At 48.7% G+C, this 71,687-nt stretch overlaps 2 protein-coding genes and 1 non-coding gene across 3 annotated transcripts; 1 reads left to right on the forward strand and 2 right to left on the reverse strand.

Moving 5' to 3' along the window:
- Positions 1–12,753: 12,753 nt before the first annotated feature.
- Positions 12,754–14,669, reverse strand: LOC144100339 (uncharacterized). Its single transcript, XM_077633312.1, has 2 exons — positions 14,487–14,669; positions 12,754–13,221 (listed from the first exon to the last, which is right to left on the reverse strand). The coding sequence occupies exons 1-2, from the start codon at positions 14,589–14,591 to the stop codon at positions 12,967–12,969; spliced, it is 360 nt and encodes a 119-aa protein (XP_077489438.1). The 5' UTR covers positions 14,592–14,669; the 3' UTR covers positions 12,754–12,966.
- Positions 14,670–26,853: 12,184 nt separating this feature from the next.
- Positions 26,854–28,764, reverse strand: LOC144100340 (uncharacterized). The gene is made up of 2 exons (XM_077633313.1): positions 28,587–28,764; positions 26,854–27,323 (listed from the first exon to the last, which is right to left on the reverse strand). The coding sequence occupies exons 1-2, from the start codon at positions 28,704–28,706 to the stop codon at positions 27,078–27,080; spliced, it is 366 nt and encodes a 121-aa protein (XP_077489439.1). The 5' UTR covers positions 28,707–28,764; the 3' UTR covers positions 26,854–27,077.
- Positions 28,765–31,786: 3,022 nt separating this feature from the next.
- TRNAS-ACU (transfer RNA serine (anticodon ACU)) lies at positions 31,787–31,859 on the forward strand. The gene has a single exon. It is a non-coding gene; the product is annotated as a tRNA-Ser (tRNA).
- Positions 31,860–71,687: the final 39,828 nt, after the last annotated feature.

A 71,687-nucleotide genomic window follows, 5' to 3' on the forward strand; every position in this document is an offset into this window, starting at 1 on the left:
TAATCAATGAAAAGAGAACAACAGAAAGAAGGCAAGCAGTACTAAACACTGCTACCTCTGCAAATTGAGAGCAGTGAAATGTGCAACTCCTAAAAAATTAGTTTCAAGGACTATAAACACCTAATTTTGGTCACATATCTTTTTTAACGCTGCATTGGACAAGTATATTCACTGACGTTGCACAGTGTCAACACCAGGCGAGTGAATTGGCAAAAAAAACCATCAAAACTCACCATGATAATAACTGAGGTAATGTTTTATGCTGAAGATTCACCTTTTTTTCATTTAGCACTTTCAGCTTTTTTGTGCACAGGCTATAATATAACAGATCCTGAAGTAGTTTGCAGTAGACGGTGCTTATTTTGTACTCAGATCTAGAGGCAGTAAAAATATTGCAACTACAGTGAGAGGCCGCCGAAAAAAAGCTTACAAGGGAAGCTGTAAAGTGCCATTCATGTTTCATCTTTGAGGCGCATTCACAGCTGCACTATATAACACTGTTGATATTCTTTTGGCCAAGTGAAATAAGATGCCTTTGCTGGAGCAGCCTCGGAAGAGTGCCATGTGACACCGGTATTATTGCAGAAGAATGACATGGTTATCCTTATGCTATAATGGTCTATGAGGAGTGCCATGTGACCTGGGTACTAGACAACAAAGGATAAAAGCATTGTCCTCAGCTGTAATACCACCTCAAAATGCTGCCCTGTAGCCCATTACTTCATATTGGTGTTTTTTAAAGCCTGGCTGCATTGAAGGGGGCCTCTAGTGGCTCGAGAACTGGTGGGGAGGGAACAGGAGCGGGAGAGCGAGAAAGTGGCCGAGCTGAGGCTATGCCAGTGTGCTCGTTGCTGCGTAGCCTCGGAGCTGAGCGGCCAGCTCTGGACTCACTCGTGGTATGAGGGTGCGGGTTTCCCTTTTTTTACCACCCTTTGTGTTGTGCTGTCAACTTTGCATTTTTTCCCATCTTGGCTTTAATAAGACGTGTTAATGATTCTTGTAAAAATCACCACGAAATTTTAGAAATGACAGAAGAAATGTTCTAACAACCATTAACAAAAAAAGAAAATCGGTTGCTTGCTTCGGATTCATACACTCCCTACATTCTAGTACGGGGAGTCTCAAATTATTCGTTAGTCTTGGTAGGGGTTCTGAGGCTTGCCGAGGACCCCCTGAATTTAAGCACTGCATCATACTTAGCATGAAAGTGGCACTATCTGATGGTGACCTATTGAGAAGAGACACATATCTTATTTTGAATAGGGGAACGCCAATACGTGCCGTTATCGTTCTGGTCCAAAGTAGACATTGCAACACACTGATCTCAACACAGAGGTGAAAAAACAGATCTTACAAAACTCAATACATACATGTGCTCTGCAATGTACGCTGAAAGGGGCACAGACGAGAGCTGCCCCAAATCTGGACAGTCGAGACATCTTCTCTGATGAAGCTCTTTTCAGATTTCTTCACTACTGAACACCAGGCACTTCACCTGCATAACAATTTCCCGCTGTGTATTTTTGCACCCACAATGCCTGGCACTTCCTAGTAATTATTTGTATTGCTGGCATTTTACACAACCACAAGAAATTGTTTAAACAGCCAAACTTTAAATACATAACGCCACATGCTCACACTAGTTTATCATGATGAGCTCTGTACTACACAGGTTATTCAAAAACACTTATTTTGAAACGGCTACGCGGCGCCCTTTTTCTAGGACTACTTCTTCGTCAAAATCTAGCTATGATTTTTATTCACGACCGCCTGCAACTAAAAGAACTTTACAGCTGCAGGCAACGTTACCAATGTTACACTGGTGATCGAGCAGCCAGCTTCCTTTTGGGGTATCGCTGCGACGCGTCGCTCAGTTCCCTCAGTCGCTTGCATGCCTTGACGCGTCACCCCCCTCGCACCCTGAGCTTGACAGCTGGTGTAATCGGCTCGTAGAGGTGTGTTCTAATCTTAAGACGCCACATCATAAAGACGCACATACGCGTAGCGAATTACACAACGCGAAACAGACCGAGCGGCGTACGCTATCGGCAGTCCGCAACGGGCCGATAGTGGCGTCAAAAAACACGCGTGCAGGCAGCGCACGATCACGTCGCACGTCGAATAATAAACAGGAAGTCGGGCAACCACATTAACGAAATCCCGAAACACAGTCACACAGTTCGCTGCGACAGCGCCTTGCTGGGCGGTATCCAATTCGCCCATTTACATTTAGGACTCTACGCGTGCCTGACATTTAGCAAACGCATCTATGACAGACCTTGGCGCTCGCGTAGCAACGCATACACTGTGAACACTGACAGACCAGCATGTTGATGATTCGATGTGGAATGCACTTTGCTTCCGTGGAAACAACCAGCGAAACACGCGCAATGCCGAAGAGAAACGAACAGGACAGAACTGACAGAGCCACGTCCCTTCCGTTTCCTCTCGCCTTTGTGCTCGCTCGTTTATTTCCGCGGTCGCAAATTGCACGCCTTCCTGCGCTACACTATGGGTCTCACCTGGAAACGAACACTCGACGCCTTGCAGTAACCCCTTTCTTTTCTTGTTTTTCGGCTGCCACGGTTGAAGTCGAACGTGTTGTCAAGATGAAACGGCTCCATGCTTCTCGGCGTGGTCACTTATTCACAAAGTACGCGAACGGCTGCATTGCTGACACGCGGTGCAAGCTACGATAAGCAGGAAACCCAAACGCAAGTTTGAAGCAACGATTTTGAACTCAAACACAAACAGCACACGAGCAGCACCACGGACCATGGCACGGCTCGGCGTAAGGCCTAACCGGATATAGCACTGGAATGCAGAGAGAGAGGATAAAGAGGAGGGTTTGTTGTTTCCTGCCACGTGACCTTGCAGCATAATAATAATTGGTTTTTCGGGGTAAAGGAAATGGCGCAGTATCTGTCTCATATATTGTTGGACACCTGAACCGCGCCGTAAGGGAAGGGATAAAGGAGGGAGTGAAAGAAGAAAGGAAGACCAGGTGCCGTAGTGGAGGGCTCCGGAATAATTTCGACCACCTGGGGATCTTTAACGTGCACTGACATCGCACAGCACACGGGCGCCTTAGCGTTTTTCCTCCATAAAAACGCAGCCGCCGCGGTCGGGTTCGAAAGACCTAGCAGCAGCGCGCTGGATTTGAACGGCGTTGGGAAGCACGCTAGGCGCTGGCGTGGGGCTATTAGCGCTGCGCGTGTCATGCAAATAATTACTGCGAACTGCTACAAAATTGCAGTTAGACTAAGACGCTTCGCGCCTCCGTGTTTTAGAATGACCATAATCAGCCCCTCAAAGGCACTCGATGTTGCATAGGAGCGTCATATTCAATCTTCAGATATTTCCTGACGCCGTGTAATTCACCGTGATTTTCGACATACAATTATTTCTATATAATTAAATTATTATTCATTGGTGTGATGTAATTGCTTACATATCTATTGTACAATTATGCTGAGCTGCTCATGATCCAAACAGGGAATTAATTCGCTTCTGTGGGCAGTGTTACATAGTCAATAAACTCCATCTCTCTGATGTGCACGCTACCAACACCAACGCTATGATGTGCACACCAACCTACCCTGGTGCGCAAATCACAACACACTAACACACTAGGATGTGTACACCAGCACACACCAAACCAGTCTGCTGTGCACATCAAAACACATTAACACACTAGGATGTGCACACCAGCACACACCAAACCAGTCTGGTGCAAACAGTAGAACACACTAAAACTCTCTCGGGTTCACACCAGAAAACATCAGACCACACCAATACATCCTGGTGTATTTTTGAACTGGGCTCAGACGCTGCTCAAGCACAGAGCAAGGCCGTCGGCCAAGACGCTCTGTTCAGAAGGCGCGTTCGCTTATGTCCTACCACTCCATTTAAGTGATATATGCAAGCCGCTTCGGCGTGTGGCTTCGCATCCTTGGTCAGACTGCGATAACGGCTAACGGAAAGGTTCCCTTAACAGAGCATCTTGAACAGCTTAGGCTGCGAGTTCGGCCTGCGCACCCTTCGTGGTTGTTCTATAACATCCTTATAAAAATAGCTTTCGTCTTCCACCTCGGTTCGTCTCTTGCACAATGATGATACGCTTAATAGGCCGAGCATACATACAAACGGAAAGCGGACGTTAATGCATCTACCCTTTGTTCAGCTACTCTTTCTGAAAAATGACAACTGCCGGCTTCATTCAGAGGTTTATGGTTTATGGGGTTTAACGTCCCAAAGCGACTCAGGCTATGAGGGACGCCGTAGTGAAGGGCTCCGGAAATTTCGACCACCTGGGGTTCTTTAACGTTCACTGACATCGCACAGCACACGGGCCTCTAGAATTTCGCCTCCATCGAAATTCGACCGCCGCGGCCGGGATCGAACCCGCTTCTTTAGGGCCAGCAGCCGAGTGCCATAACCACTCAGCCACCGCGGCGGCTGCTTCATTCAGACTACTGGCATATGCAGACTACTAGCACATGCGCTTAGTGCGGAAGGATTGTCATTATCGGTGCCCCCGATAGAAATGGCATGACTACATTCAAACATATTCTGAAGCTAGTACACGCCGGACGACCAGCAGGCACCTTCGAGTCCTGAGCTGCCTGTAATTGTCGGAAGAGAGTCAGGGCTTACCTCCACAGAGTCGAAACTGTCAGCAGCCTGCGTGCGCCTCGCTTCAGTCTCCGCTATGGAAGGACGCCAGGTGGAAACGAGGCAGGGGGTGAGCGGCGTGTTCATGTCACCGGTCTTCTTGGAACAGCTGGTACCCACCACTGCTGCGTCGGCGATGAAGGTATAACGACCTACGTGGCAGCGGTGAGCGAGAGCGGACTAGCAGCGACGAATGCTGCATCGAGGCACGCTACGAATGGAGGCACGAGCACGACACGAGCGGGCGGCGGCGATGGTGATGAACACGTGAACGGTATGACGTAATTAGCCAGAGATACAAAGGGAGAAGAAATGCCACGTAGGCGAAGAGGAGGCAGAGCTAAAAAAAAGAAAACATTCGTAAAGTGCACATAATAAGTCGCTTTTGCTATTAAGAAAAATAGCATTAAATTTGGTTTTTGATGAAAGGAAATAGTAGTAGTAGTAGTAAGTGTTTTTTATTAAAATAATAATAAAAAGGAAGGAAAAGATTTTTGCTAGCCCCGGCATATGCCATCGATACTGAAGCACCTAAGCTGGGGCAGCGGAAATAAAGGATAGCATAATAATAATAATAATAATTGGTTTTTTGGGGAAAGGAAATGGCGCTGTATCTGTCTCATATATCGTTGGACACCTGAACCGCGCAGTAAGGAAGGATAGCAGGCAGAATGAAGAAATGAAATGAAAGAGGTAAGGGGACAGGAAGAGAGGATAGGGGAGAAGTAATATGTACAGATTATTTACACAATAAGAAATGTGCCAAGGTTGTGCGCGTGATTAGTTCATTTTAGAGGAATTAAATCACACATCCGCACAGCACTGTGTTGGTTACAACTGGAGTGGGGCGTCCAGTTAATTGTTCAAGGTAGAACTCGCGGAACGTTCGGTCACTGCGTGTAACTTAGTTACCTGACGGAGAACAGACGGGACGTCAAGCCCGTGTGTTCGAGGAATGCACCGAGGCTCACCAAAGTTCGCTCACGAGTGCGCGCACTGCCCTGCGGCAACAATAGCGTCGTGATGGAGTCTGGTAGTATGCCCTGCGCCCTATAGGCCGCGAGAATATCGCGACGAGCATCGGCGAACGCGGCACAGTGAAGGAGCAGGTGTTCTAGTGTTTCCACTGCACCGCACCCATCACACACATCACTCGTCGCGATTCCGTGACGCACCGTCGTTCCCCAGGCCACACGTAGCCAATGATTTGCGCAGATGCGACGTCGTACCCAGTGAAGTGCATTATTGCTAGTTCAAAACTGCTCAACCCTCGAATCCGTTCTTGCGTGTCGTGCTCGTGCCGCGATTGGTTGGTTATTTAATAATTATTAATTGGTTTTTGGGGAACGGAAATGGCGCAGTATCTGTCTCATATATCGTTGGACACCTGAACCGCGCCGTAAGGGAAGGGATAAAGGAGGGAGTGAAAGAAGAAAGGAAGAAGGAGGTGCCGTAGTGGAGGGCTCCGGAATAATTTCGACCACCTGGGGATCTTTAACGTGCACTGACATCGCACAGCACACGGGCGCCTTAGCGTTTTTCCTCCATAAAAACGCAGCCGCCGCGGTCGAGTTCGAACCCGGGAACTCCGGATCAGTTGCCGAGCGTCCTAACCACTGAGCCACCACGGCGGGTATTTCGATGCAGCGTTCCTAGGCGTTCCTCCGCCCCACCAGTCTCGCCACTCTCTGCCACGTTGGCCATTGCACCTTCACTGGCCCCGCATTTGAGCCACGTCCCTAGTGCTGCAAGAAGGCCGGATGCATGGACCCTCAGGCCGCCGTCGCGCTCCTGATTGGTAGGTGGCTTTCCCTGCCGGAGACTGCAGCCAAGCACAGGGAGGCGGCTGTGGTGGTGGTAGTGGTTTTATTAAAAATCATAGTAAAAAGGAAGGAAAAGATTTTTGCTCGCCACGGCATCTGCCATCGATACTGAAGCACCTGAGCTGGGGCAGCGGAAATAAAGGATAGCAGGCAGAATGGAGTAGTGAAATCAAAGAGGTGAGGGGACCGGAAGAGAGGATAGGGGGAGAAGTAATATGTACAAACTATTTACACAATAAAAAATGTGTCCAGGTTGTGCGCGTGATTAGTTCACTTTAGAGGAATTAAATCGCACACGCGCACAGCACTGAGTTTCGACTCTGACTTGTCCCCTGTGGAGGCAAGCCACTGCTTTCTCTCGCCAACCATCGGAAATCCTAGCGGACGCGATGGTCCCTGGTGGTCGCCTATCGCGTATTTAGCTTCGGGTGGCGAAGATCGAGAGCATCCGAACCAGTTCTTTTGGGGTGAGGACTGTGCGCTGTGACTCCACACGATGCGAGAAAAAAAAAGGTTTTTGAGGCAACGAAATGGCGAAGTAATTGTGTCACATGTCGGTGGACAATCGAACCGCATCATATGGGAGGTTGGTAGGGGTTTAACTTAGTAAAACCGAGCAGACGTGCGAAAGCAGGTGGTGATTCTTGAGTTGCAGGAGGCAATGACACGATGTATTTTGTGATTTAATGCCGATATATGCAGAATTGCTCATACTATACTTAACATTCATAAATGGCAGCGAGTCCTCGTACCCCTACCAGTGCAGTGGGGCCTCGGTTAAGTGATGCGCCACTGCATTGGCAGGTGGCTGCTCCTATCACAGCCACCTGTAGGAATTGTGCGACCCAAGTTGTTCAAGGATGCACTGACGGTACCCTCATGAAAACCTGGCGCAGTGACGCTTTTGCTTCAAAAAGTAAGAATGTGGTGTCGTAGTGAAGGGCTTCGGAATAGTTTGTACCACCAGGGAATCCTTAACGTCCACTGGCATCGCACACCATACGGCAGCGTTTGCGTTTCGGCTCCATCGAAACGTGGCCGCAGCGGCCAGGTTCGAACGCCGGAACGAGCGCTGTAGCCACTGAACTACCGCGGCAGGTGATGCAAAGGTGGCACTTGTCTGCACAACGGCACGCTGAGCTTTCATTTTACCGAACCTGCAGCTGAACGCAGTGTTCAATGCACTGATGTGCACGCGGCGTTTCCACGTAAGTTCGGCTCAGTTAGGGGAACTTATCTCTTTATAACATGTACAGAAAGGGTATAAGAAAAATGGAAATATTCTCCATCGCACGCGATGCAAAGACGCTACCTCGCCCTACACGAGCCATGCGTCCGTAGCCCGAGCTGGTCGGCACATATGTTCTGTTCAAGGCTCGTATGCGTTTCCCTGACTAATTTGAAAGGTTCGCCACGCCATAGAACACCACGTTGTATGGGTCCCGCCGCGGTCGCTCAGTGATTTGGAGGCTCGGCTACTGAGCCGGAGTACATGGGTTCGAACTAGACATGCAAGATTTCCTTAAAGGTTGAATGGCATTAAAGAAAATGTTGCGAGCTTTTTAAAGAAAATGAGAAATTTTGCTAAAAATGGGAAAGACGACAAGAACAGATTTTTAATTTTTATACAGCACAGATCTCAATAGCAATGGCCATTAGTTCAAACGAATGTGTAGATATAAACTGATATTTATGGGACAAATTTGTTCAATTACACAACTATCCAATAAACACTCCGTGTCGGACGCGCAGGGATTGTTGCTGGATGCGGCACTAGACGTTACCATAGCAAGCCTACTAAGTGAGGCCTTTGCTCGCTCAGATGAATTGTATTCGGAGAAAACCACTTACGTGTGCTGAAACATTTAACATTTTGTGCCGTGTGCGTCAGGCTGCAGCGTGTTCAGCGATTTTGCTCTACTGGATCCATGAGATCAAACAATAAATATTTATTAAGTTCAGCCCGGCGCATCCATCTGATGTACGTAAAAATTCTTAAAAATGACGCAAATCTAAGCAATATCTCTGGAATGCTATTAGGAAATTTTCTTCTTTCTTTTCGCGTGCTAAGTTGCAGAAAGAAGGAAAGAGAAAGCGTGTTTTTGCCAGAAATGTTTTTTTTCCCGGCCTTTTACATCTCTAGTTAGAATCCGGCCTCGGTGGTAGCGTTTCGATAGAAGGGAAAAGAAAAAGTTGCCCGTGTGCTGTGCGACGTTACTGCATGCAAAAGATCCCCTGATTGTTGAATCTAATCTGGAGATCTCCACTACGGCACCCCTTTCTTCTTGGATTCCTACCTTCGTCCTTTCTGTAACGGCGCGGTTGAGGTTTCCACATAAAGTGAGCAACTGGGTGGTTTCCGATTTTATTGCTCAGCCTCGCAGCCCATGAGCGTGGTATATCTACCAGTGGGCAGAGCACGCAGATTCCATAATATCTGAACACATTTCAGGCCACTGGATTACGTGACTGCGCCGAAATTAGCTTCCTCCCGCAGAGTCACGTCCCGTAAACATTTAATCGTGATAGTACATACGAACGCAAATTTCTCCTCCACGCAGCAACTCCACACCTCCCAACGCAGAGGACGGCTCCAGTACGTTCTGCAGTGCCGAGTCAACTTCCAACTTTCCACCAGGCTCGCAACCCACGAAGTGTACGAGCATGACCGCAACGACGCCCCGGCCGCTGCGCCCCGACGTGTCGCAAGTGCCAGCAACACCTCGGGAGCAACGCAACCATTGCTCTGCACGTGGGCACGCACATAAAAGAGCGGCTTTGCCTGGTATGCGGCGCAGAGTTTGCAACGAAACAGCTTCCTTCAGGCGCTTTCACAAGACTGGGGGACATATTCCGCGTGGCTTCTGTGAGAAGCTGTTTGCTCACAACAGCCACCGGGACCAGCACCCCCACCTGGAGCACTCTTGGCGGCGTCTGTTGATGCATCCGCGCTCTCCGTCTACCAAATCGAGCAACACGCCATACCGCACTGTTTAGATTCACGCCGAGATTCGCCCTTGAGACAAGTGACTCGGAGCGAAATGACCGGTTATAATAAAAGTATTGCAATCTGCCGATGCCAGACCTCCTTCTTTGAGGTCTGTAGCTTTCAACCTCTCAGCGGAACGGCAATTGACCCTCCACCTTTAAATCCCTACGGTGTTAAGACTCCCCTCTTTTCTTGCGGTTGAGCTCAAGGAAGCCCGGCCGAAGCGGTCGCCTTTCATGGAGCGACTTCAGACGCCCGTGTTCCGTGCTATGCAAATGCACTATCAAATTGAAATGCAGCATGAACGAGAATACTGAAATTCGATCTGAACTGGAGAACGAGAACATGTTACTTTAAGGAGGCAGAACTAATAAAGTAAATATTTGTCATCGATGGCGTACAGACGGCTGCTCGAAATGTTGATGGACCATGGCTGTATTTGTATGAGTGTCTTAAGTCAACCAGGTCTCCTGAAATCCTTGTCTTGACTTCTCTGCGCCTGTGTTTCTGCCTCGGAATGTCGTGAAGAGAAGCTTCGCTGGCCACCACACAACAACAGAATGTTGCCGGTGCTTTTGTTTATTTCCGGTCCAGGGTCAAAAAGACAACAGCAGCAGAGCTAAATAACAATTCCGATACAGTAATAATCAAACTGGCAGCCACAACTGAGGCTGCGTTGAGGTTACAGAAAGTTTTAACTTTACCGTATCATTCAACACTGCCATCGAGTAAGGTTGTTCGCTCTAAGAATTGTAAAGGTGTTTGTAATCCCCATCAGCGCGTCTAACTGCCATTCTCGTTCTTCATACACTGTGGAGGCAGAGCAAGATGAATGACTCGTATGACACACCCTGCTCGTCATCTAGAGGTAGCAACACTACAAACATATGGCGAGACCAGCAGGTCCTTTATTAACGTCCACTGCAAGATGCCCCAGAGAAATTCTGCGGCACAAGCACGACGCGAGCGGACGGTGGCGATGGTGATGAACGTTTGAACGGTATGACGTAATTCGCGAGAGCTACAAAGGGAGAAGAAATGTGACATAGGCGAAGAGGAGACAGAGCTCAGAAAGAAAACATTCATGAAATGCCCACAATAAACGCTGTTGTTATTAACAAAATTAATATTAAAATTGCTTTTTTGAGGAAAGGAAATGGCGCAGTAATTGTCTCACATCTCTTTTGACACCCGAACGGCGCTGTAAGAGAAGGGAGGGAGGTGGGACTGAAAGAAGAGAGAATGAGGAGCCGTAGCGGACGGTGAAAAAAATTAGCTGCGGTTTTACTACTGCTTAATCTGATTAAAGAGCGAAACCTGTGGTCCATTGGGTAAGTAGGCACTTTTGGCGTCTGTAGCGTTGAGAGCGTTCCCCGCCCTTACTGAAAGCGAATATTGGTTTCTGGGAATGGAAATGGCGCAGTATCTGTGTCACAAATCGGCGGACCCCTGAACCGCACCGTAAGGGAAGGGATAAAGGACGGGCTTAAAGAAGAAAGGAAGAAAGAAGTGCCGTAGTGGAGGGCTCCGGAATAATTTAGACCCCCTGGGGACCTTTAACATGCACTGACGTCTCACAGCACACTGGCGCCTTTTGCGTTTCGCCTCCATTGAAACGCTGCCGCCGCGGTCGAGTTCAAACCCGGGTACTCCGGATCAGTAGCCGGGGTAAGCGAAGTAAAATTTTTTTGGGCTGTTGAAGGAAATGGCGCAGTATCTGTCTCTCATCTCGGCGGACACCAAAACTGCGCCGTAAGGGGGGGGGGGATAAAGGAGTGAGTCAAAGAAGACAGGAAGAGGCGCCGTAGTGGAGGGCTCAAGAATAATTTCGACCACCTGGGGATCTTTAATGTACCCCCCCCCCCCCCCGCGGTGGCTCAGTGGTTAGGGCGCTCGGCTATGGATCCGGAGTTCCTGGGTTCTAACGCGACCGCGGCGGCTTCGTTTCGATGAAGGAGAAACGCTAAGGTGCTGTGCGATGTGGTGGTGGTAGTGGCTTTTCTTTACTAAAATAATAGTAAAAAGGACGAAAAGATTATTGCAAGCCCCGGCATCTGCCATCGATACTGAAGCACCCAAGCCTTGGCAGCGGAAATAAAGGATAGCAGGCAGAATGGAGTTCCCGGGTTCGAATCCGACCGCGGCGGCTGCGTTTTTATGGAGGAAAAACGCTAAGGCGCCCGCGTGCTGTGCGATGTCAGTGCACGTGAAAGATCCCCAGGTGGTCGAAATTATTCCGGAGCCCTCCACTACGGCACCTATTATTCTTTCCTCTTTCACTCCCTCCTTTATCCCTTCCCTTACGGCGCGGTTCAGGTGTCCAAAGATATATCAGACAGATACTGCGCCATTTCCTTTCCCCCCAAAAAACCAATTATTATTATTCATGAGTATTCAAAAGAGAGAGGCACTCAAGGAAGGAAGGAAGGAAGAAAGAAAGAAAGGAAGAAAGAGGTGCCGTAGTGGAGGGCTCCGGAATAATTTCGACCACCTGGGGATCTTTAACGTGCACTGACATCGCACAGCACGTGGGCGCCTTAGCGTTTCGCCGCCATCGAAACGGGGCCGCCGCGGTCGGGTTCGATCCCGGGTGCTCCGGATCAGTATCCGAGCGCCCTAACCACTGAGCCACCACGGCGGGTCTTAGCATCCGGAGGTCACCTGGACTGGGCTTCCTCTTTTTCATTTATGTTTTTGTATTTTTTTCTGCGAGGACCAATAAAAAGGTAAAGGGCGTAAACTCTCATTTGAAGAAATTAAATTCGCATTCTTGGCTCACATTTTAGCTGGACACTCGAACCCCTCACTGAGAAAAATGAAGCAGCCCGCGTAACATTAAGCGCAATTGCTACTGTTGAAGCTCCTAAATGGCTTATTACAAAGCCATAAGAGCTTTCGCTGTAAGAATTAAAAGTTGGAGAAATTGAAAGAATTTTTTCCGTGCCTGCGGTGTGATATGCACAGAGAGCACCAGGCCGCTAAAGGGACTGATTAGCGGTAACACGCCGCACCGTTAAGTCGGAGCTTAACTTCACTCCGGATTTTTTCACCTACCTGGTTGGTGGCAACACACAAGCTGTCGTTTCATCCATGCAAATCTTAAAGCGTTGGGTTCCGAAGGTGCCAATTGGGACTCCGTGTTTCGCCGATGAGTCGCAAGCAACTTCTCTAAAAGATGCTCTGAACATACACGGATGTGAATATTTTTATTCCAGCCAGGTCTGTCACTCCAGTTACTATTGTAAAAAAGCGAACTCTGGCGTGGTATCGAATCAGTATACTCTGGAGCGCTGGGATATTCTCCAGTGGGATAGCAGGCATATTTAAATCGACGCCGACGGGCGTGCTCCAGGTGGAGGTGCTCGTCCCGGTCACTCTTCTGCGCGAAGAGCTTCTTGCAGAAGCCGCGCAAGAAGTCTCCTTAGGTCCTGCAGAAACGCCCTTGAGCAGCGGCTGCGCCAGCGGATTCATCGCCGCACTTCAGAGCCGCTCCCCGATGTGGGTTCCCACGTGCAGGGCCATTGTTCTTTTGCTCTTGCACGGTTGCTGGCCCATGCGGCATAGCGGGGTAAAGAAGAGAGAGGCGTCGTAGCGATCATTCTCGTATCCTTCGTGGGTTACGGGCCTGGTCAGAAGTTGGAAGTCGACTCGGCAATCCCAGCATTCGTGGATGGTCTGCTCCCCAGGCGGCAGGACTGACTGGAGCCGCCTTCTGCGCTGGGACATGTGGAGCTGCTGCATGGACAAGGAAGGAGACTTCATCGGTATGTAAGTCATAGGTTCTCGTTCACTCGTAGCTACTGTTCCGTTCTCCGATGTGCGATAATCAAATGCTGCGTGTTCCGAGAGTGCACATTGTTAGAGATTTCGTCCTTCATTATGAGGCAATGCTCTCGCTCACTGTAAATATTCATTGAAAAAAATCTGGGCTTAACGTGGCTTGAACCTAGTTATACGAGTGAAAGCTCTGTTAAGCCTGGTCTCCACTGTCTCAAATCAAATTTCAGAGCCAAATTTCCAGGTTAGGTACTGAATGCTGTCATATGATAACGTGGTCATGCTACCATAGTTTGGGCCATACCACCTCGCAGTTAAGTTCGGTTTGGCCTCTTGAGGCACTGAATGTCATTGTAGAGGAGTTGAGCTTTCGCTCTTAAAGTACTAACGCCATTATTAGAGCGAGTCTGCTACAGGAATGCTGGGCCAGAATTATTCATGGAAAACTCGCCTAAAAATGTGAACAAGTGTTTTGGCATCGAACACTCAGTGCGCATTGAATTACGTTGATTAGTCACTGATTACATCAGAGTAAGTTGCTAAAAGCCAAGGAATGGCGTAGAAAAATTGAGAAATGAATCGGTCGGACATATAGCAAGAACGCCTGTACTACAATCGGTAGCGGGAGAATGTCACCGATTAGGCGCCGCCCTCGGACGCTTCTCAAGCACAGAGCAAGGCCGTCGGCCAAGACGCTCTGTTCAGAAGGCGCATTCGCTCATGTCCTACCACTCCATTTCAGTGTTATCTACGCAAGCCGCTTCGGCGTGTGGCTTCGCATCTTTGGTCAGACTGCGATAACGGCTAGCGGAAAGGTTCCCTTAACAGAGCGTCTTGAACAGCTTAGGCTGTGAGCTGGGCCTGCGCACTCATCGTGGTTGTTCTATAACATTCTTATAAAAATAGCTTTCGTCTTCCACTTCGGTTCGTCTCTTGAACAATAATGATACGCTTAATAGGCCGAGCATACATACAAACGGAAAGCGGACGTTAATGCATCTACCCTTTGTTCAGCTACTCTTTCTGAAAAATGACGGCTGCCGTCGTGATTAAGACTACTGGCACCTGTGCTTAGTGCGGAAGGACTGTACATTATCGGTGCCCCCGATAGAATTGGCACGACTACATTCAAACATATTCTGAAGCTAGTACATGCCGAACGACCAGCAGGCACCTTCGCGTCCTGAACTGCCTGTAATTGTCGGAAGAGAGTCAGGGCTTACCTCCACAGAGTCGAAACTGTCAGCAGCCTGCGTGTGCCTCGCTTCAGTCTCCGCTATGGAAGGACGCGAGGTGGAAACGAGGCAGGGGGTGAGAGGCGTGTCCATGTCACCGGTACTCTTGGAACAGCTGGTACCCACCACTGCTGCGTCGGCGATGAAGGTATAACGACCTACGTGGCAGCGGTGAGCGAGAGCGGACTAGCAGCGACGAATGCTGCATCGAGGCACGCTACGAATGGAGGCACGAGCACGACACGAGCGGACGGCGGCGATGGTGATGAACATGTGAACGGTGTGACGTAATTCGCGAGAGATACAAAGGGAGAAGAAATGCCACGAAGGCGAAGAGGAGAAGACAGAACTAAAAACATGAAAACATTCAGGAAACGCCCTTAACAGTCGCTTTTACTTTTAACAAACCCGCCACGGTGGCTCAGTGGTGAGGGCGCTCGGCTACTGATCCGGAGCCAGTGCACGCGTTCCCCAGGTGGTTGAAATTATTCTGGAGCCCTCCACTACGGCACCTCTTTCTTCCTTTCTTCTTTCACTCTCCTATATCCCTTCCCTTACGGCGCAGTTCAGGTGTCCGCCGAGATGGAGACAGATACTGCTCCACTTCCTTTCCCCAAAAAACTATTTTTTTGCTTTTAATAAGCGTTATGCATTCGTATACCACAGAGAGAGAGAGAGAGAGAGACAGGGAGAGGGAGAGAGAGAAATAACATTTATTTGCACCCGTCAAAAGATTGATGGGTACCCGAGGCGCCGCTCGGTCCCAGCCATGTCCTCCCCCTCAGCCGTCGACCGGGATCTCTTGCACCTCAACAGCTGCAAGGGCGAGACGGATGACTTCACGTTGTTTAGTTTCGTCCTCGTTGTGAAGCAGTGCCTCTCAGGACTCATCCGTTCTATGAAGTTGTCCAAAGCTCAGACATGTTCATATCATATGGATCATGTCCGCTATGCCCTCGCAAAGTTTGCACCTGGGGCTGAAATCTCTGGGTCCACTTGCTACAAAGCTGAGGGTTAGGGAATACTCCGGTTTGTAGCTTGCCCCACGCAATCTCTTCGTTTTTGGTTAGCTGCTTACTTGCTTTCGGAAGTACCGATCTGCCTTGTAATGGTTTGTAATTTGTAATGGTTTTGGATTTCCTTATACGTGTTAAGATCGTCATCGAATTGTAGGGGGACGGAGTTGTGCACAAGACGCCACTGGGATCCCGGAAGGCAGCTAATCTTCGGGCCAGTGCGTGCGCTTTATTCTTTCCCCTCAACTCTTGGTGCACGGGTGTCCAAATGAGCGCTACTTCTTCTGCCGGTGGTGGACTGCCGGCCAACACTCGTGCTGTGGTGGCTGAAATGCAGCCCGCGTCAAAGTTTCTAATAGCTGATTTAGAGTCACTCACGATAATTTTGACCTGTTGTTGAGTTAGAGCCAGCGCAATGGCCCCCCAACTGTTCCGCCTCCGTTACTGTCAAGTGTCGGGTGCTGCAGCACGCTACCGGGCCTCCGTTTTCCCTAGTTGCTATTGAAATGCGCCCGGTACTGTTCGTATATTCTGCTACATCCGTATACAACCCATCCTGTCTGCCCTGAAAGCGGGCTTGCAACGTTACTGCTCTCTCCTTCCTCCGGCTCTCATGGTAGATGGGATGCATGTTTTTGGGGAGTGGAGGTAAATTTAATTTAACCTGTCTAGGAACCGGGTCAGTACGTCTCAAGCACGTTCGAGGCTCGTGCCCCAGCTTCTCCAGAATGCTGCGACCAGTACGACTGCGCAGAAGTCTGATATTGCGAGGTCCTTGCTGCCTCAATGAGCTCTTCGAGGGTATTCGAAACCCCTAGACTCAAAATCTTGTCCGTGGGCGCACAGGGGGGCAAACCTAGTGCTGTTTTTATCCCTTTACGGATTAGAATGTCCAGTTTGTCCTTTTCCGCCTTATACAAGCACAGGAAAGAACCATTTGTGCCGTGGGAGGAGGAGGAGGTAAACTTTATTAAAGAAGAGGTCTTAGGCGCGTGTTGGGGTGACGTTCCCCTCCCCGCGGTGGGCACCTCTTCTAGGCCGGACGCCAGGTGGCCGACCGACGATGTCGATCGGCGACCTCTTCGGCCCGCTCCGTTACTCGGAGTTGAACCTCCGGGTCCGAGCTGAGCAGCGCGGCCTCCCACTGCGATTGGGTAGAGAGCTGCAGACTGTTCGATGGCTTGTCTTGATTACATGAGTATAGAATGTGTGGTGTGTCTGCCTTATGGTGCCCACAGAGAGAACAAACGGGGCTGAACTGCTCTGGGAACCATATGGAGTACATGCACGGATTAAAGAAAGTGTCTGTTTGGAGCTGCCGCCAACTGACTTGTCGTGTTTGACTTGGAGATCTATGTGGTTCTGGGAAGATTTGCCTTTCTTGAAGTGGGTAGTAATTTCTTTGTAGGTTGTCACTCGCTCCTTGGCCGACCTGAGCTCTGTGTAGCGCACCTCCCACTTACCTACGAATCCTCGGGCAAATTGGTGCACCGCCTCGTTTCCAGGATGGCCCGAATGGGCGGGGACCCAGATCAATGTGATCTGGCGGGTATTGGAGATTTTTTTTGTAATATTTTGATGGCTGCGGAGTGGCCCCTTCCTTCGGAAAAATTTCGAATTGCGGTTTTAGAGTCACTGATGATGTATTTGGCAGTGGTGGATGTAATGGCTAAACCTATGGCAGCTTCTTCGGCCTCCTCCGGAAATTTTGTTTTATCGATTGTCGCCGCCCCGCCACGGTGGCTCAGTGGTTAGGGCGCTCGACTACTGATCCGGAGTTGCCGGGTTCGAACCCGACCGCGGCGGCTGCATTTTTATGGAGGAAAAACGCTAAGGCGCCCGTGTGCTGTGCGATGTCAGTGCACGTTAAAGATCCCCAGGTGGTCGAAATTATTCCGGAGCCCTCCACTACGGCACCTCTTCTTCCTTTCTTCTTTCACTCCCTCCTTTATCCCTTCCCTTACGGCGCGGTTCAGGTGTCCAACGATATATGAGACAGATACTGCGCCATTTACTTTCCCCCAAAACCAATTATTATTATTATCAGCAGCACGGACCATGGCACGGCTCGGCGTAAGGCCTAACCGGATATAGCACTGGAATGCAGAGAGAGAGGATAAAGAGGAGGGTTTGTTGTTTCCTGCCACGTGACCAAGCAGCATAATAATAATTGGTTTTTTGGGGGAAAGGAAATGGCGCAGTATCTGTCTCATATATCGTTGGACACCTGAACCGCGCCGTAAGGGAAGGGATAAAGGAGGGAGTGAAAGAAGAAAGGAAGACCAGGTGCCGTAGTGGAGGGCTCCGGAATAATTTCGACCACCTGGGGATCTTTAACGTGCACTGACATCGCACAGCACACGGGCGCCTTAGCGTTTTTCCTCCATAAAAACGCAGCCGCCGCGGTCGGGTTCGAAAGACCTAGCAGCAGCGCGCTGGATTTGAACGGCGTTGGGAAGCACGCTAGGCGCTGGCGCGGGGCTATTAGCGCTGCGCGTGTCATGCAAATAATTACTGCGAACTGCTACAAAATTGCAGTTAGACTAAGACGCTTCGCGCCTCCGTGTTTTAGAATGACCATAATCAGCCCCTCAAAGGCACTCGATGTTGCATTGGAGCGTCATATTCAATCTTCAGATATTTCCTGACGCCGTGTAATTCACCGTGATATTCGACATACAATTATTTCTATATAATTAAATTATTATTCATTGGTGTGATGTAATTGCTTACATATCTATTGTACAATTATGCTGAGCTGCTCATGATCCAAACAGCGAATTAATTCGCTTCTGTGGGCAGTGTTACAAACTCAAGAAACTCCATCTCTCTGATGTGCACGCTACCAACACCAACGCTATGATGTGCACACCAACCTACCCTGGTGTGCAAATCACAACACACTAACACACTAGGATGTGTGCACCAGCACACACCAAACCAGTCTGGTGTGCACATCAAAACACATTAAGACACTAGGATGTGCACACCGGCACACACCAAACCAGTCTGGTGTAAACAGTAGAACACACTAAAACTGTCTCGTGTTCACACCAGAAAACATCAGACCACACCAAAACATCCTGGTGTATTTTTCAACTGGGCTCGGACGCTGCTCAAGCACAGAGGAAGGCCGTCGGCCAAGACGCTCTGTTCAGAAGGCGCGTTCGCTCATGTCCTACCACTCCATTTCAGTGTTATCTACGCAAGCCGCTTCGGCGTGTGGCTTCGCATCTTTGGTCAGACTGCGATAACGGCTAGCGGAAAGGTTCCCTTAACAGAGCATCTTGAACAGCTTAGGCTGCGAGCTGGGCCTGCCCACCATTCCTGGTTGTTCTATAACTCGTCTTCCACTTCGGTTCGTCTCTTGAACAATAATGATACGCTTAATAGGCCGAGCATACATACAAACGGAAAGCGGACGTTAATGCATCTACCCTTTGTTCAGCTACTCTTTCTGAAAAATGACGGCTGCCGTCGTGATTCAGACCTGTGCTTAGTGCGGAAGGACTGTACATTATCGGTGCCCCCGATAGAAATGGCACGACTACATTCAAACATATTCTGAAGCTAGTACATGCCGAACGACCAGCAGGCACCTTCGCGTCCTGAACTGCCTGTAATTGTCGGAAGAGAGTCAGGGCTTACCTCCACAGAGTCGAAACTGTCAGCCGCCTGCGTGTGCCTCGCTTCAGTCTCCGCTATGGAAGGACGGCAGGTGGAAACGAGGCAGGGGGTGAGCGGCGTGTCCATGTCACCGGTACTCTTGGAACAGCTGGTACCCACCACTGCTGCGTCGGCGATGAAGGTAGAACGACCTACGTGGCAGCGGTGAGCGAGAGCGGACTAGCAGCGACGAATGCTGCATCGAGGCACGCTACGAATGGAGGCACGAGCACGACACGAGCGGACGGCGGCGATGGTGATGAAGACGTGAACGATATGACGTAATTCGCGAGAGATACAAAGGGAGAAGAAATGTCACGTAGGCGAAGAGGAGACGGGAAGAAGAAGACGAAGACCTAGTGGGTGGATACGTGTCTGCTTCTAGGTCTGTGTTTTCGCTTTTCGCTGTCTTCTCGTGTGTGGCGTGGGTCGGACAGTGCCCTCCGTGCGACCGAATGCTGACGACGCCCCTACGGAGAAATTCCCGGCACGGCGGGCGCATTCTCAAGTGAGAAAACCCAACCGGAACCCTCAGGGGCAAGCTAGGCTTAGCTCGGCGCTGCCGAGCGAGGCCGCGCTACGCGTCTGCATGGATTCTGCGTTGTCGACGACGGCTACGCGGATGCCCGCTGTGTTGCCACCTGACGCAGCCTCCACGTCCAAGCAATCGTCAGCGCCTCTAGGCCTCCAGCCTGCGCCGTCTTCCGATGCTACGACTTTGGCCTGTGACATGGACTGCTCTACCGCCTCCGTGCCCGTGGCACTCCCTCAAGAAACTGTGCCCGTCGCGCCAGTTCAGTATTCCCACCAAGGGCCGTCACCAGCGTCTGAGCCTCCTCCACAGATGCCTCCCGTGAGTCAAGGCTCTCTTCCGCCTGCTGCGAACTCGTTCCGCGTTACCATCAAGCCTACATTGCGCTTTGATATGACTGCCATCCCTGCCCGGAATGTTCAAGCCACAATTGACCATGCCCTTGGCTCTTCGAACTACTGCGGGTTTGTCGTCCATCGCCCATCGAACACCATCACGGTAAACTTGTCATCCTTGATGGACGCCCAGAAACTTTGCGCAGTTACGCGGATCCCCCTGGATGACAGCAAGCATGTCCCGGTGCAAATATATTTTGCATCTGGTCCTGACACACTCCGCTGCATGGTTTATCATGTCGACAGCACGAGCCCTCCCGAGGAGGTGCGCGCAAATATTCGCTGCTCAACTCATGTTGTACTGCAAGCACGGCCTATGGGTCGCCGGGGCTCATACCTGCTCATCCTGCAAGGCCCGTTGACTCTCCCGAAGTACCTTACCTACTACGGTGCGATCGTCAAACCACAGCCCTTCCGACCTCGTCGTATTTTTTGCTATCACTGCCACAAAGAAGGACATATGCAAAATACCTGCCCTAATCCAGCAGCTGTGGCCGACATGAATGAACCAACAGCTCATTGTGCGCTGTGCAAATCGCCGGACCATGACATTCGCTCCCCCGCTTGTCCAAAGAAGAAGCAAGCGAAAAAGTTTCACAAGTCGCCTGCAAAAATGGATGTCCCTACAAGTAATCGCTTTGCAGCTCTCGCATGTGACGACAACGACTTCCCTGAACTTCCTTTATCTGAGCCTGCTGCTCACCATACGTCTCCTCGCCAGCGTACATATGCACAAGCGGCTCACCTTCCCGGATCAAATGGTACGCCCAAACGTCCAGTGCATCCATCACATGTGGATACTACAGATGAAGACACAGCTTTAGACAATGCAATCGCGGAGGCTCACCGCCGACTAGACGAACTCACCCAGCGCCGGGAACAGCGTCGTTCTCAATCCTCTCGAAGAATTCTCATAACTCGTGAGCAATCATCAGAGGAATCACCTAGGGTAAGCACTGGCCCACAATCAGGTGCCGACCACCTGTTAGCCGTGACTACCCCGACAGTGGACAAGATATTAGCGCTGATGAAGCAGGTGACATCCCTCATCGTGGAAGCTCTTCGGCCTCGTCATGGATAGCGCATCATCATCGGTGGTGGTGCAGTGGAACTGTCGAGGTTTCGCTAATAAGGCCTCTGAAGTGAACATCCGCCTTCGCGACGGAAAGCTGAGGGCATGGGCGTTCCTACTGCAAGAGCATAATGCACTCCCACGCCTTTCAGGTTTCTGCGCATACCATTCACCATCTATCCCTGATCGCCGTTGCACCGCCTCCTCCCTCAGCCCAGGTAAATCTGCAATTTATATTCACAGTTCAGTTCCGCACACACCGCTCGACCTTTCACGGTGGTGCAACACACGTCAAGAGGTTGTCGCCCTTCTCGTAAAACCTGCACGCACACCTCTTATTCTAGTTTCTTTTTACAGTCGTCCTGGCTCCTCATCTCCCAATCTGGGATGGGTTCGTTTTCTACGTTCTACCAACTCGGGTATCCCTATTCTAGTTGGCGGTGACTTCAACGGCGCACACACTGCGTGGGGTTACCCATCGGATTCCTCAAGGGGTTCACACATCCAAGGGAGCTTTTCAGATCATTCCTTTCAACTTTTAAACCACCCGAATACTTCTACCCGCCCACGAGGTGGCCCGTATTCACCTGATTTGACTTGGTGGTTAGGCCCCGGTAACCCTCGTTGGGCTGTTGATTCTGATACTTGGGGTAGCAATCACAGCAATATTTTTATCTCCCTCACGCCTACGCGTCTACGGAAAATACGCCGCACTGTACGAATAACATCATGGGATTCTGTACGCGCAGACAATCATTTATCTACATTCAACCCCTCTTCAGCATTGTCTACTCTATCTGATGTTCTCGCTACTCACACTATTACCACTACTGTAAATGAAGATGACCCAAACCCGGACATACATCTCTTAAATCTGTGGGCTCTTCGTCGCCAGGCGGATCTTTACGCTACTCGTCACCCCGATGACCCTTCGGCTCTTCCTACTCTTCACCGCGCTACCGCACGGGCGCGGCGCTATGCAAAGCGGCTAGGCAGGCAACGCTGGGCTGCATGGTGTGCCCGCCTGTCCTCTACGCAGGGCAATCGACATCTTTGGAGAGTGTTTCACGCCATGGAGCGCCCTTCTCAGGTTGCAGATTACACAGAGGGCATTCGCCTCGCGCTAAATGTGGATGAGGACACATTTGCACAACAAGCGGCCCGTCAATTTTTTCCAAACCATGACTGCACCGCTACGTCTCCACCTGACTTATCGGTAACAGAGCCCCCCGATGGGATTACTTCTGACCTCACCATGGCAGAGCTGCTGGCCTCCATTGACCGTTTAAAAACTACTACTACTCCCGGGCACGACGGCATACCTAACTCCTTATTCCGTAACTTGGAAGGGAGGGCTTTGGAAACCCTACTTGATACTTTTAACGAAGTGTGGCTTTCTGGCATCATGCCGGGAGACTGGAAGCATTCTATTGTGGTTCCAATCCCCAAGTCAGGTCAGTCTCCAGTATCTCTCTCGGCCCTTCGTCCAATTTCCCTTACCCCTACCATCTGCAAGCTTTATGAAAACATTCTAGCCGCACGCTTATCATGGTGGCTGGAATCCCATGATTGTTACCCAGATTCCCAAATTGGTTTCCGCCCACATATTGGAACGGAGGACGGCCTTGCTACTTTGGCTGCTGACGTGCTTGACCACTCTCCACAGAGTCACCTTGTACGAACCGTAATCGCTACAGACATAACAAAGGCATATGATAACATCCTTCACTCTGCCATTCTTGCCTCCCTTCAAACTCTTGGTCTCCCTCACCGGTTCCTCCTCTCCATTCACGCCTTTTTAGCAAATCGAACCTTCAGCGTGCGTGTCCACGGAAAGCCCTTTGGTAATTTCACTTCCAATAGAGGAGTGCCGCAGGGCTCCGTTCTCGCCCCCACATTATTTAATGTGGCTTTAATTCCTCTGGTTCGAGCCCTAGAGACCATCCCTTCTATCCGCGTGCTTGCATATGCCGATGATATCACCTTGTGGTGCTGTCATCCAGATGCGTCTATTCATCAGTCGGTCCTTCAACACGTGCTGGATGTATTGACATCTCGCCTCCCACCTTTGGGTCTAACACTCTCTCCTACTAAATCATGTTTCATTCGAATTGGAAATAAAGCCGCCTTACGGAAAGCTCCCCCTTTAAATTTTACGGTACATAATTCTCTGATTCCTCAGGTAGAAACTGTTCGTATTCTTGGTCTTCTCCTCCATACATCTGGGACTGGCACCCCGTGGCTGACAGCCACCCGTAAATCGGCTCACGCTACTCTAGGTCTGATTCGTCGCATAGCTATGCGCTCTGGTGGCGCACGTGCTCATACGGCCCGCCAGCTTGTGCGCTCTATCCTTCAGCCACGGATAGTATATCAGGCTCAATTTCAACGTCTCACCCGCAGACAGTGGGACTCCCTTGAAGCTATCAATCGTGAGGCTATGCGCGTCATAACATATCTGCCTCGTTTAACACCCATACCTGTGCTACAGGAGTTCGCCCAACTTAATACACTCAGTGAGATCATCGACCAACGGGTGGCAAATAGAGCTCGAAAACAGTCTCTCAAACTTCATCGTTTAAAGACACTTCCACCGTGGTCCTATTGCCAGCTCACTGACAATCGCCCCACTGTTTCCCCGTCGGTATCAGCAGCGTATCTGCCTGAAGGGTGCATATTATACACGGATGCATCTCATTCTGCAGAGAGGGGAGTTACTGCTGTGTATAGTCCATCTCATCCGCATCTCAACTCTCGCGCGACGTATACTGCGGATATGTGCACTCCCCTGGCATTGGAACTTCAAGCCATTTACAATGCCATTGCTTCCCTTCCGCTCGTTCCAACATTCAATACAGTTCACATTTACACCGACTCCCGCGCCGCCCTTAAACAGCTGAAGGCTGTTCGACGAACGTTCCAGATTTCACAATCTATTCATGTGCTCTGCAGACGATCCGCCACCTTCCCCTCTTCCCCCAGATCCGTTCCTGTCCCACGTTTCCGATTCCGAAGTTCTGCGCCAGCGAACACGCGCTCTAATTCCTCCGTGTTCGCACCCTCTCCCCCGTAGTCTTACTCGGCAGGAGGAGGTATCCGTACGCCGGATTCGGGCAGGGGCGGCTCTGACACCATCTGTCCGTCATCGGTGGCGTGCCAAAGATCTGCCACTACCTGACAGGTGCCCTCACTGTGGCGCTGCACCGGACATATGTGATGTGCGGCACTTGTTGTGGACGTGCCCAGCGACGGCTGCTATCAGAAAACGGCTCCTCAGGGAGGTGGGCCTGCGGTGGAACCGCGAAAGTGACTTCGTGAAGTGGACGATGGACAACCGTTTCATTAACAACCTCTGCGACTACCTCAGCGCAACGGTTCTTCACTCCTTCTTTTACCTTTCAATCCCGTGCATTCCTTCCCCCTTTCCTTTTTCAACTTATGCCTCATGGCACACTTCTCGAATAAAAAAAAAAAAAAAGAGGAGACGGAGCTTAAAAAGAAAATATTTATGAAATGCCCACAACAATCTCGGTTGTTATTAAAAAATAATATTTAAATTGGTTTTTTGAGGAAAGGAAATGACGCAGTAATTGTATCATCTATTTTGACACCCGAACGACGCTGTAAGAGAAGGGAGGGAGGTGGGACTGAATGAAGAGAGAATGAGGAACCGTAGCGGAGGGTGAAAAAAAATAGCTGCGGTTTTACTACTGCTTAATCTGGTTATAGAGCGAAATTTGATGCATCGGGTAAGTAGGCAATTTTTCGTGTCTGTAACGTTGAGAGCATTCCCCGCCCTTACTGAAAGCGAATATTGGTTTTTGGGAAAGGAAATGGCGCAGTATCTGCGTCACAAATCGGCTGACCCCTGAACCGCACCGTAAGGAAAGGGATAAAGGAGGGACTGAAAGAAGAAGGAAGAAAGAAGTGCCGTAGTGGAGGGCTCCGAGATAATTTAGACCACCTGGGGTTCTTTAACGCGCACTGACATCTCACAGCACACGGCCGCCCTTTGCGTATCGCCTCCATCGAAACGCTGCCGCCGTGGTCGGATACGAACCCGGGTAGTCCGGATCAGTAAGCCGGGGTAAGCGAAGATATGTTTTTTGGCGGTTCAATGAAATGGCGCAGTATTTGTCTCTCATCTCGGCGGACACCCGAACTGCGCCGTAAGGGAGGGGATAAAGGAGGAAGTCAAAGCAGACAGGAAGACAGAGGCGCTGTAGTGGAGGGCTCAAGAATAATTTCGACCACCTGGGGATCTTTAACGTACCCGCCGCGGTGGCTCAGTGGTTAGTGCACTCGGCTACTGATGCGGAGTTCCTGGATTCCAACCCGACCGCGGCGGCAGCGTTTCGATGAAGTAGAAACGCTGAGGTGCTGTGCGATGTGGTAGTGGCTTTTCTTTATTAAAATAATAGTAAAAAGGAAGGAAAAGATTTTTGCTAGCCCCGGCATCTGCCATCGATACTGAAGCACCTGAGCTTTGGCAGCGGAAATAAAGGATAGCAGGCAGAATGGAGTTCCCGGGTTCGAACCCGACCGCGGCGGCTGCGTTTTTATGGAGGAAAAACGCTAAGGCGCCCGCGTGCTGTGCGATGTCAGTGCACCTTAAAGATCCCCAGGTGGTCGAAATTATTCCGGAGCCCTCCACTATGGCACCTATTCTTCCTTTCCTCTTTCACTTCCTCCTTTATCCCTTCCCTTACGCTGCGGGTCAGGTGTCCAACGATATATAAGACATATACTGCGCCATTTCCTTTCCCCAAAAAAACCAATTATTATTATTCATGAGTATTCAAAAGAGAGAAGCACTCAAGGAAGGAAGGAAGAAAGAAATAAAGAAAGGAAGAAAGAAAGGAAGAGGTGCCGTAGTGGAGGGCTCCGGAATAATTTCGACCACCTGGGAATCTTTAACGTGCACTGACATCGCACAGCACGTGGGCGCCTTAGCGTTTCGCCGCCATCGAAACGGGGCCGCCGCGGTCGGGTTTGAACCCGGGTACTCCGGATCAGTATCCGAGCGCCCTAACCACTGAGCCACTGCGGCGGGTCTTAGCATCCGGAGGTCACCTGGACTGGGCTTCCTCTCTTTTTCATTTTTGTTTTTCTATTTTTTTCTGCGAGGACCAATAAAAAGGTAAAGGGCGTAAACTCTCATTTGAGGAAATTAAATTCGCATTCTTGGCTCACATTTTAGGTGGACACTTGAAGCCCTCACTGAGAAAAATGAAGCAGCCCGCGTAACATTAAGCGCAATTGCTACTGTTGAAGCTCCTAAATGGCTGATTACAAAGCCATAAGAGCTTTCGCTGTAAGAATTAAAAGTTGGAGAAATTGAAAACTTTTTCCGTGCCTGCAGTGTGATATGCAGAGAATCCCAGGCCGCTAAAGGGACTGACTAGCGGTAACACGCCACACCGTTAAGTCGGAACTTAACTTCACTCCGGATTTTTTCACGTACCTGGTTGGTCGCAACATACAAGCTGTCGTTTCATCCATGCAAATCTTAAAGCGTTGGGTTCCGAAGGTGCCAATTGGGACTCTGTGTTTCGCCGATGAGTCGCAAGCAACCGCTCTAAAAGATGCTCTGAACATACACAGATGTGAATATTTTTATTCCAACCACGCCTGTCACTCCAATTACTACTGTAAAAAGCGAACTCTGGCGTGGTATCGAATCAGTATACTCTGGAGCGCTGGGATATTCTCCAGTGGGATAGCAGGCATATTTAAATCGACGCCGACGGGCGTGCTCAAGGCGGAGGTGCTCGTCCCGGTCACTCTTCTGCGCGAAGAGCTTCTTGCAGAAGCCGCGCGCGAAGTCTCCTTAGGTCCTGCAGAAACGCCCTTGAGCAGCGGCTGCGCCGGCGGATTCATCGCCGCACTTCAGAGCCGCTACCCGATGTGGGTTCCCACGTGCAGGGCCATTGTTCTTCTGCTCTTGCACGGTTGCTGGCCCATGCGGCATAGCGGGGTAAAGAAGAGAGAGGCGTCGTAGCGATCATTCTCGTATCCTTCGTGGGTTACGGGCCTGGTCAGAAGTTGGAAGTCGACTCGGCAATCCCAGCATTCGTGGATGGTCTGCTCCCCAGGCGGCAGGACTGACTGGAGCCGCCTTCTGCGCTGGGACATGTGGAGCTGCTGCATGGACAAGGAAGGAGACTTCATCGGTATGTAAGTCATAGGTTCTCGTTCACTCGTAGCTACTGTTCCGTTCTCCGATGTGCGATAATCAAATGCTGCGTGTTCCGAGAGTGCACATTGTTAGAGATTTCGTCCTTCATTATGAGGCAATGCTCTCGCTCACTGTAAATATTCATTGAAAAAAATCTGGGCTTAACGTGGCTTGAACCTAGTTATACGAGTGAAAGCTCTGTTAAGCCTGGTCTCCACTGTCTCAAATCAAATTTCAGAGCCAAATTTCCAGGTTAGGTACTGAATGCTGTCATATGATAACGTGGTCATGCTACCATAGTTTGGGCCATACCACCTCGCAGTTAAGTTCGGTTTGGCCTCTTGAGGCACTGAATGTCATTGTAGAGGAGTTGAGCTTTCGCTCTTAAAGTACTAACGCCATTATTAGAGCGAGTCTGCTACAGGAATGCTGGGCCAGAATTATTCATGGAAAACTCGCCTAAAAATGTGAACAAGTGTTTTAGCATCGAACACTCAGTGCGCAGTGAATTACGTTGAATAGTCACTGATTACATCAGAATAGGTTGCTAAAAGCCAAGGAATGGCGTAGAAAAATTGAGAAATGGATCGGTCGGACATATAGCAAGAACGCCTGTACTACAATCGGAAGCGGGGGAATGACACCGATTAGGCGCCGCCCTCGGACGCTTCTCAAGCACAGAGCAAGGCCGTCGGCCAAGAAGCTCTGTTCAGAAGGCGCGTTCGCTCATGTCCTGCCACTCCATTTAAGTGATATATGCAAGCCGCTTCGGCGTGTGGCTTCGCATCTTTGGTCAGACTGCGATAACGGCTAGCGGAAAGGTTCCCTTAACAGAGCGTCTTCAGCAGCTTAGGCTGTGAGCTGGGCCTGCGCACTCATCGTGGTTGTTCTATAACATTCTTATAAAAATAGCTTTCGTCTTCCACTTCGGTTCATCTCTTGAACAATAATGATACGCTTAATAGGGCGAGCATACATACAAACGGAAAGCGGACGTTAATGCATCTACCCTTTGTTCAGCTACTCTTTCTGAAAAATGACGGCTGCCGGCTTCATTCAGACTACTGGCACCTGTGCTTAGTGCGGAAGGACTGTACATTATCGGTGCCCCCGATAGAAATGGCACGACTACATTCAAACATATTCTGAACCTAGTACATGCCGAACGACCACTAGGCACCTTCGCGTCCTGAACTGCCTGTAATTGTCGGAAGAGAGTCAGGGATTACCTCCACAGAGTCGAAACTGTCAGCAGCCTGCGTGTGCCTCGCTTCAGTCTCCGCTATGGAAGGACGCCAGGTGGAAACGAGGCAGGGGGTGAGAGGCGTGTCCATGTCACCGGTCTTCATGGAACAGCTGGTACCCACCACTGCTGCGTCGGCGATGAAGGTAGAACGACCTACGTGGCAGCGGTGAGCGAGAGCGGACTAGCAGCGACGAATGCTGCACCGAGGCACGCTACGAATGGAGGCACGAGCACGACACGAGCGGACGGCGGCGATGGTGATGAACACGTGAACGGTATGACGTAATTCGCGAGAGATACAAAGGGAGATGAAATGCCACGTAGGCGAAGAGGAGACAGAGCTAAAAAAAAGAAAACATTCGTAAAGTGCCCATAATAAATCGCTTTTGCTATTAAGAAAAATAACATTAAAATTGGTTTTTCATGAAAGGAAATAGTAGTAGTAGTAGCAGTAGTAGTAAGTGTTTTTTTATTAAAATAATAATAAAAAGGAAGGAAAAGATTTTTGCTAGCCCCGGCATATGCCCTCGATACTGAAGCACCTGAGCTGGGGCAGCGGAAATAAAGGATAGCAGGCAGAATGGAGAAATTAAATGAAAGAGGCGATGGGACAGGAAGAGGGGGATGGGAGAGAGGTAATATGTACAAACTATTTACACAATAAGAAATGTCTCTAGGTTGTGCGCGTGATTAGTTCATTTTAGAGGAATTAAATCACACGTGCACAGCACTGTGTTGGTTACAACTGGCGTGGGGCGTCCAGTTATTAATCTTTCAAGCTGGAACTCGCGGAGCGTTCGGTCACTGCGTGTAACTACCTGACGGAGAACAGACCGGACGTCAAGCCCATGTGTTTGAGGAATGCACAGAGGCTCACCAAAGTTCGCTCACGAGTGCGCGCACTGCCCTGCGGCTACAATAGCATCGTGATGGAGTCTGGTAGTATGCCCTGCGCCCTATAGGCCGCGAGAATATCGCGACGAGCATCGGCGAACTCGGCACAGTGAAGGAGCAGGTGTTCTAGTGTTTCCACTGCACGGCACCCATCACACACATCACTCGTCGCGGTTTCGTGACGCACCCGTCGTTCCCCAGGCCACACGTAGCCAATGCTTTGCGCAGATGCGATGTCGTACCTAGTGAAGTGCATTATTGCTAGTTCAAAACTGCTCAACCCTCGAATCCGTTCTTGCGTGTCGTGCTCGTGCCGCCATTGGTTGGTTATTTAATAATTAATAATTGGTTTTTGGGGAAAGAAAATGGCGCAGTATCTGTCTCATATATCGTTGAACACCTTGACCGTGCCGTAAGGGAAGGGATAAAGGAGGGAGTGAAAGAAGAAAGGAAGAAGGAGGTGCCGTAGATGGAGGGCTCCGGAATAATTTCGACCACCTGGGGATCTTTAATGTGCACTGACATCGCACAGCACAGGGGCGCCTTGGCGTTTTTCCTCCATAAAAACGCAGCCGCCGCGGTCGGGTTCGAACCCGGGAACTCCGGATCAGTAGTCGAGCGCCCTAACCACTGAGCCACCGCGGCGGGGTGCACAGCACACTTGTGCGTTTGCGTTTCTGCTCTATCGAAACGTGACCGCCGTGGCCGGGTTCGAACACCGGAACGAGCGCTGTAGCCACTGAACTACCGCGGCAGGTGATGCAAAGGTGGCACTTGTGTGCACATCGGTACCCTGAGCTTTCATTGTGCCGAAATTGCAGCCGAATGCAGTGTTCAATGCACTGATGTGCACGCTGCGTTTCCGCGTAAGTTCGGCTCAGTTAGGGGAACTTATCTCTCTATAACATGCACAGAAAGGGAATAAGAAAAAAGGGAAATATTCTCCATGGCACGCGACGCAAAGCCGCTACCTCGCCCCTGCACGAGCCATGCGTCCGTAGCCCGAGCTGGTCGGCACATATGTTCTGTTCAAGGCTCGTATGCTTTGCCGTGACTAATTTGAAAGGTTCGCCACGCCAAAGAACACCACGTTGTATGGGTCTCGCCGCGGTCGCTCAGTGATTTGGAGGCTCGGCTACTGAGCAGGGAATACATGGGTTCGAACTAGACATGTAAGATTTCCTTCAAGTCTGAATGGCATTAAAGAAAATGTTGCGAGTTTTTTAAAGAAAATGGGAAATTTTGCTAAAAATGGGAAACATGACAAGAACAGATTTTTAATTTCCTATATAGCACAGATCTCAATAGCAATGGCCATTAGTTCAAACGAATGTGTAGATATAAATTGATATTTGTGGGACAAATTTGTTCAATTACACAACTAGCCAATAAACACTCCGTGTGGGACGCGCGCAGGGATTGTTGCTGGATGCGGCACTAGACGTTACCGTAGCAAGCCTGCTAAGTAAGGCCTTTGCTCGCTCAGATGAATTGTATTCGGAGAAAACCGCTGACGTGTGCTGAAACATTTCACATTTTGTGCCGTGTGCGCCAGGCTGCAGCGTGTGCAGCGATATTACTCTACTGGATTCCTGAGATCAAACATTAAATATTTATTGTTTAGGTTCAGCCCGGCGCATCCATGTGATGTACGTCAAAATTGTTCCTAAAAAAGACGCAAATGTTAAGCAATAACTGCTTGAACTTCAAACAATTATTAGGAAATTTTCTTCTTTCTTTTCGCGTGTTGCGAAAAAAGGAAAAAAGAACGCGTGCTGTGCGATGTCAGTGCACGTTAAAGATCCCCCAGAGTGGTCGAAATTATTCCGGAGCCCTCCACTACGGCACCTATTCTTCCTTTATTCTTTCAACTTCCTCCTTTATACCTTCCCTTACGGCGCGGTTCAGGTGTCCAAGGATATATGAGACAGATACTGCGCCATTTCCTTTCCCCGAAAACCAATTATTATTATTATTATTAAAGCGTGTTTTCCCAGAAATGTGTTTTTTTTCGCCTTTTACATCTCTAGTTGGAATCCAGCCTCGGTGGTAGCGTTTCGATAGAGGGGAAACGAAAAAGTTGCCCGTGTGCTGTGCGATGTTACTGCATGCAAAATATACCCTGATTGTTGAAATTAATCTGGAGATCTCCACTACGGCACTTCTTTCTTCTTTGATTCCTACCTTCGTACCTTCTTGTAACGGCGTCGTTGAGGTTCCCACGCGTAAAGTGAGCCACTGTGCGATTTCCTTTCCTCAAAACCGACTCTCTTGCTCAGCCTAGCACCCGCCGCGGTGGCTCAGTGGTTAGGGCGCTCGACTACTGATCCGGAGTTCCCGGGTTCGAACCCGGGCCGCGGCGGCTGCGTTTTTTATGGAGGAAAAAACGCTATGGTGCCCCGTGTGCTGTGCGATGTCAGTGCACGTTAAAGATCCCCAGGTGGTCGAAATTATTCCGGAGCCCTCCACTACGGCACCTATCTCTTCCTTTCTTCTTTCACTCCCTCCTTTGTCCCTTCCCTTACGGCGCGGTTCAGGTGTCCAACGATATATGAGACAGATACTGCGCCATTTCCTTTCCCCCCCAAAAAACCAATTATTATTATTATTGCTCAGCCTAGCAGCTCAGGAGCGTGGTATTGCTACCAGTGGGCAGAGCACGCAGGTTCCATAACACCTGAAGAAATTTCAGGTGAATGGATTGCGTGACTGCACCGAAATTAGCTTCCTCCCGCACACTCACGTCCCGTAAACTTTTAATCGCGATAGCACATACGAACCCAAGTTTCTCCTCCGTGCAGCAACTCCACACCTCCCAGCGCAGAGGACGCCTCCAGTACGTTCTGCAGTGCCGAGTCAACTTCCAACTTTCCACCAGGCTCGCAACCCACGAAGTGTACGAGCATGAGCGCAACGACGCCCCGGCCACTGCCGCCTCCGACGTGTCGCGAGTGCCAGCAACACATCGGGAGCACCGCCACCATTGCTCAGCACGTGAGCACAACACATCGGAGAGCGGCTTTGCCTGATATGATGCGCAGAGTTTGCAACGCAGCCGCTTCCTTCAGGCGGTTCCCACAAGACTGGGGGACACATCCCGCGTGGCTTCTGTGAGAAGCTGTTTGCTCACAACAGCCACCCGGACCCAGCACCTCCTCCTGGAGAGCTCCTGGCGGCGTCTATTGATGCATCCGCGCTCTCCGTCTAGCAAATCGAGCAGCGCGCCATACCGCATTGTTTCGATATCACGCCGGGATTCGCCCTTGAGACCAGTGACTCGGAGCGAAATGCCCGGTTATAATAAAAGGATTGGAATCTGCCGATGCTAGGCCTACTTCTTTGAGTGCTGTAGCTTCTAACCCCTCAGCGGAACGGCAATTGACCCTCCACCTTTAAATCCCTACGGTGTTAAGACTCCCTTCTTTTCTTGCTGTTGAGCTCAAGGAAGCCCGGCCGAAGCGGTCGCCTTTCATGGAGCGACTTCAGACGCCCGTTGCCGTTCAATGCCAATGTACTATCAATTTCAAATGCAACATGAACGATAATACTGGAATTCGATCTGAACTGCAGAACGAGAAGATATTACTTATACAGTAAATATTTGGCATCGAAGGCGAAGAGACGGCTGCTCGAAATGTTGATGGACCATGACTGTATTTGTATGAGTGTCTAAAGTCAGCCAGGCCTCCTGAAATCATTGTCGTGACTTCTCTGCGCCTGTGTTTCTTTCTCGCGATGTCGCGAAGAGAAGCTTCGCTGGCCACCGCACAACAACAGAATGTTGTCGGCGCTTTTGTTTATTTCCGATTCAGGGGTCAAAAAGACAACAGCAGCAGAGCTAAATAACAATTCCCGATACAATAATAATCAAAGTGGCAGCCACAACTGAGTCTGCGCTTGTGATTACAGAAAGTTCTAACTTTGCCAGTATCATTCAACATCCATTGAGTGAGGTTGCTCGCTCTAAGAATTGCAAAGGTGTTTGTAATCTCCATCAGCGTGTCTAACTGCCATTCTCGTTCTTCATACACTGTGGAGGAACAGCACGATGAATGACTCGTATGGCACAACCCGTTTATAATCTACAGGTAGCATCACTAAACCATATGGCGTGACTAGCGGGTCCTTTATTAACGTCCACTGCAAGATGCCCCAGAGAAATTCTGTGCCACAAGCACGACACGAGCGGACGGTGCGATGGTGATGAACACTTTAACGGTATGACGTAATTCGCGAGAGCTACAAAGGGAGAAGAAAAGTCACGTAAGCGAAGAGGAGACGGAGCTTAAAAAGAAAATATTCATGAAATGCCCCCAATAATCGCTTTTATTGTTAACAAAATAATATAAAATCGGTTTTTGAGGAAAGGAAATGACGCAGTAATTGTCTCAAATCTCTGTAGACATCTGAACGGCGCTGTAAGAGAAGGGAGGGAGGTAGGACTGAAAGAAGACAGAATGAGGAGCCGTAGCGGAGGGTAAAAAAAAAATTAGCTGCGGTTTTACTAATGCTTAATCTGGTTAGAGAGCGAAACCTGTGGTGCATCGGGTAAGTAGGCCCTTTTTGGCGTCTGTAACGTTGAGAGCGTTCCCCGCCTTTACTGAAAGCGAATATTGGTTTTATGGAAAGGAAATGGTGCAGTATCTGTCTCATAAATCGGCGGGACCCTGAACCGCACAGTAAGAGAAGGTTTAAAGGAGGGACTTAAAGAAGAAAGGAAGAAAGAAGTGCCGTAGTGTAGGGGTCCGGAATAATTTAGACCCCCTGGGGATCTTTAACATGCACTGACATCTAACAGCACACGGGCGCCTCTTGCGCTTCGCCTCCATCGAAACGCTGCCGCCGCGGTCGAGTTCGAACGCGGGTACTCCGGATCAGTAGCCGGGGTAAGCGAATGAGTGAGTTAGTGATTAAACTTTATTGCTCTAATAAAGGAGCCTTGCTGCTTGCCCGAAGATTTCCGATGTGTTCCAGGCTGAGCGTGGTTGGCGCCCCTAGTCCAAGGCGCCACTGTCCCTGGCCATCCGGCATGCGTGGCTCACTAGGTCTCTTTGGAACTTGAGCTGGCTGCTGGTTAGCCTGTCCTCCCACTGCTCCGCATTTGGCTCTTTGTTACCTCGGAAAGCTACATTGTGTATGCATTCCCATGTGATATGATACAACGTAGGGGTTGCCCCGCACCACGGACATGTATGCCTATACTGCTCCGGATACATCTCATCTAGAAACGTGAAGGTTGTGGAGGGCTCCTGTTTGGAGTCTTCTCCAACTTGTCGCTTCATATTGTGTTAGCAGAGGATGTGGCTAGGGATATTTTCGTCTTCTGCCTTTGATGAGGTGTAGGATAGCTGCGTACGTGAGCTCTACCGTTATCTCCGGGCCATCCGAGGCGGTTGACGCACCAGCTCGGATAGTAAGCTCGCGAGCTCGCTTGTCCGCCTTCAGAATGCCTTCGACTGCGGCGTGTCCTGGTACTCAGTAGATACTATGTTGGATCTTTTCGTTGGTTCACTGCATTTTCCAGAGAATCCTTAGTGATTTCTTGCTGATTATTCTTACCATGTAGCGTCTGCATGCTACTTGGGAATTGGTTATGATTGTGAGATTTGTTGGTGCGATAACCCTCGGCTGCCGCTAGAGCTGCGGTGATCTCCTCTGCCTCAGTTATCGTCCCATTTCTCGCGGATGCGCCGCTGATGAGGCCACCCTCCTTTGATGTGACAACCGATACCGTTTTCTTGATGCTTTGGCTACGAGTCCACGGGTACAGAGTGGAGTCAGTGTAGACTACCTGATCTTGTGATCTTGTGTGGCTATCTTCGCCTCTACATATGCAGCCCTTGCCTGTCTTCTGGCTGCGCGTAGATTTGGTTCCTTATTCCTGGGTATAGGGCTAACCTGGTAGGTTCGAGGTATTTCGTCTGGGATGTTTGCCGATCTATCCTCTTTGTCCAGGACCCACTAATAGTTCAGCATTCTTAGGAGGGCCCTCCCTGTTGCCGAGTTCCTTAGCCTTTGGATCTATGACATGACTTGTGCCCTGCTTAACTCTCGTCGAACGTGTTGTGCAGCCCCAGTTCCGCCAGCTTGTCGTTAAAGGAAATGGCGCAGTATTTGTCTCTCATCTCGGCGGATACCCGAACTGCGTCGTAAGGAAGGGAATAAAGGAGGGAGTCAAAGAAGACAGGAAGAAAGAGGTGCCTTAGTGGAGGGCTCAAGAATAAATTCGACCACCTGGGGGCACAGCGGTTAGGGCGCTCGGCTACGGATCCGGAGTTCCCGGGTTCTAACGCGACCGCGGCGGGTGGGTTTTGATAAAGGAGAAACGCTGCTGTGCGATGTGGTGGTGGTAGTGGCTTTTTTATTAAAATAATAGTAAAAAGGAAGGAAAAGATTTTTGCTAGCCCCGGCATCTGCCATCGATACTGAGCACCCGAGCTTTGGCAGCGGAAATAAATGATAGCAGGCAGAACGAAGAAATTAAATGAAAGGTGAGGGGACAGGAAGAGAGGATAGGGCGAGAAGTAATATATACAAACTACGCAATAATAAATGCGTCAAGGTTGTGCGCGTGATTAGTTCATTTTAGAGGAATTAAAACACGCGCACAGCATTGCGTTGACTGCAACTGGAGTGGGGCGTCCAGTTATTAATCGCTCAGGTTAGAACTCGCGGAGCGTTCGGTCACTGCGTGTAACTACCTGACGGAGAACATACGGGACGTCAAGCCCTTGTGTTAGAGGAATGCACACAGGCTAACCAAAGTTCGCTCGCGAGTGCGCGCACTGTATGCGGCCACAATAGCGTCTGGATGGAGTCTTGGTAGTGTGCGATGTCAATGCACGTTAAAGATCCCCAGGTGGTCGAAATTATTTGGGAGCCCTCCACTACTGTACACATCTCTTCCGTTCTTCTTTCACTCCCTCCTTTATCACTTCCCTTACGGCGCGGTACAGGTGTCCGCTGATATCTGAGACAGATACTGCGCGGTTTCCTTTTCTCCAAAACCAATTTCAAACAATTTTTCGAACCTGCCGCGGTGGCTCAGTGGTTTGGGCGCTCGCCTACTGATCCGGAGTTCCCGGGTTTGAACCCGACCGCGGCGGCTGCGTTTTTATGGGGGCAAAACGCTAAGGCGGCCGTGTGCTGTGCGATATCAGTGCACGTTAAAGATCCCCAGGTGGTCGAAATTATTCCGGACCCCTCCACTACGGCAGCTCTTTCTTCCTTTCTTTCCCTTTCTCCTTTATTCCTTCCCTTACGGCGCGGTTCAGGTGTCCATCGATATATAAGACAGATACCGCGCCATTTCCTTTTTCCCCAAACCAATTATTATTATTACGAGTAAAGTGGAACTGATGTGGTGGTGGTAGTGGTTTTATTAAAAATAATAGCAAAAAGGAAGGAAAAGATTTTTGCTAGCCCCGGCATCTGCCATCGATACTGAAACATCTGAGCTGGGGCAGCGGAAATAAAGGATAGCAGGCAGAATGGAGAAATGAAATGAAAGAGGTAAGGGGACAGGAAGAGAGGATAGGGGGAGAAGTAATATGTACAAATTATTTACACAATAAGAAATGTGCCCAGGTCGTGCGCGAGATTAGTTCATTTTAGAGGAATTAATTCACACATCCGCACAGCACTGTGTTGGTTACAACTGGAGTGGGGCGTCCAGTTATTAATTGTTCAAGGTAGAACTCGCGGAGCGTTCGGTCACTGCGTGTAACTACCTGACGGAGAACAGACGGGACGTCAAGCCCGTGTGTTAGAGGAATGCACAGAGGCTCAGCAAAGTTCGCTCACGAGTGCGCTCATTGCCCTGCGCCCACAATAGCGTCTTGATGGAGTCTGGTAGATTGCCCTGCGCCCTATAGGCCGCGAGAATATCGCGACGAGCATCGGCGAACGCGGCAGAGGGAAGGAGCAGGTTTTCTTGTGTTTCCACTTCACCGCATTCGTCACACACATCACTAGTCGCGATTACGTGACGCACCCGTCGTTTCCCGGGCCACACGCAGCCAATACGCGCGCGGAGGATAATTGCACGTTGTGACCGTGTAAGTGCGCGACAGCCGGTGACACTGTCGATGCGCTCACCTCCCGCAATGCGTGGGTCGGGGTGCTGCTTTCGGAGATGGCCATGGATGGCCGCACGCACATCCTCCAACGCAAGGGGGAGATCGCTGGCAGGTAGTTGGTGTGCAGCGGTCGCGAGGTCGTCAGCTTCTTCATTGCCGGCGATGCCGCAGTGACCGGGCACCCACTGTGCACGCACGGCACAACCTCTCTGCGCGAGGCTCTCGATGCGCAAGCGAATTTCCCGCACTAGTGGGGTACCGCGTCCGTTAGATTGCAGGCGGCTGTGGGCGGCGCGGAAGTCGCACAGCTAAGCACTCCTGGGCGGCGGAGGGCCGAGGGTGAGCAGCAGGTCCAGCCCGAGCCGGATCCCCATCAAATGCGTAGTGGTGGAGGAGCCCAGGAATGCTTCGTGTTGCTGGCTGTGCAGTCGCAGGGCGGGGATGGTGGCCGCCGCAGCAAGGGAGCAGATGTCACGGGCCACTGAGCAGTCGGTGTACACGAGGAGATGGTCCTGGAGCTCGGAACTGAGCAATTGGGGCCGAAGATAGACGCGAGCGGGAGCACAAGACACTAGGGCTATTTTTTTTTACCTACACTTGCTGCACTAGTGTAGCCAGTGTAGCATGGTTTGATTTTTTTCAGTGTAGCAAAATTAGCCCCGCCAATCTACACGGGCGCATTTCTTTTACGCGTAGTGTAGAACGAAAGCTACACTTTCTGCACCGCTTTCTTTGGAGGTGTAGGATAGCAGACGAAAAAAGAAGGGGCGCGTTTCAAAAGCACAACGACATTTTATGATGGTAAATGCCGCCAGCGGTTGCAGCGCAGCCTCGAAAGTCCGTGACGTTCCTCCGCGATGAGGACGTTACCGTTGGGGCGGTGCACCCATGCCCCTAAGATAGTGGCAACCTTACCTTCGACGAAGATAAAATCGCTTGAACGACTGAAAGTACTTATTTTACTCTGCTGAACGGTACTTCGCGTTTGGGTATACGCCGCGTTCGTTCAGTTGGTATCAGCGCTGGGCGACTCACGTGAAAAATATAGTTATATTTGCATACATGGTAATCTACGTATCTATGTATAATAGTGCGAAGCTTCCTAAGCTTACAGTATCGTCTTTCACGTCTGTGTATTAATACAGCGGTGTCTCAAAGCGGTCGGCCAGCCCGTTGACTGAGAGTCGAGAAACAGCCATCGAAAGTCGCACCCATATGCCGCGGAACGCCGGTTTCAATTTCAACGCGGCGCATAACGCTGTTCCCCAAGTCACGACAGATGAATGGATGCTTTGTATTTTGCACGAGGAACTCGTCATCGACCCTTCATCCGACTTACTGCGCAAGAAATTTAGCGACAGCTTCGTGGTACGCTCCATGCATGGGCTTAGCAGACAAGTTTGTGTATTGCGCTCCATTTGAGGGTAAACAAAAATGTCCTTTGCATTTCTCTACCCTCATAAACACCACGCAAAAACGTTTTGAGGTACATATATCTTCATCTCATCTTGTAGTGTATTACGACGACTTTAACATTCAGAGCTTGTCGTCTGCTCCCTAGGACGGCGACGATCGGTATCACGCTATTGGCCGCCGCTAGTGCAGACGAGTGGATCGCCTCACGTCACAGCTTTAGCCACGCCCTCCACTCACGTACACCAGCTTGCACTGAGTGTAGGTTAAAAAATACCCCTACTAAAAGGAAGCAGAGAGAAAAGGAGGTCACGTGATCGCACGGTGCTCCGCTGAAGCGGCCTTCCCACATAGCACATCCGCCTAACCAGTCGCGTCTTCAACGTGTGACCAGGATGATGGAAGCCAGTGCCCACTCTCCGCGGCCGAAAATTGGATTTACCGGATACGCACTGGAGGACACCTGCAGCTGTACTTACAGGCCACCGGCAGCAGCTTTCCACAGCGGCAGTCACTGCGACGGATCGACACGTCACCCCACATGGTGAGTACTGCAGGGTCCACATGAAATGCTCAGCGATTTCATTCATACCAGAGCTGCGATGGTAGGCAGGGGGGTTCATAGCGAGACAGAGGTAATTCAGTGCAGTGTGATTTGAGCGTCTAGGCATTATTAAGCAGCCTACATTTTCATTTGCCCGGCGATCGAAGCGTTCTCTGTTCTGCAAACGTAGCTGCATGCGTTGCAGAGTTCGACGCACTTCTCTGCTAGTTTAGCCGATGTACTCTCTGCGTCTGTCTTTCAGTCTACGGCCGGTAACTTGATGTAGCCAGCATTTGAGTGTGCGATCTGATTCTGGACAGCGTGCTTCGCCTGCGAGGCATTTTACTGTGGAGGGGGATTCTACGTATTCGCTAAGCCTATAATAGCTTGAAGCGGTGCAAGATGGCGGCGATTCACACTCACGGCGCCCCGTCGGTCGGGGAGGCTATGGTGGCCATGAGTCTCTGCGACTATCCCTAGTGTCGGGAATTGCCACGTTCTACTGAAACTTAAAGAATTCTGTCCATTGGAGTGCGTCGATGAAAATGCTTGGAATAAAATAATGACGCGTTTCATTATAGCAACTGGATGGCGAATGATTTTTTCGGACTCTGGCCGCCGCCTAGGCTCTCTTAGAGGCCGGGCGACCATGGGGTAGGCTTAGTGGTTCCGCTTGTTCTAAATTTTTTGCCAGTGCATTCGGCGCCTCCGAGTAGTACGTACGGGAGCTACTGGTTCTGGACAGCTCCAGGTTTCTCATTCTCCGCGGACGTCCCCATTGCACTGCAATACGGACAGACGGCGCAGTTCGCGGACGTCTCTTTACGCAGCCGAGTACAAATCTGTTCTCTGTAATGGTTGCTGCCCGTCGCCGCAGTTGACGGGACGATATATTTTGAGTCTGTCCACTGAGACTGCACTGTAGGGCATATACGCATCCGACCGAGGTTAAGAATGAAACGCCCCCGACTGAAAATGAAACTTGACCGAGAGTGGAACGCTACGTTCTCAAAACTGACACTATTGACTTCTTCTTAGAATGAGTTTAGTACGCTCCTGACTGTGATTGGGTATCAAAAATTACCAACCTGAAACAGAACGCTGCCGGCTTATTAAGACGCCGCCGACGATTAGGACGCTATTAAGTTTGCGGCGAGAATTACCCTTATCGCGGACACGCATTTTAAGGTGTGCCTCCACGAACCACGCTTGGCAGCAATATTTAGCTCCATTGAAATAGTTGCCATAAAGACACCTGCCAAGCTTACTGTGTGGGCTGACGAACATACTGAAGTTCTCCATGGCCGACGTTATGCCTGACTTGTCTTTATGGTCTGACCGGTAATGGATACTTGGAAAGCAGTTCACTTTTCCAAGCTGACTACTGCGTACACTCAGGATGGTGAAAACAGGGCGTTTACATTTGCTTCCTTACATGAAAGAAAAAAAATTGAAAATTGGTTTTTGAGGACTGCCGGGTTCGTATCCGACCGCGGCGGCTGCGTTTTTATGGAGACAAAACGCTAAGGCGCCCGTACGTGTGCTGTGCGAAGTCAGCGCACGTTAAAGATCAAAAAGTGGTCGAAATTATTCCGGATACCTCCACTACAGTACCTCTTCCATTCGCTGTTCAGGTGTCCAACGATATATGAGATAGACACTGCGCCATTTCCTTTCCCCCAAACCAATTATTATTATTATTATTATTATTATTATTAAAATTGGTTTTGAGGAAAGTAAATGGCGTAGTGTATGTCTCGGATATTGGTGGACACCTGAACCACGCCGTAATGGAAGGAATAAAAGAGGGAGTGAAAGAAGAAAGGTGCCGTAGTGGAGGGCTCTGGAATAATTTCGACCACGGGGGATCTTTAACGAGCACTGACATGGCAGAGCTCAAGGGCGCCTTAGCATTTCTCCCCCATCGAAACACAGCTTCCGCGGACGGGTTCGAACCCGGGAACAGCGGGTTCAAAATCTGTTTTGAGAAAATTAGACGCAGCAACTGTCTCACCTCTCGATGGACACCTAAGCCGCGCCGTGATGGAGGGGTGGAAGGCGGGAAAGAGAAGTGCAGTAGTAGAGGGCTGCAGGGTAATTTCGATCAGCTGGGGATCTTAACTGGTACCTTCCTTTAGTAAGTGCCTGCAGAGCCCTGCCCTTTTCCCCAGCATTGCGATTGTCCACCTGTTTTATTGAGGGGCCATGTAGTGAAGGCAGCCTATTACCCAACTTCACTAGTTTTATTTTAGTATTGTTATTATAGAAATTATGATTGCAATAACTTTAAAAATTTTTGAAAGTACTTTAGCTGATAGGAAATGAGCGAAATTCCACGAGACGTGTCCGTTAGAGAGCAGTTCGGAGTCGTGGAAGCTAAGTGGCGCTACGCTATTGCCCAATTTGGAGGAGAGAACAAGAGAGGGACAGGGAGCCATTCGGACTACTCGCGCTCCAGGCACTGTCTGTAGGATCTACTGCTGCGCTGACATCGCACAGTTAAAGGGCGCCTTCTGCGTTTCGCCTCCATCGAAACGCTGCTGCCGCAGTCGATTTCGAACCCGTGTACTACGGCTCTAAAGCCGAGCAGCTCCTTATACTTGTATTGACCGTTCGGAGGAGGCGGGGGAGGAGAACGCATGGTGATCTCTTTTATTTTACATATAGTTAGAAATGCGATTGTCGTGTTTATGTGTGCCGTGTTTATTGTTACTTCCATGTTCTGTGTGGCCTGTCAAAGGTGCGTTCTCTCTTTTTGCGAATGCGTAGACAGCCCGTTCTGCCGAAAAGCCGTCGGCGTCGTATAGTTGTAGTTGTCGACAACGCGCTTCGAAAATATTCCTTCGCTTACGGCGTGGTTCGGGTGTCCACCGAGATTTGTGAGACAGGCGTCATTTCCTTTCCCTTAAAACCAATTTTCATTTCATTTTCCTTCCATTACGGCGCGGCATTGGCGTCCACCGAGATATGTGAGACAGACCTCATTTCATTAAATTGTCCAACGGGCAAGGCGTCGCGTAGAACGACTCCTATAACGCTGCAAAACGCTGTCGCGTCCACTCTTAGACGCGAATCCTAAGCGTCATCCAATTTTTTGCCTGGCGTATACAGGGTGTTTCATCTATGGCTAAAAATTTGTTTAAACAGGCTTTTTTGGGTTGAGAGCGCTCTGTGCGTGTGGCATTGCATTGTAAGTGGTGGTGTGCATCAAAATACACCTAACACGTGTTAATTGAATAGTTAACTTCTACTGCAAGACACCTCATTTATTGAAAGGTTTGTAGCACAGCGTAAGATAGCATCCTTATCTGTTTCAAATTTTCTAAAACTGTATTCTCGTCACCACTGCGGCGCAAGGAATTTCGGGGCGGAATACAGGCGAAGGCGAAACCATTCGCCTGAAACCACGCGGCCACAGAGCGCTAGCCACGCCTATATACGAGCGCGCGTCACGCGGGTGTTACGTGCTCTTTTCGCAGTGCCCGGATGGGAACGGCGATCGGGCAATGGTTGCATATTGATTGTATTTTCTGGGTTGTCTGATTTTACTGAAGGTGTATGACAGTTGCTAATCCGTATGCCAGTAGTGTATCCGAGTCTCTTGTTTTTAGTTCACATTATATGCCCGTTCATTGTAGTTATCCGTGTAGAATATTCATGTATACGTGTATATTCCTTTTTTGTGTCATTAATCAAGCGGTGAAGCTTCACCGTAATCATTATGACACCGGAAAACAAGAATAGGTGGCCAAATGCGCCAAGCTAGCCGCTTGGAGATGTACGGCTAGTGGGTCCGACCCTCGCACCTTTGACGCTGAAACGCTTGTACTTGCCTTCAAGCACCGTCAGGTTTAAGTGTAAGAAACTTTGAACCAAGGATATGAGCGCAGATCGTGTTGGGTGATAAGAACTAGTGAATAAGCCGGATTACCGATTTGCGGTCAATGTTCTACATGACAGTGTCCGAAAACAATTACTCATGTGACTTCGCTGTGTGGTGACGTCAATATTTCATGCAAACGACTGCCAGGGCACAGGAGACCTCTTGGCACGGAGAGTTCAGGATTATGGATTTTTATGACGCAAGGGCATCTATGGCCAAAGAGCGACGTGACACAAGTTATTTTCAATTTCTCAAGGTAGGGTGAGACCCATTTTCCAAACATGTCACCCTATATAAGCCGAGCACCAGACCAGGGAAAAGGTTGTACCCATTGTATAACCGGTGGTACCCGGCGGCACTGGGGATCGAAAACCGCACCTCCCGCATGCGAGGCGGACGTGAACCACTTGGCCACCGCTGCGGTATATGGCACGGAGGGAGGGGGATTCATAACTCACGCTCTACAGTAAAATTAAGTAGTCGAAACTTTGCCGAATTTGCGTACGGAAAACAAGCTCCGGTGCACGCGCGCTCTGCTTGTGCTCTCAACGAATAAACAACAGAAACGCGATTTAGTTCGCAGTTGACGATATAGTTGCCTTTGTCATGATCATCGCTGATCGCCATTTCATGTATCCCTCGCCGCAGAAGGCAGCGGCTGGGCGGTTCCAGGGTGAGGAATCGCAGACACTCTGTGCAGTGCTTTCGTTGCGTGGGTGCTGACGGTACGCCGACGCCGTCCCACCTGTCAGCTGGGGACGGGAAGCTCTCACAGGTGAGGTTGTGGAGGACCGCCGCCAGAGTTGAGCACATTACTGGCTTGTGCGCTTCGATATGCCGTTTTTGTTGTAGAGCGCGTTAAAAATTGGAGGAACACTCATGGAACGCCGGGTCCAAGTGCTTGCCGATGCACAGTCTCTTATATCTTCTGCACTTGCTCACAGGGGAGCTTCCTCTGGCGCGGGTGAGCAACTGTCGGTGACGTTGACGGATGTCATGGTGACGAGTGCACAAGTTTCCTTGACGTACCCGAAAAAAAGAAAGATTGCGCAAAAAGGAAAGTGTGGGTTCTTTTGCTGTTCTCCTTGCTACTGCACTGCCTGACGAATATTTTAAATGGGCCCTGTTCAGGTGTCAACCCTGGAGAAATGGAACTGCAGTCCTTCGCTCTAATGATGTGGAATAAGGGAACGTCGCCTACGAAAATGGTCTATAGGCAGCCTATAGACAGCCTATAGATGGACTTCTTATAGACTATTGCCTTGCTATAGATATTTATTTTTGTCTATATATACTCTGTAGACTGTTTACAGAAAAAGTCTACTGTCTATATGATAGGTGTTGCCTATAGGCTGTTCTGTAGTGTTTGTCTGCAGAGAGTCTATAGACTTTATAGACCGAAGTGAATGGACAATCTGTAGACTGCCTAAAAACATTTGCAAGGGGTATCTATACGCCTCAATATCGAATCGTAAATGAGAGTGTGCGGCCCTTGCGGAACTTCTACCAGCTTGGACATGACACCAGACACCCCATAGTTGTGCTCCACGCGTAGCATGCATCGTGCAGTGGTTCGAGCTATAGTGACCACTAGAGAATTAGACAAACGTGCGCCCTTTCACAATACCCCCGGCCTCCAGCACCACTGCTATGCCTTTCAAGATATTTTCCAGCATCGCGTGCTCCGAACGAAATTGACCAGCGGCTGTTTTGTGAAGAACAACACACACTGATGTAGTAGAGACCACACAGGAGGTTTATAATTTCGGCTCCATCGATGCTGGTGGGATAAGCAGCCGATTGCCAAATCCACTAATTCACCCTACGTTAAAGGACCCCAGGCGGTAGAGATTTCCGGAGACCTTCACTACGGTGTCCCTTGTAGCCTGAGTCGCTTTGGGACGTTAAACCCCATAAACAAATACATCCTCCACCCGCCACCCTTTCCATCGTCAAGTAACCGCCATTGCTGCTTCAGTGTGCGCTACCGGCTGGCCATCCCGGGGAGCGCCTTCGGAGTGTGCGCGCAGTGTTCGGACTCAATGCTGGGCATTGTTCTTAAGTTCGCAGCGAAAGCGAAGAGTGGTGGAACGTCACGTCCTTCGTGGCGTCACTCAAAAGCCAGCTTTGTTGCCTCGTGGGCTCCTGCACGTTGTGGGTTCGATATTGTCACGGACGCCGGTAGGACGTTCAATCCCTAGCAGAACAGTACCTGGCGAGCACACTGCGCAGAGCGTAGCCGGCAGGGCCTAGCACCGAGCGGAAGAGGACGAAGTCCGGCGCGCGGCAAAGGTCGAAGACAGACCGCACGGGGGAGCCGGTAGCGTGATGGCTAAACTAAGTGCGGCATTGCCCCTCCCCTCTGGAAAGGCATCGACTCGATGCCTGACAGTGAGGGGGAGCCACGTGTTGGTGTTAACAGAATCCCAGGCACCGAACGTGGTGAGAGTTGTCCTAGCGGGCATGGTATGGCTTGAGTCTTGCGACGTGCACAATTTCGGATGTCGGCGGGCGTCTGGAAGAACGAACACCCCCTTGCGGGCGCACTTCATACGTAACGTCGCTGAGTTGGCGGAGTACTTCGTAGGGGCCGAAGTAACGGCGCAAAAGCTTCTCGGAGCGACCGCGCAGACGGATGGGGCTCCAAACCCACACTTGATCGCCAGGCTGGAAAATGACTTCGCGGTGATGGAGGTTATAGCGGTGAGCATCGACTTCTTGCCGCACGCAGGTTCGTTGCCGAGCCAGCCGGCGGGCATCCTCTGCATGGCGAACGAATGCATCAGCGTCGGCAACAGATGGGCGGGCAATATCGGGCAACAACATCGTGTCCAACATAGTCACGACTTCACGACCGTGTACCAAACGAAATGGCGTGAATTCCGTCGTCTCTTGAAGGGCAGTATTGTAGGCAAACGTGACGTACGGAAGGATTTCGTCCCAGTTCTTATGGTCGTCGTCGACGTACATAGAAATCATATCAGCGATAGTCTTATTGAGGCGCTCGGTTAGGCCGTTGGTTTGAGGATGGTAAGCTGAGGTCTTACGATGACTTGTGCCACTGAGCCGCATAACTTCCTGAGTAAGCGTGGACGTGAACGCTGTGCCTCGGTCAGTTAAAACAACATAAGGGTCGCCATGGCGGAGGACTATGCTGATGATGAAAAAGTCAGGAATTTCAGCAGCAGTGGCGCGGGGAAGGGCTTTCGTCTCACAATACCGGGTGAGGTAGTCGGTGGCAACCACAATATACCGGTTACCCAATGATGACGTGGGAAATGGGCCCAGTAAGTCCATGCCTACTTGGTGGAAAGGAATTCTCGGCGGAGCAATGGGTTGGAGCAAGCCAGCCGGCTTGAAAGGTGGTTTCTTCCGACGTTGACACTCGCGGCAAGTACGTACATAACGCTTGACAGTCGCAGAAAGCCTGGGCCAGTAATAACGGTGACGAACTCATGCCATCGTTCGAGAAAACCCGAGGTGGCCGGAAGGAAGCTCGTCGTGGCATGCCTGCAAAACGTCAGTGCGGAGCGCCGTTGGAACCACGAGCAGGTAACCAGAGTCCGTCGGGGCGTAATTTCGTTTGTAGAGGACGCCATCTCGCAAGCAAAACGACGACAAGCCACGCGCGAATAGACGAGGCGGTAACGAGGCGGTACCCTCAAGATAATCGATGAGTGGCCGCAATTCCGTGTCGTCCCTCTGGTGTTGAGCGAGGTCGGACGTGGTCAGAGCACCATTAAAGAGGGGGTCATCTTCGAGGTCATCAGAGCTGGACGGGATAGGAGCACGGAACAAGCTGTCTGCATCGCTGTGTTTGCTGCCCGACTTGTAGACAACTGTTACATCAAATTCTTGCAAGCGAAGGCTCCAACGAGCTAGCCGGCCCGAGGGGTCTTTAAGATTCGCGAGCCAGCACAGTGAGTGGTGGTCACTCACGACCCGAAACGGGCGACCATACAAGTAGGGCCGGAACTTCGTTATCGCCCACACAACAGCAAGGCACTCCTTTTCAGTGGTTGAGTAATTGCCTCGGACCGAGACAACGTGCGGCTGCCGTAAGCAATCACACGCTCAACAACATCTTGCCACTGGACGAGGACTGCACCGAGGCCAATGTTGCTGGCATCGGTGTGAAGTTCTGTATCCGCCTCCTCGTCAAAATGGGCAAGAATGGGCGTTGTTTGTAGGCGTTTGCGGAGTTTTTCGAAGGCGTCCTGCTGTTCCTGTGCCCAGACGAAAGGCTGATCGTCTTTTGTCAGCCGTGTGAGAGGCTCAGCCAGCCTGGAGAAGTCTTGCACGAAGCGTCGGTAATATGCGCAGAGGCCAAGAAACCGGCGCACAGCTCGCTTATCAGTGGGAGTCGGGAACGCAGCTACAGCAGCCGTCTTGTCGGGGTCGGGCCTGACACCCTCAGGTGTCAAAACATGGCCCAAAAACTTAAGCGGTTGGTACGCGAAGTGGCATTTTTCGGGTTTTAGAGAGAGACCGGCTGATCGGATGGCCGTCAATACTGCACTCAACCGTTTGAGATGTTCTTCATAGGTCGCAGCGAAAATAACCACATCATCAAGATAGGCGAGACACGACTGCCATTTCAGGCCAACCAGGACAGTGTCCATCATTCTTTGAAAGGTGGCAGGAGCGGTACACAGGCCAAAGGGGAGCACCTTGAACTCGTACAAACCGTCAGGCGTTATGAACGCGGTCTTTTCACGGTCACGTTCATCGACTTCGATCTGCCAGTACCCACTGCGTAGATCAAGAGAGGAACAGTATCGGGCATGACGCAGGCGATCGAACGAGTCATCAATTCGGGGCAACGGATAAACGTCCTTTTTAGTAATCTTGTTGAGGCGACGATAGTCGACGCAGAATCGGAGAGTGCCATCTTTCTTGGCGACCAGCACAACGGGCGAAGCCCACGGGCTTGTTGACGGCTGGATAACCTCGTCGTGGAGCATTTCCTCAACCTGCCTCCGAATCACCTCCCGTTCTTTCGCAGACACTCGATAGGGGTGGTGTTGTACAGGCCTCTCGCCTTCATCCACTACAATGCGGTGTTTAGCGACCGATGTTTGTCGAACTTTAGAAGTGGTCGCAAAGCAGTCACGAAAAGAGTCGATGATCATGTGGAGGCGGTGTTTCTGATCGGCGGTTAGGTCGGGGTTCACGTCAGTCATAACGGGGGCGTCAGACGTCGATGCATGGGTATCGTTGAGGGAGCAGGCGCAGTGGGAGACTGAGTCACTAATTTCATCGAAATAGGCTATGGCGGTTGCTTGCGGCAAATGGCGGTATTCGGCGCTAAAGTTCGTAACAAAAAGCTGCGTTCGCAGTCCGCGGAGGGAAGTAACACCCCGCGCAACGCAGACTTGTTGACTCAGCAGTAACGACAGGTTACCTTCCGCAACCCCGTGAGGAGTGCGTGGGTTGGAGTATTCCACCGTAATAAACAAACTGGAGCGTGGTGGTAGCGTGACATTGTCATCAAACACGCGAAAAACAGGCCGGTCGGGCTCGCTGCTGTCGGCTATGGCACAATGAGGTGAGAACGTCACGACAAGTTCGCGGAGGTTGATTATCGCACCGTGTTCCCGAAGAAAATCTAACCCGAGGATGAGGTCCTTCGAGCAATGAGCCAACACAGCGAAGCAGGCAGTGAAGGTGACACCACGAATCTCCATTCTAGCGGTGCAGACGCCAAGCGGTGTCACCAGATGGCCTCCAGCTGTCCGGATGTGTGTTCCAGGCCAAGGTGTCAGTACTTTCCTCAGGACAAGCGTCAGACCACGACTCATGACGGAGAAATCGGCGCCGGTATCTACGAGAGCAGTCACGCGGCGGCCATCAACGATGACCGAGATTTCAGCCGAAGCTTGGTCACCGTCAGAAAAACGCTGTGTGAGGGAGGTCGGAATAGGGGATCGTTCTCGCGGTCGGGTTGGGGCGTCAAGCGGAGGCGTCTCCGTTCGTCGAAAAGTCGTCGGACTTAAGGGTCGTTCGGATTGTCCAATTGAGGCGTCAAGCAAAAGGCGTCTCTGGGCGTCGAAAGGTCGTCGCGGCGTGGGTCGGAGGCCGGGTCGCATGATAACGTCGGTGAGCGGAGGGTGTTCGTCATTATGTCCGGTGACGGCGGCCCTACCTCCGGGGGTCGCCGTCCTCAGTTTTCCCGGCGCGGGCTGGAGGACTGCCGGACGTAGGACTGGCGAACTGGTGAAGAAATCCGTCGAGGCGACGGTGACCTGGACTGACGTTGGGCAGTGGGTACAGGTGGGACGTTGGCCGCTAGGTACTGATCGATCTCGCGGGGTCGTTCACCATAGCGCGGCAGGGGTGCTACGGGCGAAAAGCCGCGCAGACCAATCCGGCGGTACGGGCAGTGACGACAGATGTGGCCTGCTTCGCCGCAATGGAAGCACAGGGGCCTGTTCGGCGTTCGCCATATGTTTGCCTTCGTGACGGGTGGGCGGTCGTCTGGCAGCGCTGTCGTATGCGGGAATCGGTGGGACGGCGCGGTAGGGGCAGGAGAGTAGAACGCCGGCGGTGGTGGCGCAGGACTTCGCAATGTCTCGCTGTATGTCATCACATAGGGCGCTGGCGGTGGCGGCGGTGGAGTGGGCTGCACCGTGCGGCGTATCTCGTCACGGACAGCCTCCGAGATGGCGGTGACACTAGGAGGCTGCTCCACAGAACGAAGCTTCTGCAGCTCTTCGCGAACGATGCTCCTGATGAGCTCTCGGAGGGAGGTGTTCTCATCCCCGGGCCTCGGCATGTGGCACTCCACAGCAGTGATGTTTGAGGAACGGCCGTAGTGCGCAAACCGCTGCTGCAGGGTGCGCTCCATGCCTGCCGCCTCCTTTGCAAAATCGGCGACTGTAGCCGGAGGATCGCGCACGAGCCCAGCGAACAATTGCTCCTTGTCGCCCCGCATCAAATGGCGCACCTTCTTGGCTTCCGACATCGAAGGATCAGCGCGGTTGAAAAGTCGGGTCATGTCCTCCACGAACATCGCCACGCTCTCGTTTGGCTGCTGCGCTCTCGATTGCAGGGCCAATTCAGCACACTCCCTCCGCTCGTTGCTGCTGAACGTATCCAGCAACTGGCGCCGGAAGTCTTGCCAGGTGTGGATGGCGGACTCGTGGTTTTCGAACCACGTCTTGGCGGCGTCCTGGAGGGCAAAGTAGACGTTCCGAAGCTTGCGGTCCTCGTCCCACAGATTAAATTCAGAGACCCTGTCATACCCGTTCAACCAGTTTCTCGCGACATGATCTCATGTCGTTCAAGAAGTTGGCTTCTTCTAGCAGCTGTTTTGTCTGATGGTTAAGTATTCTAAAAAAAAGCCATTTCATCTTCGAATATCCGTTTGCCTCAGTCTTTTGGTTTTGCAATTATGCCGTTACCTGTCTGTGGCTCCAAGACGTCCTGGACTGTGCGCGTGCCGCGGTTTTATTATTCTATGGGAAGTACGGCTCCATAGCCAGACCTTCGCTTTGCTAGAGTCGTCTCTTTATTGAAGGTGCCTTCACCATAAACCGAAAGACACTGTACAGTCATTCATGGAAGATGAAATGAGACTGCAGTTTTCTTTATTATAACAGTTTAATATACGGGATTCTACTACTAGTACATGGTCATTACAGTCCCTAGGCCTAGGAACAGGCGCAAGCTGAAACGTGGCATTGTGGGAGAGATATATAGAGATATAACACCTCCTCTCTGGGCTTTTGCAAACCCATTCTCCTGCCACTTCCACCCTGGTAGCACCATGTGTACACAAAACACAGCAAACAATATGGTGACGCCTCGGGAGCCCCTACTGGACTGGTCTATAGCTATCGTCTTCATTAGCGTACAATGTTTTCAGTCTGCACTGTGCACTGTTGGGACTGCCATATCTGCATTTTTCAAAGGGCTTGCAATTCATCAGATTTATTATTTATTATTATTTTTTTATATTTCCAATGCAGGAAATCCTTAATATGCCATACGAGGAATTCCGCAGCAGCGGCTGTAAGTTTGCAAACAACAGTTTCTCCTGTGAAGCTTCTAAACACCGTCTGCACTATCTTGTATTAGCTGCTACAATATTTCAACACCCGCCATGGTGGCTCAGTGGCTAGTGCACTTGGGTACTGAACCGAAGGACAAGGTTCAATTCCAGCCATAGTAGCCGCATGCCATTGCAGACGAAATGCAAATGGCACCCGTGAGCTTTGCGATGTTGGGTTTAAAGCCCCCGACTGCGGCATCCCCGTAGCCCATATTTAACTTTAAGACTATAACACCCCATAATTGAAAAAAAAAATTGCTGTAGCACCGCAGCGGCACAGAACACTGGTGAATTTCCGGAATTTAAATATCGTACGCATCAGAGTTCAAATTGTGAGCTGTTTTGCAGCTGTATGTTTTAAATGTTCAGCAGTACTAAAAGTAAGATGTTTGTGATGCTTCATGGTTGAAAACCGCCAAAATAAAAGAATAAGGTGGAGGTAAAAAACACATGCATAGACAGGTCGAGTGCAACTTATTACAAAACGTCGTACACACATACATGGTTTGAAAGATAGACCAGAGAGATAACCCTCACAATAAGACGTTTTTGTGTTGTTTGTAGTTTTGTTTTCCCTTTCATCAAAGATGCCATTAGCAACAAGCCTACCAAGGAAATCTGTACATGGCTATGGGCATTGCAAACAGCTTTTCCTGTGCGCGCAGCGATTTCTTTGTGCGGGGCAAATTCAGCATCCCTGATATTGCAAACAGGGCACTTTTGTAGCGTGAACTACACTGGCCGAGGTTGAGCAGTTTTGCGTGGCTCCTGGAGAGCCGTGCTGCACACGCGCGAGGAGCAGTGATGTCAAAAGGCGCACAGCTGGCGCGCCGGAGCCGCCGCGCGCGCGCCTCGCCGGTCAAAGTTGTGTCATAGCCGCGGCAACGCACTGGCGCCGGCGCGTGCCCAGCTGTGCGCCTCCGTTGCGCAGGAGCCAAGTCTGACGCTGCGCTGGAGCCGCTTGATAGCGCCTCTCATTTTGTGCGCATGCGCAGAGGTATCAGTGGGGGTATACATCTAGCGGGGCGTTTGCCTGTGTGGTATAGCCATGGTGGAGAGTGAAATTCCTGCTCAGCGGGCAACTGACGCTCAGTGGCTCAGCGTAGCTCACGATACGTATATTCTTGATTAGCCGAGCTAAGCCACTGCTAATTTTTAGGCCAGCTAGTGAACACAACAAATAACAATCTACAAAACGATGAGCATGGTAGCACATTCTGCGCCATTTCCATGTACATATTTTGTAACGTACTAATATCAATTTGTTTTGCTGAATATCTGGCTTCATGTACATCTTCGAAAAAGAGATTCCACTACCCCTAGGATGCTCATGTTAGAAACCTTGGCATTTTAATATTAGGTTTCAGGTCTTTGGATTTTTTTAATTAAATTTAGTTCTTGTGTGTAAAAATAAAACGTTTTTTTTTCCATTGGTAAACTAACGAATCGACAATCTTTAGGTCTGGGTACACTATATAAGCAGAATACAGCTAAAGGTTAATCAATAAATATTGGGAGTAGTGTGATTAATATTACTTCAGAGAAGGGTTCCACCAGCGTTGACATGCACATTTTTTTCTTTTTATGCACTGTTCTGTTTGCGTTGGTTTTCCTCTTTATTGTACATCGCTACATGCGTAATAGTAAACAATAATAATTATTGCGTTTTGTGCAGTTATAATTCCACCGCTGGAAACCTCTGCCATGGCCACCATCAGCGCAGCTTCAGGTGGCATCGATACTTCTGGTAACAGCCAATTATCAGACGCCAGGGTGACAGGGTGAGCTGCGTCAATTATGCAGAATTCGTTGGTGTTCAGTGGGCACCGCTGAGCACAGACCACACTCAGCAAATTCAAATGCTGCTTGCACCCATTGTACCTGTATCTGCGCGTGTGCACGCAGAGGCCCAATGACTACAGTGAGTGCCAATGATGCTCGTCAGCTTGCATTTTCAGCGATGACTGAGGTGGTGTGTTGCAGCTGCCGAAAAGCAGGGAAAGGTATTAGTTGTATCCTGGGCTTCCCGCACAGGATGCATGTGCTTGCAGTCGTATGTGTTCTTGACAGAAACTGTACGCTCACGGATACCTTCTAATGTGGGTAGGATGCGTGCTAAGATAGGGCAATGTAGTAGTAATGGGGAAATGATCGATCATCTGCGAGGCCAGGTGAGAGTGCAGGCGTGCCTTCTAAATTGCACGCTTACTTGACCAGTGCCGTGTTAACTGGTAGCGCAGCTGTGGAGGCGAAATTGACGCACGCGATTTTGCACATAAACTAGCATGGTGTTGTACACAAGTGGTAGCAGTGCAGCTCTGCAGACTACACCTCGCTTTGTAGACTCCGGTGTGACCATAAAAGAAGAACCTACGCTGATTGTAGCAGTATTGCATCGACGCATGACAAAACTATGACGTATTAATGTTGCGGAAGGTTAGCATTCCCAAGTTACATGTGGACTGTGGATAACGCTGTACTGGAGGGCGCGGGATTAATTTTGACTCCTGGGAATTGGTAACACACACCAACGTTAAGAAACTCTCTTCTGCACTTCATCTAAATTGAAGTGAATCGTGATTCGATCCCTCGACCTTGGTGTCAGTAGCCGAGCACTGGAGGCACTGAAACACGGAAAGAAAAAAGCTGAACATTAATGAAGTTGTTGCAAGCACAATGGGACGAAGCAAGGATACCGGGCCAAGCAAGCAAAACACGGGGAAGTAGAAGAACCGAACATGAAGCTCATTCCTTGCGCAGTTTCGCCCGGAAAAGCCGCACTCTATTTCAGTGTTGGCTTGTTGATCATACGGTCATTCACTTGTGACACAAAAATGACCTTGATGAGAACAATGCCCTTTTTTGTCGTTTGCGCAATGCTGTACACTGGTGACATCATTAGCTGCCCTTTCTCTGCGTTATTCACGAAAATAGCTGCGTAGGTCCACAAGCTCTTTAAATTCACACACAAGCATAGACATAGTCTCTCAGTCCATGTAATAAAATCAAATCAATGTTTAGTCATCTTTGTTTAACACATGAGTTTTCCTGTCCAACCTTAGCACAGAGTGCTTGTTGGTTGTTTAGGCAGTGCGGTGGATCAACCGAATGTGTACAAAACAATTACACACAAAATGATGACATGGGGCACACCAGCACATGCATATTATCCAAGAAAGAAAAGGAATTATATATATATATATAGCAAATATGAATACAACTAAAAAAAGACAACCAAAAATGAACAGAGGACAATATAACAGCTTGAAATGTGCCATATCTAAACAAATCTAAAATGGGAAGAAAAAACAAGGGAAGTAGAATACAGCATGCAAGAGGCATCACTGATTTATCTACAACGATGAGCACCATTTTCTTGTAGATTTAGTCATTTTACGTTTAGTTTTGAAATTAAAAACTCTTCGCCATATTCATTGAATATTTCTGGCACATAGTATCTCCTTATCTTTTTCCCATAATGTGTAAAGCATCGTGGCTTAATATAAGTTTCTATCTTTCTTAAGGCAGTGTTTTTCTTGACGGGCATTTTGACAGCATTTGTAATGACGTGTCAGCACTGTGTAAAAAAACAGTTCGCTCATTTCTAATACAGCTAGTCTATTGTATTTTTCCTGCTTATTAACCTCCTCTAGCATACTAAATGTTATGCAGTTCACAATTCTTTTAATTATGCGATTAATGGCTCCCATTTTGTGATCAGAGCAAGTTCCATACAATGTTATGCCGTAATTTATACTAGATTCAGCCAGCGGCTTGAATATGATGCACCTTAGGTGCATCGAAGTCTTACCTCTGAGGTTGTACATCATCGCAGACAGGGCTCCAAGCCTGTTATATATATACTGCACATGATTATTCCATCTTACATGCTCATCAAATATTATTCCAAGATATTTAACTGAAGGCGCAAACGGTATGGCATTACATGGTCTCGGATCTCAATGCGAGTCAAGGAAAAAAAGTGGCTCATTTAGGGGAATTCGCTTGTGCGTGTTTCTTAAAAAGAGAAGCTTCGTTTTTTGTCGATTTAAATATATTCAATTTTGGGCAAGCCAGTCTATCACCTTGCACATATCCTGCTGAAATCTTTTTGCTCCCAGAATGAAGATCAGTGAATTCTAGTGCTAGTGCTGTGTCGTCTGCATACTGAAACATTCTTCAGGTTAACTTCAAAACGCCGACTTCCGAGACGTACATATTGAATAGTAATGGACTCAGTGTACTTCTTTGAGGAACACCAAATTTGATGGCCTGAAATTCACTGTATTTGTCATCAACTCTAACACACTGTGATCTGTCTTTGAAATATCCTTGAAGGAATTGACGAAATAGTCCCCTGAAACCCATGTTTTCCAACTTTTGCAACATTAATGAACGATCAATAGTATCAAAGGCTTTTGATAGGTCTAAGAATAGTGTTAATATATGGTGATTGTTTTCTAATGCGGCGTTAACGTAATCCGAGAATTCTTCTAAGAGCGTAGTTGTATTCCGGTCCTTTGTGAAGCCGTATTGTGCTGGGTTGTTTAATGAGTATTTCTCGCAAAAAGACTGCATAGCGTATGCCACGTGTTTCTACATAATATGCGCAAAAGCAGATATAATAGTAACCGGTCTGTAGTTTGTGCAGTCATTTTTCTTTCCGCTTTTATACACAGGCCTCACTACTGATATTTTCAACTCTCTCGGCATTATTCTGGTTTCTAGTATGCCGTTTAGTATTTTGAGAATCACGTCTTTTAATATGCTAAAGTTGCAGTACAGATCGCGCACACGGATCTTACGAAAGCCTGGTGGCTTGAACATCTTTATTCTACTTATGATGTTCCACAGCTCAGCCTGCGTTAACTCGGGAAGGTACGCTGTTTGTGCGCATGTACATATCGGCTTGTAATCTAGACGTTTTGTGCCATGAGCAACGCGCAGCTTATCTGTCGCGTGAATGAATGTGTCGTTAAATAGTTCACACAATGACTGTGTTTCTTCCTTGGGAAAGTTTTTTTTCAATTGTCTCCTCAATCGTAGCCTGTTTGACTCGGACCATTAAATTGTTTGCTATTTACCATGTCCATTTTCCATCGTGCCTGTTCAATGCAAACTGCTGGGATAAGTATCTTCTTTTAGCCAGTCGCATTTTGGGTGTTGCCAGATTTCGCAATGTGCGAAATTCTTGCCTAAATGCGGTGTTTTATGGGTCCTTTCTACAGTTCTGCCAAGCTTTATCCTTTAAGTAACATAACTCTATGATTTCGTGCGTTATCCAGTAGTTGTTTGGTTTTCTTTGTTTAATTTTTACCGATTTATATGATGTCGCGTATATTAGGTGGAACTTTGCAAGAAATTTATTATGCAAAGTCATGTTATCTAGAGATAACAAAGCGTGCCACTTTGTGCTCTGAATGGCATTGTCTACATTCCTGTCGTCTAAAATTTTCCTGGTTATAGGTCTTATGTAACACTTGTTGCTGGGCTAGTTGGTGCATAGTTCTTTGTGCAAAGGTTAGCACAAAATAATACACATTCACAAGAAAGGTGGACAAGGCAACGCGCTACTGACAACTGATTTTTATTGAAAATAAAATATTATAGGTTCACCGTCACACCACCTATCAGCTGCAGCAAACGTCAGAAAGATTAATAGGGTCATAAAAGCGATAAAAGACAAACACTAAAACATGACTTAGTTAAAAACGATAAGATTGGAGAAATAACTTGAAAAGGCATGACACGTGGTGTAAAGGGCCAAAGAAACATGACTGAATGGGATCTGAAAGGATGAAGACAAACCAAAATGCATTAAAACCTTAAAAACCAGAAAAAGAACGTGAGACAAGAAAACCGTCTAAAAGGCATTGTGCACTCAACCTTTCAGATTACACTGTGAAAAAAAAACCACAGCACCTGTACACGTGTTCGTATCAGGAGAGAGAGAGAGAGAAAAACATTTATTGAAATCTCAATGACATTAGCGGTCGGCCGTCGTCTTAGTCGTTGACGTCTGGCCTCTTCGCAAGGTCGTTCCCCTATTCCAGGGCACCGCTGAGTCTTGTTGCTTCGCATGCCTGCTGCACAAGGGCCCTTTGGGCTGTGAGCTCGCTGCTGGTGAGCAGACCTTCCCATTGCTCCGCACTCGGGGTTTTGAGTTTGTGGAATGCATAATTGCATTTGCACTCCCATGTATGTGGTATAGCGTGGGGGTTGCCCCGCACCACGGGCATGTGTCCCTGAATTGTGTAGGGTACATTTTGTGTAGAATGTATAGGTTGAAGAATGTTCCTGTTTGCAGCCTCCGCCAGTTCACTGCTTCTTGTTTTGTTAATGAGTTGTGTGGCGGAGGGTACTTGAGCCTGTGTCCTCTGTAGCAATTTAGCAGCTCCGAATATAGTGGCTCCACTATGGTACGGTTCTCTAGGGTCTCCAACAGCTCAGCTCGGAACGTGATCTCGCAAACTAATCTGTCCACCCTTGAGTTTCCCTCTATCCCCGTGTGTGCCGCTATCCAGAGTATCTTGTGGGTTACTTTTTGGCTACGGGGCCCTGTTTTGAGAAGGATTCTTAGGGCCGCCTTGCAGACTCTACCTTGCGCGTAGTTCCTGCATGTGGATTTTTGCCGTATCAGGAAAACTTTTCTAAAAAGACTTCTTCGCTTTTGTACAATAAGACAGAAGCATCACTAACGGCACTCAGGCCCGTTTTCCTAATTAAAAAGTTTTTATCGCTTTTATGACCCTATTCATCTTTCTGACGTTTGCAGCAGCTGATAGGTGGTGTGACGGTGAACCTATATAATATGCGTTTCTTTCAACAAAAATCAGTTGTCAGTAGTGCGTTGTCTTGTCCACCTTTCTTGTGAATGTGTATTATTTTGCGCTAACCTTTGTATATAGGTCGTATGTTTGCATTGCCTTCTCGTTTGCAAGTTTCTGTCATGGTTACAAGTGCCACAAAGTAGTGATCTGCGAGTTTCAAATTAATTACTCCTGAAGAGCAGTGTTTGTCTGCCATGCGGACGGCTATATGGTCGATGCACGACGTAGTTATCTTGGAACCTAAAAATTCTTCTCTAGTGCATTTATTATTAACGTTAACTAAGCCAAATTCAGCCAGTAGATCTAGATAGTCTCTGACTACCCACTTTGACTCTTGAATTATATCTGCATTTAAATCTCCCGCTAAAATAAAATGCTTCTCATTCATATATGTTTTTACTAGTGAGCTAAGTTCTTCCAGGAATAAATTAATGTTCTTGTTGGGTGGTCTGTATAATGCACACACAGTGTAAGTTGTATTCAATTTGTTAAGCGAAACAGCAACCATTTCTGCGTTGTGTATAAACACCTGAATTTCGTATGACATCCAGGTATCGCTAACAAACACGATCACTTCTCCTCCTTTTCTGTTTTCTTCGCACCAATTGTAACCAGAGTACCGAACAAGGCTGTAAATGTTTTGTCGGGTTGCATCGAGATTAACCTCTGTTAGGACAATTGCGTCTTTTTTTTTTCTGGCGGTTATTTACATAAGCACATAACCGCTCCCAGTTTTTCTTTATGCTGTGTTTGTTTACATGCAACAAACTTAACTCCTGCATCCACCCTTCATCTTCTAAAGTCTGGTTCACATGAGAATCCCAGTCAAAAAAAGATATGAATTCCGCCATTAGTTCATTTTATCCAAACCACTCTCCGTTGCAATGTTGATAGCAGTACTTCCTTCTTCCCGCCTTGCAAAGATTTTCCCACTGCGCATCCAGAAAAACTTATAGCCCAGCTGTTTGCCCCTCTGTCTGCTCTGCCAAAACGATTTCTTTTGTGCTCGTGTCAGATTTTCATTTATGTAGATGTTATCAGAGTGCAGTGCATATTTCTTCGAAATCCAAAGGGCACGATCACCCAAGTCCTTAAATATGACAATTAATGGGGGTATATTATCTTTCTGCTCTTTTAGCCTGTGAATGGTTTCTAGTGAGTGACGCTCGACTGGCGCTATTTATAGCTTTGCGCTCAGTCCTGCTAAGACTTGGTACAGATCTTCGCCCTGCTTATAGGGAACGCCATGCAGCTTGACGTTTTTCCGCCTTGAGTACTGTTCTGCACTATGAACGTTTTTCCTTGAGCCTAGCAATTTCAGCGTCCTTTTCTGAAATCTTTTGCATCAGCTCTGTAGAAGTAGTTTTTAGTTCAGCAATATCCTTTTCTTGGTTTGCCATGGTGGCAATAACTTCGTCATATTTATGCAACAGGAGTTCCATTGAAGCTTCTATCCCTGCTGTTGTCGTGAACTGTTTGTCTACCTTTCTTTCCAGCTCTTCCAGCCGGCCCAAGACTGCAACCATCTTTCGGCTAATCCCCTCAATCAATTTTGTTACATGACTCAACTGACTCTTCTTTCCTTCCTTCCCATCCCCAGGGTGTTCGGTGTCACTGTTTTCAGATGTTTCTTCGTCTGATTCCTGCTTTTTACAGCTGTCACACATCCAGTGGTCGATTTGGCGAAGTGCCATGTTTTTGAAGGCCTTTTTAGTCATTCCCGCACATTTACCTGTGTGGTATACTTTCTTACGTTTAGCACATGATATAGTTTCTTGACCTTTCTCAAGCAACTTTGAACATTTTGTGCAATCTCGCGATGGCATGGTTCGATACATGAATGCAGTCCAGTGGAGCCAAGAAAAGCGTCCGATCCCAGCCGACAGGCCTCTCACCTAGGAGTAAGCAGCAAGGTCAGCACGTTGCTCGGTGCCCCACCGGACTGCACGCCAGCATCGTTTGGTTCCTCGTTTTGTAGGCTCTGGCTCCTTCCTGGCTCCTGACGTCATCGCTGCCGTTGGACATCAAGCAACGATGTTATCGCTGTTATCGCTGATCTGACATACATGATCTTGTTGAAACGAGCGCATGAAAGGCGCAGCCGCACGTGGGAAACAGGTTTCCTCCATATGCACAGTAGTGCAGACGCATATACAATCTTCAGAGGAGCTGTCAGTCTTCCACCTGCCTGACCAACTGAATATGTCGTTTTGCGCTTTGAGGGCGCTGCACATTGGTGTATCTTTAGCGCCGCTATGCGACGGCGTTGTCCAATTACTCAGGAGAAGGTTGGGTTCTTGTGGATCAGCTAAGACTTATTGAGAGAATCGTCGCTATCAGCCGGCTTAGGTGTGTCACATTCTGTCAAGGGTGTAGGACCTCAACTTGCACTCTTGCTGCTCAACTTGCCTGATAATCTGTCGCAGCATTTTAAATAGAGTTTTTGGCTCAAACGCATATCAAAATCTAGCCTAAATGTAACGCACTCAGAAGAGAAGTTTTGATGCATTGCTAATCCCGGATGTAATCACAAAAAAGATGGCAGAAATAATTCTCGGCAAGGGGATTCAAACAGCTATGCCAGGCAATCAAAAGCGGAGTGCTAGTATTCCATTGCACGGCAGAACCGATGAGAATGGAAATATTTCACTGAGGTCTTATCGATTCTCATAAAATGTTTCATATTTGCCTCTAAATGGTATCCCCCAGACGTATCTACTACATGAAAATTTTGGCGAGTTACGACACCACCGGTTCCTGACGATCCGCAGGGATATCCCCGCAAGGGGATGATGGTGAGCAGTGCGTCATCACGGAACCTAGCCCCCGCGCTTAGCCTTGAGCTTAGCCGCGCCTTTTACAATCCTCCCAATTATCTCACTTTCCAATTCCTTTCTCAAAACTCTCCTGTGTCCTATTGATTTCTAGGTTCCTCGTTTTTTCTCTGGCTGTACCGCAGTGGTTTGAGCTTCCGCCTCACATGCGGGAGGTATGGGGTCCGATCCCAATTGTCGCCGGGCACCCACTGGCGATACAATTAGTACAAGCATTCCCCTGCCTGGTGCTCGGCTTCTTTCAGATGAAGTGCTTGCTTGGGAAATAGGTGCTTGACCCCTATCATGCACGAAATTAAAAAAAAATTACGAAAAAATCATTTTAATGAGTTTTATAATAAACAGATTCCTTTACACCCAACGTTACTCTTGGGAGAAAAAGCAATGGTGGACATATCCTGTGTGTTTAGGTTTTTAAGATAAACAGGTTTCCTCAACAAACTAAATTTTTACCCAGTGCTTGACTTCATTTTTTGATACTTCGGCCACCTCATCAATCTTTGGAAGAAGGCTGAGGTTCTGTTGACTTGTTGGGAGGCTCAGCGTCCTCGCCCAGCCAAGGATGCCTGCTGAGGTTACTCGACCTTCTTTAAGCCTTTTAATATTAGCCATTCATATAGTTTCCTTCTTCCTTCATCACTAGGTAATACAAAATAATGTTTTAGGCCCTCTACACCACCGATAAATCGTATTTCTAAAAATTCTGCAGAAAACAATTTTCCTATACCTTGGGTTTGGCGCATGACGGCCTGTGTTGCTTATGTTCCATAAAACCCAACACAACAACCGTAGGTGTCACGTCTTAACCGCACGATACACGTTAAGGAATCTCAGGTGGTCGAAATTTCTGAAGCCCTTCACTACAATGTCTCTCACAGCCTGAGTCGCTTTGGGACGTTAAACCCCCATAAACTAGAAAACAAAAACTGCTTAACATTAGTTGATGTAGGCACAGTCACTCTCAATGAGGCCCTAGGGTTTAGTGATAATGAAGGCAATGCAAATGAACCTATTGCAGACGTTGGTAGAAAAAAACAGTTATACCGTTACGTCACTCCTCTGCTTTAAGATACGAATTTTTCAGGAGGTCAGTATCTCAAAATTAGGACAGTGCAAAAGTCGATAGAATTTGCTTGGAATTTTTGAATATATTTGTATATTTGAGACTTCTTAGAAAAATGTAAAGAAAATTCAGGGTGGGGGGAGTACCTTCCATCATCTTATTTCAAAGAGGTCCTAACGTGTGTCCATCTTTATATAATTGGGCACTGTGAAAGAAAGGAGTCGTACTTGTCCGCTGTGGAGCGAAGGACTTCACCAGTGCCCTCCATGTGTTGGTCTTGTTTTCTCAGCTGTCACCACCTTGTCCCAGCAAACCTCCATATCTCTGCCTGTCTTTCTACTGGCTGTTGCCACGTTTTGCTTTCCCTGCAATCCCCTTGATTTACCAAACAGGCCATTGGTGATCTGCATCGCATGTTTGCCGAAATCCTTTCTTCCCCCGAAGTTCTGCTAGGATGTCACTTCCTTGAATTTATTCTCTACTTGACATTTCTTTCAGTCTCTCAGGGATATCCCTGGCATTCTTCTTTCCTTAGGGCACTGGGCTGTCTTCTGTTTATTTTCAAACTTTTTCTTAAGCCTGCAAGTTCCCACGTCATAGGTCAATTTAATTAGGTGAATGACATTTGAAGCCCCGCACATTGCTGCTCATGACACTTGTCATAAAGCTGTGGTAGAGCTCCATGTGCCACATGAACCACGTTGTTTAGAGTGCACAGCTTTCGATCCGTGTAGAGTTCAGGGCTATCAGGCTGATACTTTACCACGTGGCATCAGGCATAGCTCAGTGACCTGAGCAATAGTTTACTGCTTTGCTTCTTTACTTATTTGTGCACCCTCAGGTTCATGGACATGAGAGACGGGAACGGGTACAGGCGTACAAAGAAGAACAACAAGAAAAAAAAAGAACGGGGCTGGTGTTAACAAACGGAATCTTTGTTGCTGTCGTTGCGGGAAGGTGATTCGACTCTTCTGCTGTGCGAGGTAAAAACAACTGAACGAAAGCCTTAGTTCCGCAAAAAGGGACATCGACTTTGAAGGGATTATCTAATCGCGATGATAAATGTTGTGGAGGAGATATAAATTCACTGCGCAAGTATGGATGATGAAAAAGTTTTTGGAAAAGACAGATACAAAACATTTTCTGAATATATGCTGTTGGTCCTGTTATAGTTAGAAAAAATAAAGCAGGCGGAAATATTTTGAGCCATTTTTAATGAATATATTAGGTTTTCTTGATGGGGGTCCAAGACAGGTGCAGCGTATTATAGTTTCCGACGTATTACCGTTTTGTACTATAGCAGTTTTAGGGATGAAGGCGCTTTAGAGAAATTACGACTGATGTAACCCAGCATGCCATTAGCATTATAAGTTATGTATGTAATATGTAGAGACCAAGTAATGTGTACACCAAGGTACTTGTACGAAAGCACCGACTTTAAGATGACATTATTTAAGGAGTAAGCAGATGCATTATTGCAAGTTCTAGACACGCGAAGGGATATACCTTTTTTGATGTTTAGATCCATTAGCCATGTTTGACACCACGAAGAGATGCAGCATTCAGATCAGTTTGGAGGACAGCCACTTCATCGCTGCTTGTAATTTACCGGGAAAACAACACAATCATCGGCAAATAAATGCATATGAAAGCAAACAGAAGAAGGCAAATCGTAAATATAAGTTTGAAAAAGAAGAGGACAAAGGACTGTGCCTTCCGGAACGCCGGAATAAATAGGGCTTGAATTAGAGCCTAGATTACTAGTTGACACGTATTGTGAACCGTCACTCAGAAAGCATTCAATCCAACTTAGAAGTTTGGGGTCATGTTCATGAGACGTAGTTAATAAATTAACAATTTATGACGCATTTTATCGAAAGTATTGGAATAGTCAAGAAAATTACAATCTGCCGTTGAGCGGCTAAAAAATGATGTTTAGCTTATGGGTGAAAAAATCAAGTTGAGTCTCGCAAGAATATGTGTTCAGAAAACCATGCTGCGAGCTTGTGAAAGAAAAAAATTTGACTCGAGGAAGTTAGCGAGACATGAGTGAAGGATATGTTCTAGTATTTTGCACGGGACGTTGGTTAGTGAAATAGGTGGGTAATTAAAGAGAGAATGCTTGTTGTCAGATTTAAAGAGTGGAATCACCTTTCCGACTTTCCAGTGAATGTACAAGGGTGCCTCGCAAAAACTTCACCGTAATTTGGTCACAACCATGAGCTGAGATGAGTCGGAGTAATTTGAATAAAGCTTCAACACCACTGGGCTCAATTCTAATGGGGAATATTTCATTGTAGTCGTAACAGGGTGCCGTGAGGAGCGAAACATTGAAGCTACTGAACAGTTTCGGGTAAACACTTCATTAAGAACGGACGCGATCTGATCACACAGCATATGATTTCCTGAGTTGTTCACAGGGGCTATGGTAGCATCATCTTTTTAGATAATCGCGCGCGCCAGAATTTCTTTGTGTCATTTGTTAACATTGATGGAAGCGTATGGCGTAAAAAGTTCTCCCTCGCGTTCTTTAGCTCCGACACATGCTCGCTGCGCACCGATTTTTAAGCGTCCCAACGGGCCTCATTTGAAAACATCTTGACTGTGCTGTAGAAACGCCTCTTTGTGTTTCATAGGCGCCTTAAGGGAGCATTATACCAAGGATCGTGTGGTTTGTTTGGTACAGAGTGAATAGAAAGGTACTTGTTAGTTGGGCAAGAACTTTTTCTATGAACATTGCGCAATTCGTTTCAACTCTACGTGTACGGGCGTCGAAGTCCTAAAAAAAGTTGAGGAAGGAACATAATTCGTTGTTAATTGTGTCAAAGTGTGCGTTACTGTAATTACGGATAGTGACTGGCCTTTTGTTTTATTTAGGTTGTGCGAGATTAGCTGGAAGGAAAGCAACGCGTGGTCGCTCATTCCAGGAATGTGGATAATGTTGGAAACTAGGTCACACTGCGAGGTGAGAACGAGGTCAAGAGTGTCAGCTACAGGCTGTGTTCTCGTCGGTTCTGTGATAAGCTGCTGGAGGGAAAAAGGAGCCCACAGTTCTAAAAATATTTTCGCTGGCTTAGAACGCGGGTGCATTGCAGGGACAGTGCTGGACCAGGATATGTTATCTATGTTAATATCGCCGATCAAAAGTAATTGGCCGTTTGGATTACGAGAAGAAACGTTAATTTTACCGTGTAATTCAGTAACAAAGTTCTCTACTTATGTAGGCGGCCGGTAACAGCCGCCAATAATAACTTTCTTGTGGTTTGAAATGACGCATGCCCAAAGAGTCTCAATAGAAGTGTCAACGTGGATGCATTCTGAAGCAAAATTTTTATTGATAGCGCGCAGAACACCTCCGCCTTGCCTCCCTACCAATCACAGCGATATATAGAGAAGAGATTTGCAACAAGAAAGAGCTAGCTTATGGTCTCGGTTTCTAAACGCAACCAGGTCGCGGTAAGCACTACAATGTAAGCGCTGCAGGTGTCGATGATTGAGTTAGGGCAGTCACGCTTGTTTATGATACTGCGGACGCAAGTATAAAGAACCGGTAATTGTGAAGAACGTTCACATGCCCTGGAGCATCTCTACGGATCGCTACGCGCGAGGCTGACGGTACGACTATTATCTGAAAGCGGTTGCAGCACATGCTCTTTAACAGAATCGGGGTCACGATTAAACACGTAGCATTTTATATTCATATGTAGTTTGTCATATCGCAGCTGATAGAGCCCGCCATCGGACTCATTTTTTGGCAAAGTCGCTTAATTTTTTACGAACTAGACGTGTGGCGGGTGGAAAGTCTTTGTTAACGGTTACATCCGATTCTGTTTAAGTTTCTTTTTGCGGACAGAAAGCACCATCTCTTTTCTTTTGAAGTAGGGAATTTGACAATTATTGGAAGCTATTTATCTAGCGAGTACTGGCCTAGGATAGGGTACGTTTTCAAAGGCCGAGTCCGGTAATGGGACAAGCACGTCAGCTAAAAAGTGCTTTTATTTTTCTTTCCGACCGTGCCCACGATTCTCTTCAGTTGTTTATTCCACAAAACATGCCTGTATGCTGGATATGGTGACCAAAACATGCCGCGCATACTGTGCTGTATCTGGTATAGTCGAGGCACCAAGCATGTGAATTTCAACTCTGCTCAATATTTGTAAAATGGCATCGGTATGCATAGAGCTCCACTACAATGAGCCCCTGCGCGCCACACTGGTTTTGGAGCAAACGCGATGCAACTCTATCGAAGATGCCATTAGGTGCTATACTGTCTGAGGAGCTTTTCGAAGCTTTGAAACTTGTGTGCTGCACTAAGGCTGCGAGTGAGTGCTGTATAAGGTTGCTTGTTTGAAAATCGTGATATGCCGTTGTGTCCCGCACACTGGGCTAAGAGGTCCGACTTAGGGTTTGACCAGGCCCTGTGGACGTCTTGCAGAGCAGAAAAGTCATACATGCACATGAGCAAACTCGCTTGTTGAAAAATATCGGGTTGCTGCTCTGCATGCCAAAATAAGTGTGCGGCTCTAAAACATTTGCACATTCAGATTTTTTTTTAAATTGTTACACAGGTTGAAGGAGGCTACTGAAAGCGGAGATGGCAAAGGGGTGAGTGCTGTAGTTTTGCTCCTGTTTGCCTGCAACTGATTTTTCTGGAAACCGCATTTAACTTTTTTAGAAAAGCCTGTCAGATAAACAGGCATCGTGATTGTGCGCCTGTTGTGGGCATACCTGAACGATGCCTGTCCAGCATTATCGGCAACTGTCTTTGCAGTATACGTAGTATAATAACTAGTGAGTTTGGTTTAGTTTGTACTGTGGCGTTTTTGAACATCTGATGTACAGCTAAGCGAACTCGAGTGGAGCTTTCCTGAAAAAAAGATAAGAACAACACCAGTGCCATTGCATGGACTCTTTTAATAATAATTGGGGCTAAACTTTGGAGCTGCTTCTTCGTTTTGCGGTAAAAGTTTCTTGTCTTATTTTCTTTAGTGGTGAGTTGGTTCGCTTGGTTTTAGTTTCTTCTCAACATCAGTGCCCAGTTTTCAGTAAATAAGTTTGATGTAATTCTATCATTATACTTCCACTAGTGGTGATATCCTCATTTGCTTAGAGAGCCGCCGCGATGGCTCAGTGGTTATGGCGCTTGGCTGCTGCCCCGAAAGACGTGGACTCGATCCTGGCCGCAGCGGTCGAAGTCCGCTAGGGGCCCGTTTTCTGTGCGATATCAGTGCACATTAAAGAACCCCTGGTGGTCGAAGCTTCTGGAGCCCTTCACTATGGCGTCCCTCACAGCCTGAGCTGCTTTGCGACGTTAAACCCTCATAAACCTCATTTGCTTAGAATGTTCATCCTTGAGCCTGGCTTTAGGAAGGGAAAAACTGTTCCATGCAGCGCTTTGGTTGTGTGCAGCAGCATGATACCGCCTTTTGCCGCTGCATTCTTCTTATGAGGGCTCGGATAATAAAAGTTGGAATCCATATTTGTTGCACAATCATCCAGTTTCATTGTCAGTATCAGTGGACGCCCGTGAGCGCCATGAAGTGTAACTTTTGAGAAATTCAAATGTGTGTGTTAGCCATCTTTGCCACTCCACGTGGAATGCCCTTTTCTTGAAAGCTTCACATATTCGACCTTGTGTCCCCAGTTTTGCTTTCATTTTTACGCGTGACATGCGTGACCAAATTTACTTAACTATTTATTTTCCATTCACACTATAATTGAGAGTACAGTGCTTGTCCTTCACTTGGTGCTGTGTGCCCTCATTGTTCATGCGCTGTTTATCAGGATGAGTTATCCAGCTCAGCTGGCATGCGCTTCACCGTTTGACCCTCTTGATGTGCTCTGCAGGAAATGAGCCAGCATGGCTCAATGGCAGGAGGCGAGAACAAGCGGGCCTTGGGGAAGCCGGCTGTAGCCGTGGCCAGCTGTGGCAAGGCTGTAGCCTTGGCAGGCCGCAATGACAAGCTTGCCCGTGTGCCGAAGTCTCCAATCAGGTGAGTATGATGCTCTGCTTTTTTTTTTGCCAAAACTAAGCTGTCACTTCCCTTTTTCCTCTCCCTGAACGCAGGATTAAGATGCCTGGAGACGGAACTCAAAAGTCAGCCGTGTACTGTGCGATGTCGGTGCACATTACCCCTTTCAGGCATGATTTTTCTTTTCCGTCAAAATCAAATATTTTGCCATCTAAAAGTTATATTCAGGACTCAAGAAAGATAGTTTTGTAAGCTTTCTAGTGCAAAATACGTGCGGGTGATTTTCTGCAGGAATGTGCAAAATTTCCTACAATGTGCCATAATTAATAGTAACACAGAAATTTCCGCACATGTCAGGTATACAGCTAAAGGATTATACAATCATTAACTGTTCCGAAGATTCACATTATGCGTGAAATTGGGGGAAAGGTATGGTGTTATTACGGGCGACAAAATCTGTCTGCGTGAAAATGATGGATAATGTGCTTCCCCACTTCGGGACCGCAGTGGTGGCCGAGTGGTTGAGCATCCGCCTTGCATGCGGGAGGTGTGGGGTTCGATCCCCAGTACCGCGGGGCGCCCACCGGTGATACATACAGTACAAGCTCTCCCTTGGCCTTGTGCTCGGCTTATCTGGGGTCAAATGCTTGGAAAATGGGTCTTTAATTCCACCTTGAATAGTCGAAATCACCTTGTGCCATGGCGCTCTTTGGCCACAGATGCACTTTGGCCTTAAAGGCCTGTATTCATTATCATCAGCTTCCCCACTTCACCATTTTGTGAAATATTAAGGCAAAAGCCTTTATAGGCTCATCACTTGCCAGTAGAGGTGTTCGCAGAAGGGTGTCACACTATAGCTGTCAATCAAAAGCAGTTCGGGTGTTCACTGAGATATGTGATACCCGCATCATTTCCTCTTCTTAAAAGCAATTTTCATTTCATTTTCCTTCCCGTACGGCGCGGTTCGGGTGTACACCAAGATATGTGAGACAGGCGTCATTTTATTTTCTTAAATTGTCGAAAGGGCAAGACGTCGCGCCGAACGGGCAATCGCGTTCTGTGGACTCGTCGGCAACCCCGCAACGCGCTGTCGCTTCCCAATCTTAAAGACGAACTTAAGCGTTCTCCAATATGGAAGCAATTGCGCGCAGTCACGATCAATCGAGATAAGTCTGGTGGCATCGCAAGGGAAATGATAAAGCCGTTTGGCTTATGAGCGTGTGACGTCACTGAGTGGCGCCACTATCGTTTGAGAGGAGCGCTCCCAGGAAATCTTGCCAGACGCCTCCTGAACGCTGATATGGAAGGATGCCGCCTGAACACTCTTTGCAATCTTTAATCAACATCTTCACAGATTAGCGACACAAGCAGCAACGCCGCACTAAAGGTTTTCGCCTCACCGCCCTTTAGGTCAACGAAGTTTGGTTTGGTTTATGGTTTATGGGGGTTTAACGTCCCAAAGCGACTCAGGTTATGAAGGACGCCGTAGAGAAGGGCTCCGGAGATTTCGACCGCCTGGGGATCTTTAACATGCACTGACATCGCACAAGTACACGGGCCTCTAGAGTTTTGCCTCTACCGAAATTCGAGTGGCGCGGCTGGGATGGAACCCCCGTCTTTCGGATCAGCAGCCGAGCACCATAACCACTGAGCCACCGCGGCGGGCTAGGTCAACAAAATGTCCCCATGAATTTTTATTTATTCAGTTCGCTAGACAGCATAAAATATAGTCTTATTTGCGACAAAAAGGATGCAAAAGTCGTTGCAAACCGTGAACTCGCTGCTAGGTGTAGTACACTCCCAAAAGAACAAGCTGAGAGTTCATTTTGTGCACATTATTGTACAAAGCGCCTAAATGAATTAGTTTCTAGGAGGTTCGAAGCTGATCCGGAGCCCTCTATTACCACGCCTCTTCCTCTCTTCTGTCTTTCTCTCTTCTTTCTTTCACTCCCTCCTCCATCCTTTCCGACTCGGTTGAAGTGTACACCGAGAAGTGACAGTTACTGCACCTTTCATTCCCTCAAAACAAATTTACCTTGAGTGAATTAGTGCTCCATTTCTTGTAGTCATAAGCCTTTTCTGATTTGGTTTTCTTCTTCAGTCATTCTTACTTGCTAAGTCATCATTAGGACAATGGCCGTGTAGGCTGCATTAAAAAAAAAGCAAGCACCCTCCTGCCAGTTCACTATTAGCTTGCTAGTAGGCTACTGGTTATTGCACAAACCCCATTGAAGTACAAAAAGTTCGGTAGGCCAAAAAGGTGGAAGAGAAGAGGACTTTCGTTTATCAGATTTGGTCCATTTACACCCTCCCTTTATGAACTCTTGTTTTGCTGTGTAATGCAGGCAAGATAGTAGCGTTGTCAAGAAAAAAAACTAGTAACTGTATTGTGGGCAATGCTACTATCGCCATTCTTTTTTGCTGTCGGGAAGGCTCAAAGCCTCTGAATGCTTTGGGACAACACGATGCCAGACTTAATGAGGGATTTAAACGCTACTAGTACAAAGCATTTTAACAGTTCAAAATCAACTATTGTTTGCTTTGGAGGAATACTCTAAGCCAGAAGCACCTTGGCAATCCCTGCTGTGCAGTGTTTCCCAAGCGGGCGGTCGCATTTGTCTGCGCTTGTTTCAGAAATATCGCGCGGCATATATAAGGGAATGTGCAGCTGGTATAAATGCAATGACATTGCTTAACTTAAGTAGAGTGTCGGTTGTATTTTCTCCCAAGGAAATGTGGTGTGGCTCCCTGCACACAGTTGCAGCCATTGTCATCTATGCACTGCGGGGTGGAATTACATGCTTTGCCCTGAAGAATTTACTTTTATGCGTCCATGGACAATTAGTGAGCTGTTGACATTGATGTAGAACGTCAAAGGTAACTGTATTTGCAGGTACCCTGCCGCCTGAAATTGTCATAGTTTGACCGCCCCTATTTTCGGTCGGTGATATTAGATATGCCAGATCCTAAGCCCTTGCTATAGAGTGAGTGAACGAGAGGAGATACGCATCCAGTCAAGCACTTTGAAAATGGTCTGTCCAGGCTACCGCAGACAAATTTTCTTGGGACATTTAGATGTTTACCAGGATTCGTTTTTTTTTTTCACAGCATAGCTGGATTTCAAAATTGGTTGCTTGATGGGCAAGCAATGTCTACAAACTGGGCTTAGCCACTCGAAAGTGCTCCAAGTGCGCTTTTTGGATGCTTCGAAATTGGCTCAAAATCATGGTTATGCCCCGCCGCGGTGGCTCAGTGGTTAGGGCGCTCGACTACTGATCCGGAGTTCCCGGGTTCGAACCCGACCGCGGCGGCTGCGTTTTTATGGAGGAAAAACGCTAAGGCGCCCGTGTACTATGCGATGTCAGTGCACGTTAAAGATCCCCAGGTGGTCGAAATAATTCCGGAGCCCTCCACTACGGCACCTCATTCTTCCTTTCTTCTTTCACTCTCTCCTTATCCCTTCCCTTACGGCGCGGTTCAGGTGTCCAACGTTATATGAGACAGATACTGCGCCATTTCC

This window comes from Amblyomma americanum, chromosome 8 (genome assembly GCF_052857255.1).
Source record: "Amblyomma americanum isolate KBUSLIRL-KWMA chromosome 8, ASM5285725v1, whole genome shotgun sequence".
Lineage (NCBI taxonomy): Eukaryota > Metazoa > Arthropoda > Arachnida > Ixodida > Ixodidae > Amblyomma > Amblyomma americanum.

Coding starts and splice junctions, on each gene's coding strand:
- LOC144100340 (XM_077633313.1), bottom strand. CDS start 28,706: ATGAAGACCGGTGACATGGACACGCCTCTCACCCCCTGCCTCGTTTCC. Junction 27,324..28,586: donor ACAGTTTCGACTCTGTGGAG/GTAATCCCTGAC, acceptor TTGTCCATGCAG/CAGCTCCACATGTCCCAGCG.
- LOC144100339 (XM_077633312.1), bottom strand. CDS start 14,591: ATGGACACGCCTCTCACCCCCTGCCTCGTTTCCACCTCGCGTCCTTCC. Junction 13,222..14,486: donor ACAGTTTCGACTCTGTGGAG/GTAAGCCCTGAC, acceptor TTGTCCATGCAG/CAGCTCCACATGTCCCAGCG.